Source organism: Notothenia rossii, assembly GCF_949606895.1.
Source record: "Notothenia rossii genome assembly, chromosome: 7".
Lineage (NCBI taxonomy): Eukaryota > Metazoa > Chordata > Actinopteri > Perciformes > Nototheniidae > Notothenia > Notothenia rossii.
This window is the reverse complement of record NC_136905.1, coordinates 35634851-35700085: the sequence shown is the minus strand read 5'-3', so window position 1 is coordinate 35700085 and position 65235 is coordinate 35634851. Positions and strand designations below refer to the sequence as shown.

General features: G+C 41.9%; 5 protein-coding genes across 9 annotated transcripts in view; 2 read left to right on the top strand and 3 right to left on the bottom strand.

Annotated features, from left to right (window-relative positions):
- Nucleotides 1-4932: 4932 nt before the first annotated feature.
- Nucleotides 4933-38816, bottom strand: stx12l (syntaxin 12, like). Of its 2 annotated transcripts, none has more exons than XM_079641101.1 (10): nt 38632-38816; nt 36619-36756; nt 14791-14860; nt 14482-14581; nt 12118-12255; nt 11212-11255; nt 7155-7260; nt 6991-7063; nt 6821-6903; nt 4933-5986 (listed from the first exon to the last, which is right to left on the bottom strand). In XM_079641101.1, exons 2-10 carry the CDS (start codon nt 36719-36721, stop codon nt 5894-5896), a joined length of 810 nt encoding a protein of 269 aa, XP_079497227.1. In that variant the 5' UTR covers nt 36722-36756; nt 38632-38816; the 3' UTR covers nt 4933-5893. The 2 variants fall into 2 exon arrangements, with proteins under 2 accessions (XP_079497227.1, XP_079497226.1); XM_079641100.1 differs by having other exon boundaries at nt 38641-38811.
- Nucleotides 15786-25467, bottom strand: LOC307013638 (uncharacterized protein). 2 transcript variants are annotated; one of them, XM_079641098.1, is made up of 8 exons: nt 25194-25467; nt 24702-24762; nt 23077-23143; nt 22762-22835; nt 18391-19420; nt 17383-17535; nt 17098-17187; nt 15786-16432 (listed from the first exon to the last, which is right to left on the bottom strand). In XM_079641098.1, exons 5-8 carry the CDS (start codon nt 19402-19404, stop codon nt 16124-16126), a joined length of 1566 nt encoding a protein of 521 aa, XP_079497224.1. In that variant the 5' UTR covers nt 19405-19420; nt 22762-22835; nt 23077-23143; nt 24702-24762; nt 25194-25467; the 3' UTR covers nt 15786-16123. The 2 variants fall into 2 exon arrangements, with proteins under 2 accessions (XP_079497224.1, XP_079497225.1); XM_079641099.1 differs by lacking the exons at nt 22762-22835; nt 23077-23143; nt 24702-24762; nt 25194-25467 and adding exons at nt 20116-20267; nt 20386-21830.
- Nucleotides 38817-55812: 16996 nt separating the features above from the next.
- LOC307046685 (proteasome subunit beta type-3-like) lies at nt 55813-62644 on the top strand. Its single transcript, XM_079693188.1, has 4 exons — nt 55813-55921; nt 61346-61530; nt 61889-61996; nt 62098-62644. Exons 1-4 carry the CDS (start codon nt 55919-55921, stop codon nt 62315-62317), a joined length of 516 nt encoding a protein of 171 aa, XP_079549314.1. The 5' UTR covers nt 55813-55918; the 3' UTR covers nt 62318-62644.
- The window catches only part of LOC307046683 (uncharacterized protein), a 377110-nt gene continuing 368167 nt past the window's right edge, over nt 56293-65235 (top strand). The window contains exons 1-3 of one of the 2 annotated variants that reach the window (XM_079693184.1): nt 56293-56989; nt 57966-59218; nt 59488-60640. In XM_079693184.1, the coding sequence (XP_079549310.1) occupies nt 56645-56989; nt 57966-59218; nt 59488-59890 (2001 nt within the window). In that variant the 5' untranslated portion in view covers nt 56293-56644 and the 3' untranslated portion in view covers nt 59891-60640. Of the gene's footprint in view, nt 56990-57066; nt 59219-59487; nt 60641-65235 lie in introns of those variants that run through there. The other variant, XM_079693185.1, reaches the window with a different exon arrangement.
- The window catches only part of LOC307046684 (uncharacterized protein), an 18738-nt gene continuing 16096 nt past the window's right edge, over nt 62594-65235 (bottom strand). The window contains exons 3-5 of one of the 2 annotated variants that reach the window (XM_079693187.1): nt 64346-65113; nt 63947-64213; nt 62594-63703 (exon numbers count right to left, since the gene is read on the bottom strand). In XM_079693187.1, the coding sequence (XP_079549313.1) occupies nt 63240-63703; nt 63947-64213; nt 64346-64691 (1077 nt within the window). In that variant the 5' untranslated portion in view covers nt 64692-65113 and the 3' untranslated portion in view covers nt 62594-63239. Of the gene's footprint in view, nt 63704-63946; nt 64214-64345 lie in introns of both variants that reach the window. The other variant, XM_079693186.1, reaches the window with a different exon arrangement.

The window sequence follows — 65235 nt, the reverse complement described above, 5'->3', positions numbered from 1 at the left end:
GCCCGACGCGCAGGGGGAACATACTTGACCATGTTTATTCCCCTTTTCGACATGGATATAAGGCTCTCCCTCGCCCTCCCTTCGACAAATCAGACCACATCTCACTGCTGCTGCTGCTGCTGCCTGCTGCTTACAAGCAGAAACTCAAACGGGACAGACCGGTAACAAGGTCAGTACAACGATGGAGTGAGGGAAATGCATCGATGACGTGGTACCGAAGGTTTCTTTACGAACATTCCCGAATCAAAAGCCCTGGATAAACGGTGAGGTGCGCGGCAAGCTGAAAGCGCGCACTATCGTGCACAAAGGTGGAGATTTGGAGGAGTTCAGGAATTCTAGGTAAGAATTCCGGAGAGCAATTAGCAGTGCAAAGAGACAGTACAAAGACAAGGTGGAGTCTGACTTCAAAGGCTGTAACACAGAGTCCACACGGCGGCGTGTCTGAAGCTCGACCAACAACCAATCACATGAATCTCCCACCCCGGACACACAAGCACGTGGTTTGATTGGCAAGAGCTTGTACTGGCATATGATTTGATTGGCTGACGCTTCCGCCGAAGCTTCAAAAGTTGAAAATTGCTCTACTTTTGAAGCGATCAACGCGAGCAAAGCGAAGCAACGCTCCCACAATGCAGTTCGGCAAAGCGTGACGTCACCCCATTCAAAGTCAAGAGGTGTTCACAGACATCTTCAACAGGTCCCTGCTGCAGTCTGTAGTCCCCACATGTTTTAAACACTCCCCCATCGTTCCTGCTCAGCCCTCTCCTTTACTCCCTGTTCACTCACGACTGCGTGGCCATACACAGCTCCAACACCATCGTGAAGTTTGCTGATGACACGACCGTCATCGACCAGATCACAGACGACGACGAGACGGCGTACAGAGAGGAGGTCGGAAACCTGAGATCTTGGTGCCAGAATAACAACCTCCATCTCAACGTCAGCAAAACAAAGGAGCTGATTGTGGATTACAGGAAGCAGCAGAGAGAGGGACACGCCCCCTTCACCATCAATGGGACTACGGTGGAGAGAGTCAGCAGCTTCAGGTTCCTCTGTGTCCACATCACTGAGGACCTGACATGGACTCTTCACACAAACACCATCACCAAAAAAGCTTGACAGCGGCTCTTCTTCCTCCGCAGGTTGAGGAGGTTCAACATGGATTCCAGGATACTCTGCAACTTCTACAGGTGCACCATAGAGAGCATCCTGACTGGCTGCATCGCGGCCTGGTACAGCAGCTTGCACTATATTTTTATGTTTATCTGTATTATTGTGTTGCACTGTTGGAGAAGCCTGTGACCTAAGATTTTCATCGACATAACTATTACTCTGTATTTATGACAAATAAAGAACCTTGAACCTTCAGACATCTCACTGCCACCTACAACTCAAACATCTGGACTCTGAGAACACCAGCATTGATGTAAGTTCATACAGTAACAACCACAAAGTGCAGATTACTGTTTCTGTTCAGTAAACCCACAGAGAAGTCACTTTTATTACATGTATTTAAGATCCACGTTGGTATGTACAAGTACAATTCAGCACTGATTAGCAGCTGACATATAGTTCAAGATAAATATTGGTGCTTCTCTAAAAACCTAATTCTTGAGTCATGGAGTAATATTCATATTTAAATGTGTTTACAGAGAGTAGATCACTTTACCCACTAAAGTTGAAGGACTTGCAAGGACAGAAACAAATAATTATGACAGTTTAATTACACTAGCATTACCCAAAAAAAGTTGTCTTTGTTTTAATATGTATTATATAGTATCTGTTTCAGTAATAGTAGCAGTAGTTTAAATAGAAATACTGCTTGTGCAAATATATGACACAAGGACTGGAATTTCTCTAAAAGCGTAGGATATCCAGGGCAGCAACTATAAATAAATATTTCCTGCAGGTCCAGTCTCCAGTATTGACGGTAAAATAAAATCCAGTAACCTTCCTTTCAATCTGAACAGTCATGACTCATGATTGCTAAATAAGGTAGCTGAGTATTTTCACTTCAAACTTCTACTCCACTACATTTATTTGACAACATTAGTTACTTTTGCAGGTGTAAAGAACACCTCTTAAAAACAGACCCTATTCGTTTTTAAGAGTCCGCTTAAGACCTTCCTTTTTGATAAAGCTAGTTAGGGCTGATTAGATTCAGCCCCTAGTTTTGCTGCTATAGGCTTAGACTGTCGGGGGACACCTTACTTCTTCCTTCTCTCTGTCTGTACCTGTGTACACTCATGTTCCGAATAACCCAGCTTCCCCCAAATGTATTTTTGGTGTCTGTCTACGCCGGGATCCTGAATCGTGGCTGTGTGCCTGTCACTGTGATCTTGTCTGATGCTCACATTACTACTTCAAGTCTTCTCTGATGGCTGCCAGAGGATTGTTGACATCCACCTGGATTCATCTTCTTATTTATAGACACATGCATTTTCAAGCATTTAGACTACCTATGTTGTAAATGTATTATCTTTTAAATGTACACATGACATCTATTGCACGTCTGTCCGTTCTGGGAGAGGGATCCCTTGTCCGAGTGTTTCCTTGTTCGATGTGAGGGTCCAAGGACAGAGGGTGTCATATTCATTTTCTGTACAAACTGTAAAGTCCAAAGAGACAAATGTAAAACATTTTTATATTGGGCCATACAAATAAACTTTGATTGATTGAGTGAAGATAATGATGGTAACAAGTATTTCTCCCACTGCCGGTTATATTTAAAGAGGAAATATTAGTCTCATTCTCAGGTTCATATCAGTATGTAGTGTCTGTGACATGTCTCCATGCTTTAAATGGGACCTATCATGCAAAATGCACTTTTTGATGTATTTTATACATCAACATGTGTCCCCTCTGTGTAAAGAGATTCTGAAAGTTTCAGGAAAAAAGATTTTCTCACTTCTTGTCCTGATCCATTTATATAAAAACCTGTCTGAAAATGAGCTGATCAGATTTTGGCCACTTTATGATGTCATAACGATTTTTTAGCCACTCAGCAACCAAGGTACCCCCCCCCCCCCCCCCCCCCCCCCCCTTATCAACTGAATCTCCTCCTAGAGCACTATTGAGTTCTTTTTAACCAAATATCTCTCAGAGGCTCCTTTTTTTCATCTAAAGTAACAGGCAGAGAATCAGCATTTTTGAAACAGGGCTGAAACAGAGGGGATTATGGGATGCTACAATGCACGATCTGTTTAGTATTTGGAGCAAAACGCTTTATTTCTCTCATACTGCCTGTGCTGCAGCACCTCTTTTCACCCTCTGTCTGGAACCAGAGCCCAGTCTGCTCTGATTGGTTAGCTGGCCGGCTCTGTTGTGATTGGTCAACTGCTTAGAGATGTCCCTTCCCTTAGCATATCACGCAGATTGTGTTGGAGCTAGCCAATAGTACACAGACCCGGCAACGTGGGAGGCCCTCCCATTTGACATTCCTGCCCTCCCCCAATAGACACGTTTTATTTTTAATACCATTTTTATTTTTTAAATTATAAATAAACTGTGAACTTTAATCCTACAATGTATGTGATGTCAGATAGTAATATAATAGTAATAAATGAAAAACAGACAGCTTTTTTTTTTTTGACAGTAAAACAAGAATACAGTTTAAAAGGGGAGTGATTTGTAAAATATCCATAAAGAAAAACAAAATCTGTTTTTCAGTTCTGTTTCCTGGATGTTGAGATGTATCCATAGATCTCTTAATTTTGCTCTCAAAGTGCACCAGATTGATGGTTTTAACTCCAATATTTAAAAAAAATCTTCCCGGGAGCATGCCCTCTGACCCTCCTAGAGGAGGTGAGGTCCACCGCCCACTTGAAAAAAATAGAACTTTACCCCTGCTTACATCTATATGCCATGAGCTGATTATCGAGCCTTCATTGTAACAGTCTCGGGTACAGTAGACACTGTGTATTTGCGTGGGGATTGTTACATAGGGATGTCACTATGTTACGAGAGTGAAAAAGGAGTCCAATTGAGGCGTTTCAGGCAGGGGGGTGAGTGTGCTGGAAACTAATAGGGCAGGGGTCGGCCACAGGCGGACCGCGGTCCAGATGCGGACCAAGACGCCGACCAAAATGGACCCGGACCTATAATCATACATTAATAGGGGATTTCAATTTTGACGGGGCGATTCTATTTTAACCGCCGCCGACAGAGTGCGAAAGAGACGAGTGAGCGATACAGGGAGAGAAACACAGAAGAAGAGACGAGAGCGCCGCAGAGAGAAGCGGAGAGGAAAGTGAGTGAAGAGAATAATTAGCGATACAGGGAGAGAAGCGGAGAGGAGAGTGAACGGGCGTGTTAGCGGCAGAAAGGGAGAGACAAATAATGACACATGGCGCTCTCCAAGAAGAGGAAAGTGGACAGTGAGAACAGAGCTTTTAACCCTGAATGGACTCATTCATGTTCATCCTACCCACTGGGAGCACAGAACCAGTGTGTCTCATTCAGAGACCGTGGCGCTCATTAAAAGTGCCAAAACGCCACTATGAGACAAAACACAAAGTGTTTGACCAAACATTCCCTCTCAAGTCAGAACTGAGGTCACAAAAACTAAATATCGTTCCAGGACAGGCTAACCGAGGCTAACCAATGAGCACCTGCATGTGTGTATGAGAATGGCCCTGACACCATTTCAGCCCAAATCTAAACTCCTGGCAGGACAAGCTCCAGCTCAATTCTCGCACTGAACAGAACAAAGTGATTGAGGGACTGCAATATAAGAGGGAAAGAAAGAGAAACGTTAAAACTGTTCAATTGTTATGATGTGTAAAGACTGATATTGTTCTATAATCGGCTGAAATCTAAAATTAAGCACTTTTAAGATGCACATATTTTCAAAAGCAGCCCAAGAGGAACATTACACATATCCACAGTATTTACTGTATATCTGTAGAGTTCAATGTTAATTGACAATAAATATTGTTGTTTATGAATTGTACTTTCTTTATTTGATTGGCAGTCAGTTGTTGATTACTTACAGACGTTGATAAAGCTACAGTCTACTTCAATATATATCACACTAATTCATAAAGCAAGTTAGACATTTTGATGATCAGGACCTTTACATGTGGAGATTTTCTCTAACTGGACCTCGTTGAATTTTAGTTGATTACCCCTGTAATAGGGCATCACATCAGGTTAGCTGGTGCCTCTGGTGGACAAAATGAGACATGACATGTGGAGCACTTCATCAGGTGGATCTGTATTCAATTCTCTCAGCTGGGAACATACAGTGAAACAAAGTGTTCTCTCATGACAGACATTCTGCCAGCTAAAACACTTGATATTTACTTTTACATTATCACGAGTAACACACTCCTTATACTGCAAATACACTTCATATTTAACAAAACAGGGTCACATACTGTAAAAAAGATTGCATTTGACACCGTCCTACAGTAGTGATAAATGCTACACTGAAGGAAAAATGTGTTGGAATGTAGGGTTTATTTGTCATACACACACACACACACACACACACACACACACACACACACACACACACACACACACACACACACACACACACACACACACACACACAAGTTGGTGTTATATAAATAAAAGTAGTCATACATGGTTTCATTGGCGTTTTAGTGTCCGAAAACACTTTAAACTTGTCAATTTTAGTATAGGAAATACATATTTGTATGAATATATAACAAAAATATTGGTAGATTTGGTGTGCTGTTAGCCTAAAAATACCCAAAACATAAAAAACAAAGAAACAAATCCACATTCAGTCACACAGTGGCAGAATAAAGGGGCAACATTTAGCTTTTAGTGTGTTGGGATATTTAAACTAATGTACACACATACAGCGCTCTCTCAGTGTCTCTCGGTCATACACACACTCGATGTCATCTGAAGGTGTGTCTCCTTATTTGAGTGCCTGCCAGATGATGATGATGAAGATGATGAGCACCAGCGACAGCACCATGGTCAGAATGCACATCCTCTTACGGGACTTCCTCTGCACACAACAAGGGGCCATGTTAGTGTCATCAGATTCAGAACAAGTGACAGTGTATGGAGACAGGACATCATAGTAAATGTATTCATTCTAGTAAACAGCATGAATCAATAACTCTAGATGATTCTCCTGATCTTACTGTCAACTTATCACATGATCCAAACCAAAACTGTGTTACTCATTCTCTTAATACTTCCTGTGTCAGTGCTGTAAGCTCACTGCATATGGAACTAGACCTCTAAAGAATAGATAATAAAACAAAGAAACCTGAGAACTAAGGCAAACATTGTGAAAGGAAATGGCATTCCATCAAGCTGAACGAACCTTGTTTAGTCTTGTAATATAATATATATGAGAAGGCATAACATAATAACATCATCTGTTATGCCATGTTTTCTTACAGCATTGTATTACTCCTTATTAGAGAAGAACATGGGAACTCCAGAGCACTGACAGAGACACAGCTCTTTTGAGCCTTCTATTTCCATATTATTCAGAAGTAATGACACCATGATCTTCTTTAGTGATACAATTATAAAGAGACAATATGAATAACCTGCTAGCTTCAACCAGTACCAATTTTTCTTTATAAACGACAGAAGAGGATTAGAGCAACATGAACAAAAGCTATTTTATTTTCATAATTCTGAGAAAAAACTTAGAATGATGACGTGACAATTCTGTGAATGATGTATTCTGATTTAAAAAAGGCAGAATCTCAAAATTCTCTCTTTAATCAAAGAACAAAAAAATAGCATTTCTTGTAATAAACATTTGTTAGATTGGTATTTGAATGAAATGTACATGCAACAGTGAATGACTCTGCTCTCTCACCTTGTAATAGGAGGCCTTCTGCAGCTGGACGGTGCCCCTGTCTACATGAACCTCAGCACTCTCCACATGGGCCTCTATGGTGTCTGTTCATCACACACAGGGGGGGGGGGGACGCATGAGCATATTCAAATCACATGTGTGAAGCATCAACTCTGTTCCTTCTGACTCACCGATCATCTCCCCCTGATCGTGGATCATCACAGCCAGGTCCTTGAAAATCTGGTTCACGTCCTTGATGTTGGCCTGAGGAGACAGTGGGAGGGGGTGTTAGCTGGGGGGAGAGAGCTACAGAGTCCCTGTCTCTGAGGGGTGGGGGGAGGGAGGTGTACTGTACCTCCAGCTGTCTGATGTTGGTCTCTCTCTCCCTGATGGTCTCCAGGTTCTCCTCAGTGACCGGGGGCTCCTCAGTCTGAGTCTGGCTCTCACCCCACTCATCCTCACTGCAATAACACACACTTTATTTCACAGAGATACGGACATTTGAGACATTCTGTTCTGTCAAACTGTTCAGACTTTCCCTTAGACTACTTTACTTGGCAATATTTACATATCCCTAACATGGGAAGAGAAAAATATGATACCTACAAAGTTTTCCTGCCCATTGTATTTTACCGTTCATCATTCATGTGTTTAAAGAAGGGTTAAGTGGCTGTGGTGCAGTGGACTAGTGCGTTGGTGTTCGGATCAGGGGAGCACAGGTTCAAACCCCACTGCAGTCAGCATGTCGTTGTGTCCCTGAGAAACTTCACCCCAAATTGCTCCTGTGGGGATTGTCCACAGTATTGAGTATGTAAGCTTTGGATAAAAGCGTCTAACAAGTGACATGTAATGTGAAGAAGCTAGGCCACGCCCCCTGTAATTTCTGCAATTGAATAGTACATTTATATTGAGTGACAGCCTTTATCTGTGAAAAATTAGCTTTTCTTATAATAGTTGTAAGATGTAAGGTTAGTTAATGCAGATTTTTGTTTATTTTCCATAGAATCACACACACATTTCAACAGTGCTGTAATGCCTAAGTGTCTGTGCATTTGTATCCGTATTTATAGTCAGTTAATAATAAACTTAGAAGGAAATTCATTCCTCCCGTGTCCGGACTAGACACCCCATACTGTTGTCTACCTTCCTATGCAGCCAGAGCTACATTGCAGGCTGCTTTAACCCTCCGGTATCACTGTGGACGTTTTTGTCCATATGGGTCATTTTTCACTTTCATTTTGCAATAACTTTGGTTGTGTTGTTGCAAATGGCCTAATTTTTTGTAACAATGCTTTTTTCTCTATCTATTTTGGAATTCCAATTTAAATTTTTCAAATCGGTCTTTAATTCACTGTGTAACAAATCGACTACGCAAATTAGTCATTCGAGACAAAAATGTCCACTGCAAAATACTTTGATAAAAACATTATATTAAAAGTATTTTTTCACAACTTTTTTTGGGTTCAATCTTTAAAGCAACTTCTGCTCTAATAGAAAACACAAAAAATGTAATCATTTTCAGGATTTTAACCCTTTAAATGCCATTTTGAAAACATGAAACCACTGTTTGTTTTCATGATGAAAACTGAGAAAATGTGTTATTTTCCAAAAAATACATATCTGGTGACTGGCTCTTTTTTTTTTATAACTGTCTTGGATATGTCAAAGATTAGCAGCAAAATTGATTTTTTTTGCATTATTAGTTTTTGCACAAAATCAGATTGCACAAAAAAGTTACATATTAGTCATTCGGGACAAAAATGTCCACTTCCAAAAACTGCTGTAAAATGACAACAGATTAATATTTTAAAAAACTTTTTGGGGTTCAATCTTTCAATCAACTTCAGTCCTGATCAAAACTACCAAATGTTAACTTATGTTCAGAAAAAAACATTTTCAAATCTGGTTTCCCTCTCACGAGGAAATGCCGCGCTACATTCTTGCTGCCAGAGATTTGGTTTCAGGGCCCACGCGTTATGCCATTACGAGTGGCATAAATAAGAATTCATGACTTGGAATCCTTCTTTGATTTATTCTTTAACCCTGAGATCATCAGCAGTATTGTCGACATGACACACCTGCATGGGGGACGTTCGGTGGCAAACTGGAGGGATGTTGATGCCACAGATGTTAGAGCAAACATTGGAAAGGATAGTGCAGAGGAATGTAGCGCAGCCACGGGATGGGATCCTCTGTGTCCTCTCCACTTTCAGGGGAAGGGTCAGACGAAGAATGATCAGACTCCACCACAAACATCTGATCATTTCTCTAAGCATGGCTTCACATGGCGGCGCAACGAATATTCTTGTTACTCCTGGGGCAATCTGGTGCTATCATCCCCTTTGTGCTGTGATTGAGGAGTCCTTCATACATCTCAACTTCATCACCATCGTGTTGTTCCTCAGCAGCTCCTCAGCAGCTCCTCAACCTCCTCAGCAAAGGTCCTCATCGATTCCTCTGTATCAACGTGGGATTCGGGGCAGAATTGTTCCTTCTTCTCTGCCCCCATCCGATAAATGAACTGTTTGGCAAAAAAGTGTTTTATCCTTGTGCTGACTCCTTTCAAGCACAGTTCAGGCAGATCCAAACCAGATTCTCCTTCTCAGGGTGTTTCTGTTTCAAAGGATGAGTCCTGCAGCTGAAGTTACGGGCTGCATGAGACCTCTTGTCCCACAGAGAAGCTCCTCTTCATCTTACTGCTTGTTGCGTATCACAGGAATGAAATGACCGTCCAGCCAAACTACACATATTTGAAGCTTTGGCTTTGCAGCCAGATGTTTTTATTTACTTCAAGGAGTGTATGTATCGCTGTGTATGTCTGTTTGCTAAAGAGACATTATCAAAAGGACTTTGAAGTTCCAAACCATTCAAAACATCGAGGTCAAGCTGGGTCAAGACCATACATCTGTTTACCTTTAAGACACATGAAACAGCACAAATGAAAAACAAAACGCCATGAGAGCACACTTAGTCCTGTCTCATTCTCACACACAATCACTCACTCACATACAAGGTATAAGGAGGTTTAATATGTACGAGTGTGTATGAGTTTGGGAATGAGGGAGTGAGAGAAAAAGAGAGAGAGAAAGAAAGAAAGAAAGATATGAGGCTTCAAACTGGCAGTTAAAGCTTTAAAATCCTGAACATAAGTTAACATTTGGTATTTTTGATCAGGACTGAAGTTGATTGAAAGATTTAACCCCAAAAAGTTTAAAAAAATATTAATCTGTTGTCATTTTAGAGCAGTTTTTGGAAGTGGACATTTTTGTCCCGAATGACTAATGTGTGAGTTTTTTGTTTAATCTGATTTTGTGCAAAAACTAATAATCAACCAAAATCAATGTTGTTGTTAATCTTTGACATATCCAAGACTGTGATAAAAAAAAAAGAAGCCGACCCCCCCAACATTTATTATATGGAAAATAACTGCCTTTTTGTGCATGTTTTTCATAGAAAACGCAAATTCATGTTTTCAAACCGGCAGTTCAAGGGTTAAAATCCTGAAAATAAGTTAACATTTGCTATTTTTGATCAGGACTGAAGTTGATTGAAAGGTTTAACCCCAAAAAGTTTTTAAAAATATTAATCTGTTTTTTAAGCAGTTTTTTGAAGTGGATATTTTTGTCCCGAATGACTAATATGTAACTTTTTTGTGCAATCTGATTTTGTGCAAAAACTAATAATGCAAAAAAATCTATTTTGCTGCTAATCTTTGACATATCCAAGACTGTTATAAAAAAAAAAGAGCCAGTCACCAGATATGTATTTTTTGGAAAATAACTAATTTTCTCTGTTTTCATCGTGAAAAAAAACAGCGGTTTCATGTTTTCAAAATGGCATTTAAAGGGTTAAAATCCTGAAAATGATTACATTTTTGGTATTTTCTATTAGAGCGGAAGTTGCTTTAAAGATTGAACCCAAAAAAGTTGTGAAAAAAACCTTTTAATATAATGTTTTTATCAAAGTATTTTGCAGTGGACATTTTTGTCTCGTATGACTAATTTGCGTAGTCCAATCGAATGATACCGGAGGGTTAAGAGCATTTGGTTCTGAAAGGAAGCATTGATATCACTTTTTAGCCAGTATATAGCCAAAGGGCTATTTAAACCATATCATATTGGCAGTAACAATGTTAATTATACACCTCTTAGTGGGATCTTTTATAATTGATTATACAGATAATACAGAGGGATGATGTTGTTGTTCGGGGTTCCAACACACCCATAGGTGTTTGCTTCATTTTTGTCTTTAACAGCAGCCATGTACTGATGACACAGTGTGCAGTGACTTAAAGAACAGCGGAACAACATACTGTATTTCAGGCTTGCTTTGGCTTTCTCACCCCAAAATTGTGTTAAAAAAAGAAATAGTGGCTGGAATGAGCTGAAGGTAAAATATTTAGAAACACTTACTCTTCATATGTGACCAGTTGGTCAGTCACATTGCCTCCATCTCCCTGTAGACAGTAACAAAAGATAATAAACATGAGCGTTCATCACTGTTATATCCTATTACACTATGTGTTTAACCCTCCTGTTGTCTTCGGGTCAAATCTGACCGATTTACTACTTTCATCAATCATAACTTTTTTGTTTTACATTCCATTGCATTAAGGCTTTATGATATCCTTCACAGTAGAAATTTGAACATATAAATTGCTGATCACCACTTTCATTGAACTTTGCATGATTTAGTCAACTTTGAAACAGCCATGGTGTTCCCGGTCAAAACTGACCGCCATGAAGAAAAGGAATTAGTAACCATCCAGATAACACACACACACACACACACACACACACACACACACACACACACACACACACACACACACACACACACACACACACACACACACACACACACACACACACACACACACACACACAGACACACACACACACACACACACACACACACACACACACACACACACACACACACACACACACACACACACACACACACACACACACACACACACACACACACACACACACACACACACACACACACACACACACACACACACACACACAAACCCTTATGTGCCCATCCCCCCATATGGATGGATATGTTCAGTGTCTATTCTTTGTATATTTACTGCAGTTGTACATGTATACCAGTAGTCTGAACAATATGTACAATTTGAAATGGTGTTAAAAAATTTTTGGTGATGATTAAGGGTTTTAGTGTTAATGTAATAGCAGTTAAAACAGGACCGGTCACATTTGACTGCGAACACCAAAGTAAGGGGGGGAAGACAATAGGAGGGTTAAAAGTAATCTTTAACTGTTTGTTCACAGTGAGTCAGAACTCACCAGGACTCTGGATCCGGCCCGGGCTCTGGCCACGGACTCCTTCTCTATCTCCGCCGCCCTCCGCTGAACCACCTGGAAGTTGTTGAGGGCTGAGGAGAAATCGTTCATCAAACGTTCCCTCTGGAGCTTCTGCTGCCTCTGGAAGAAAAAGAAAGAAAGGAATCTTTTTTAACATTTGGTCAAGGCTGTCATTTTGCATTAGAGTTCAGGTCTAATGTAAAGCTCTGAATGGTGTTAACCAGAACTCCTGCCCTGAGTCTATTTTTCATTTAGTCCCTCCACTGGCTCCCTGCATGTTTTAAAATGTTTCAAGGTGTTAGTTATTTACTACACATTCTAAAGTTGGCTAGCACCAGCCTATCTCTCATTTTCATTTTTGCTGTTTTCCCCCAAAAACATTTAGTCAAAACTGTTATTATTTTTAAGTATATCTTGACTGCAGGCAACATGGATGTCCAGATGTGTTTAGTTTTGTTTTAATTTAACTTGACCTTCTTCTTTTATTATGTCCACTATAATTATTGCTATCAAGTCATTATAATTTGAAAGATGTCTGTGTCTCAGCCAAGGAGTTGTAACTCATCAGCAGATGGTTCAAAACACTGTGAACTACATGATCAACTAGTAAACAAAGATGAATCGGCTGCATATATAATATAAATAAAGAGTACTGTCATACGGAGACTTCCGGAATGAAGAGTGAGGAGTAGACGTGTTTTCCTCCGCTCCCTCGCTTCCAACTTTTTTATCATGTAGAAACCTCGTTACTCACTTCAAACTTTTACTAATCGATACAGAACAACTGCGCAACTTGATACCTTAAAAAGACATGGCATCTATAGCCGCAAAACAATTGACACCCTTACTATTGATGAAGAACCCAATACCTAATTATCAGCAGAGCACCCCCCCTCCCTCCCCTCCCTTTTCTTTGCAATACTATTTAATATTCATCCTTTATTTATTTTGCTTTTTATTTCCTTATCCCCCCCTCCCCCTTGTATGTTTGTGTGAATGAGATTGCGGGGTAATGGGGTTTGTGTTTGTTTGTCATCTATATTAGGAAAACACAGTATTTTACATGTACTGTAATGTCTTGAAAATGTCTGTTCGCTATCCGTGCGAAAACTAATAAAAAGATTTATTAAAAAAAAAGAGAACTCTCATACATTGGTTTGTAATTGTAACGTGAATAGCACCATGAGAAGGCAAAGACAGAGATTGATTTTGATGCAGGAAAAAAGTCCAGCCCACTCTCACTTCACATCCTGAAGTATGTCAGTATGAGCAGCGTTCTCTGCAGGACGCAATCTTATTCTATCCTTTTTACATACATTAAAATCACCACAAATGCTATATTCTTTGAAAAAGAAGTCACCATATTGAATGACCATTTTGTTTACAAGGCATTTCTCCAGTTAAAGTAGTCAATTTCCTTTTAATATCTTTTTTTTTTGTAGATTGTTAATATTTTGTGTTTCCTTTAACTTGATCGCCCTCTGCTGGGCCCTGCAGACTCCTGGCCTGTGGTATGATGTAATGTTCTCACTTAAAACCCTACAGTAAGTTTGTTTATGTATTTTCCCTATTAAAGTGGGCTTCTAATAACCATGCTTTTGCTACAAAGTGGTGGTGAGTAATTGGTTACGCCATGTGTTGTAATTTACTAACGAGCTAAATTATTTCATTCTTAGTTTTTGTACTTTTCTGGACTGTGACCAAACGTTCATCATTAGTATGCTATTGGTTACATGCAGTGTCATTTAGTTTCTCTTTTCTCCTTCCCTCTCATCCTGAAGCTATCCGCAGCTCTGGTTTTTGATGACACATCAACAATGATCTGACCGTGGAATAAGCTTATCATGGCATTCATTGCCCTACTATGATTTTACTGACATATCCATATGTTGATATATCTCAATTGAATGATTTGTTGATATAGCGATAGTTTGTACAGATATGTGCGCTCAGGGGAGGCCGCCTCTCCCACTTCAATGAAAGTAGCATTTACAGAAGGTAAAAAAATATATACATATAAATATTACATCTTTCAACTGATCTATGACAAAATGTAATTGTTTGATTGCGATCATTTTATACACAAAATAGCCGAATTTGCAGAACTCTGCTTCAAATAGGGGGAGACATCATTGAATACTGACCTGTAGGCCTATGTGTGTTTTTTAAATAATTATAATATGAGATATGACAAACACGGTCACCTAACCATTAGGTCAGTCATCCCAATCGAATGGTGAATTCAAGCTTCCTCTATGGGGCTCATATGTCTATAACTGTGGCTCTGATACTAGCCAGTGCCTCTGTGCCCATTGACCTCACCACACGTCACTGGTGAGGGCTGACCTGTTCTGATGGAGACAGTGGGGGGGGCAGGGAGCCCAGCTCCTTCAGGTGTCTGTTGGTTTCTTTAGCCAGCTGGTTGGTGTAGTGCTGGAGCTGTTGGCTGCAGGGGAACACACACACACACACACACACACACACACACACACACACACACACACACAGACACACACACACACACACACACACACACACACACACACACACACACACACACACACACACACACACACACACACACACACACAACATTAAGATCCTTCCACTCTGAAATATTACCCAGGGTGCTGCTGGTCCCAGGTCAGTACTCACAGCTTCTCCTTCAGCTCGGAGCTCTCCTGTCTCAGCCCGGGTTGGTTGAGGAGGTTTTTGATCTGACCAGCTGAGGAGAAAAGGAACAATTGAATTACACACAGGGGGGAGAGGGTTACTACAAAATGTATGCCTTTACAATTACTAGTTACCAGTCAAATAAAATGTTATCAGCAACCTTATCTAGGTATCACAATATACAAGTAATGTAACCTGATTACTGACTGGTGCATTTGGATTTCCTCAATATCAAATGCAATGCCAATAAATACAAAATAAAATAAATATCAATATGAAGGTTTTTTAGTTAAGTGTAATATGTAAGACGAAAGGACAATGTGACCTTAGAGAAGAAGAAACCAAGATATTTAGGATTTAAAAATGATTTTATTGATAGGAAAACCTGCTTTTCACTCAGCATATTCAGGCAGGAGCCTATACGCCCCCACTGAAACACATGAGCACATACTACAGTTTAAAAAAGCAGAAATTAAATCAGAGCTGACAGAAAATGCTCCTTTTTAGTTTAATACACACAGTTAAGCCCACACACACTGAAAAAAAGAACACATTGGATTTACTCAATTCAATTGTGGACATTTGTTGCACACAAATAATTTGCTTTGGCAGCAACCTATAGAATTGTTTTAAATCAACACAAACGATTTATGTCCAATCAACGCAATTACTTTGTGTTGATTCAAAGTTATTGAAATGTGTTTCAATAAAGTAAATTAAACACTTTCATCATTTTACTCCAACCCATTTTGATCACTTTATTCAAACACAATTCAATCCCTTTTATTCCAACACTATTTGATCACATAACTCTAGCAATATTTGTTATTTTAATATTCCCATGTCTATTACATGTTTTCAGAATTGTAATCTTTTTTGTTATACATTATATTTATAAATATAATTTAATGTAAATATGAAACAGATTTTAAAAGTAAACATAACCCACTTTTTTTGCATTGAAAACGATTAGAAAGTTTTGTTTCAAGACCTTTATTCAAGAACCTGGAGATTAAATAATCACTCAAGTCTTTCCAAAACTAATCTCCAATTTGAGAAGTACAAATATTAAAAAGGACCTTACATATCGTTAAGCAATTTCATTACAACAACAACAACGTAAACAAAAAAACAATATATATTTATATATAAATAAAGCATCCCCTGCTTTTTATAAGGCATCAATAACTGCGATGGTGGGAGAACCAGCCACACCACTCAGTCCAGGAATGTATACTCTGCATCTCAACTACAAGAACAGTGTAGGAACAGCGAGCCGTGAACATGGACAGTGAACATGGACAGTGAGCTCTCTTCACTCGTGCATTTTCCTCTTCAAGTTTTGGGCCTTTCTTGAAAGGTCAGATGCATCCACCTCCATTATAAGCTTCTGAATAACTTCTAAGGTGTTGCGGAGCTTCAACGGGTAATTCATGTTTAGGGCATACATGAGTCCAAACAACATTACAGCTGCAAGAGCCACATTCTCCAGATCCTGAAGCACCACCACACCCTCGAGGATAACTCCGACATCAGAGTAGTCACTGCTGGGAGTCTCTCTGGCAACATAGATCCCCACTGTTGTTTTTTCTACCTCACGTAGTGTGTTGGCCTCAGTCATGTCCTGGTGGAAGACAAATGATTTCTTTAAGGATAAGATTTTTTTTACTCGGACCTCATTAAGACACAATTTGCTTATTTGACTCTACTGTGGCACTACACTAATTAGCACAATGCTTGCGAAGAAGAATACCTGGTTTGTTTTCACCTGTGGGTTTCACCAGCCTGGCTAACAGATTGTAGGTTGTACATTAAATTGAGTGAATGGTAATTATTATTGGTAATATATATATCAGCGACTTTAAAAAGAGGAGAAGGTTGGAGAGAATAAACAGGTGAAATGAAATGACACCAAATTGCTGGAGACTAATGAGCAAAGCATTAGGTACTACTCCTGATTCATAATTCACCCTATGTAATGTAATATAAGCCCCACAGGTGGAAGATACTGCAGCCTGAGGAGGATAGAGCTGTCCTTAAGACTATTGCATTAGTATTTGAATGTGTCTCTGGAATCAGAAGAACACAAATCATGATAGAGCATGTTAATTCTAACAAAACCTATTATAATATCAATTTCAGGAAGACAGCTAAGTAACATGTCTGGTAATATGGTCTGGTATATCTGGTCAAATGAGGTTCTTTTAACTGAGGCTATTTTTCTTCTTAAAAACATGTTCAAACTAACTTCTTTTTTGTATGTGGATTACTACTTTAGCACACACTCACCATGTACTCCTTCACCAGATCCTCAGGATCCTCATTGAGGTAGATGCAGAGTCCTTTAATGAGGCACTCCCTGTCAACATCGATGTCTTCCTTAAGGATTAAAACAAAGAATATAGGGACATTTTAATCAAATTGAACCTATGGAGTGGTCACATTTTGGGATAATTTACCATTGTAATTGATTTTAGACTGACCTAATGCCAAAAAGGAAATATTATATATATACACACACACACACACACACACACATATCTACACATATACACACAGTTAAAAAGTTCTTACCGTCATCATGGCAGCCATGTCTTTTAACTTCTTGCCCTGCTGCCCCGATTTTTTCGAGAACACCCTCAGCAGACTTGCGGATTGTAGGTCAAGCTGTGACAGGAACCTTGACTGTAGAGCCATAGTTGTAATCCGCTTGAACTCTGCGTTAACCTGAAAAAAAAATGAAACCATTTTTTAACAACACGGCCCACTCACATACACACATTTGTTTCATTAAACTTACAGCTGCCAATCACATAACTGTATGCACTATGCATGTTTGCTCAGCATTTGATTTCGGCTATGGAATATTGGGTGTGAATGCTGAAAGCATTTTGCTCTACCGAGATGTAATCCAGCTCGACGCGATCTGATATATTTTAGACAAACTTATTTTTTTAGGCGGCTTTGATGTAGTGCTAACTTATACAATCATATTCGCCACAGTAGATACGAGATTTGGACCTGAAAATTGCCAATAATATGTTTGTGAATGTGTGACGAATCTGATGACAGAGGCAGACCACAACTGTTGTGTTCGGTAAACACAACATGTGGAAACCAGTTAGTCTGAAAACCAGTAGGGACATGACACCAGCAGTATGTGCTGTGTGTTTCTGTTCTCAAGGAGGTTTAATAAGAACTTGTGCTAAACAAAACTTGCAGTCATTTTAATTTATGACGTTATCACGGTATTTTTCCTTTTAACTCTAGGCCCAAATTCCTCGCTAAATAAATGTTCCTCCTCCTCAATCCTATTTTTTTCGGCCCCAGGGATGACGGACATCCTTAAACTCAAGCCCTACTCATCTGCTTCAATCATGTTCCCACTTTTTCAAATATTCCTACTACTTCACCTTCTTCTTACACATTTAAGCCAGCAATGCAGTGAAGCATCAGCTTTTCAACATCCAGCATTCATTTGCACCTACTTCTGAACAACATCGTAATGGGGCCAAGCTTTACTCTAACAGTTGCATATACCATCTACAGCACAAAAAGTTACACCATTATCTGTGTACTCACCTCCATTACACCAAAGAGAGCTGGCCATCTCTCTTGTACATCACTGGTCATGGGAACATCACTAATGACTTCTTGTCTTCTCAATGCAAATGTTTTCTCCATTTTAGCCTTAACTGTCTCTCTGTTATTACGCTTCTTGTAATCTGAAAGGAGTTCAACCCTCATCTTCTCTAAGGACTGGGCGCATTCTCCAAGTGGAAAGTCAGGGCAGTAGGCCACTTCACCCCTCTTTGGTTTCTTAACTTTAAAAGCAGGAGAACGTTTCCCTTCTGGTTTATGTTTCAAAGTATTTACACATACTTCAGGACATCCCACTTTCCGGAGATGTGTGCGGTAGTTGGACAACTTGTATTTGAGACTAGTCTTCCATCCCCCATAGCCAGAGGCTGAGCCTTTTTCTTGTAAACATGGATGCTTCATGACGAGCGCCTCTGCAACTTGGTCAAACTCCCTGTCCGTGGCGTAGACTTTGTGCTTAACTACCTCCTGAATCAACCCCTCTAGTATATCAGACTTGAGCTTTGAATCAGGGATCAACAGTGTCCCTTCTTCTCTGAGAACTCTGTGGGCCTTTTCAAGCTTAATCTCTGCATCATACGAAAAACGGGGAACATGGAACACACCTGGCCATGAAGACCGTGAAGAAGTGGACTCTGGAGATGTGAGAATCCCGGTGCTGTCGCCTAGAGAAGATGTGGTGTCATCAGGATGACTGGTTGGTGGAAAGGAGCAACTGTCCACACATTGATCTGCATCAGCATTGAGAGGTCTGCATGATGTGTATATGACCTTGACTGTAGCTTTGTCTTGTATTTCTCCCATGGAAGTTAAGTTCATAAATTCATCGCCAAAAAGCGTGTCCATGAACTGCAGCCGAAAGGGTTCCTTTACATTACACTGAGTCTTTATCTCATTCTCCAGTTCATTCACAGTTGAAGGCAGGCCAGCAGAAATCACCACCCTCTGACAGCTGTCAGCCCCTAGGATTACTCTGAGAACAGCTGATGTCATCATGGTCTTTCTTCACCGTCTGTTAGGAAAGAGAGTATATAAACAATAAAAGGTTTAGAATTAGTTTTATTTCAAGTACATGGGCCTTGGTAGAAGAGTGAATGCTTGTCATTTTTTAAAAGGGTTCATTGTGAAGAACAATAACAATGTTATTGGACCAATGTATAGGGTTGGGTACTGTTCACATTTGAACCCATAGATATAAACAATAGATGGCTCACCCATGCTGCTGGCCAATGGAGACCGACGTTGCAACATGGCCGCCATCTTGCTGCAGTCAGCTCGCTCATTCATAACATTATGGTTTACTATTTAAATAACCATAGTTTGCTCAATTTTCAAACGGGTTGGTTTGTTATAAACATCAAAGATGTAGTTATGATACTGCATACTTATAATTATGAATTTTTTTTCAACATGTCTTGTTGTCTCCTGTATCATAGCCATGCTAATAACGTTTATAATAAACCAAACCGTTTGTAAATCAGTCAAGATTTCAGCGAGTTAAGAGTATTTTTGTGCAGATCACTCACCTTACAACAGTAGCTGGTGACTGCAGCAAGATGGCGGCCGGTGAGCTACGCTGGAAAATCTCCCATGAGCCATCTAATGTTTATATATATATGTGTTTGAACCGATACCAGTACCCAACGGTACCTATTCTCGGTACTTTAGTCTGTACCTGCCCAAGCAGTGTTTAATTTGTTGCTTTACCTCAGACACAGATTGATCTCTTCAAGGTCACCATCCGCACACATCCAACCAGATAGGCGGCCAAGGGATACTCATCGACCAGTTCACAGACTTCCACAAGAGCAAGTTCTCGTGACGGAGATGGAGTCACCTCAAAGGCTCTGTAGTGCTCACTATACCATCCACACAGCAGTTTCAAAACAAAAAACACTCTCTGATGCAAAATGCATATTTGATGGATTTCCCCAAATTCGGGCAAGCCAACTCCAGACCCATGGACAACTACCATACCTGTCCTGTAGTTTATTCCCTTGCTCCAAGCATTTTTTGCAAGGTGTATTTCAGATATGTCAGGATCTTTCTGTTTAAAAGCTTGAACTAGCTCCTCCTTCAAAACATCTAAGGGGACAGAAGATACATCTGAGACATCCAGCATTTGTTTATCAATACTTGGAGACGACAAGTGGTAGCCAATCATAAACTGATGTTTCACAGCCAGAGATAGGGGCACGTTTTTAAAGCAACTGGTGTGTTTGATTATGTTTTTAAAGAAACTGTGCTTTGCCTCAAACCTCATAGTCCAAAGTCCCACAAGAGGCCCAAAAAACCTTATTAGTTGTGGGTAATGTTCTATGTAGTGGTGTTTGGGACGCAGTCTATTGTTAGGAAAAACCTCTTGATACCTTTGTCTATGGTCTGAAATTTTGCTCTCAAGGTATGCAATAGACTCGTCGTTGTGAACTGGGGCAACCACAAGCTCAACAATCTGTTTTAGGTCCAACAAGACCTACCATGCTGGATCATGCTCAGGAATCTTAGGCCCAATTATAAATGGGAGCAATCTTAACAAGCACCAGTTTTCATGGGCATTACCACCTATGGTTTTCCTGTGTGAGAGATTTTGTGGCAAAATATGAGGCTTATTTGTTTTGTCTGTCCACTTGTATGGGAAATGTAGAATGGAATTGTTAATATCTTCCAAGGTTATGTACTTCTTTGAGATTAGAAATGTTAGACAATGTGCTATTTCAACAGGCACAATGCCTTCAAAGAGATCGTGGGCAATGTCAGGAGGGTAGCCACTGATGACATTAAAATGAGAAAGCGCTTTAGTCAAAGGACAAGCTCTTTTAACTCCAAAACAGCTGCTGCCACTATCTAGGGCTGTTCTGACATGAGTGTCATGTATTTCTTTTGTTCTGAGGCTGAAAGTTCCTGCTCTAACCTCATTTGATGCAATGTCTGAAGCTGTTGCAGTACAAAAACGACAAAAATAGGTGCCTGAAAAATTCTCAACAAAACCCGCTAATCCATGAGCTCCTAAATTGTCTGCAGCAATAGTTTGAACTGTACCTTTGAGCGATGTTCCCAGTTGTGGGACAAAAATTCCATCAACTTCCAAAGACCTGAGATCACGTAGAAGTGGCTCTAAAACCTTGTCATAGCCATAGGTCTTAACATTGTCTGTTTTGCACAAAATAGCTAAGTAAATGGAGGACAAAGAGGAATGAGACCCTGGGGGTAGGTTACTCAGCACCCAGTACACAGCACAAAGTTTGTGGGTTTTACGGGAGGTGCCAAGAGGGTTACAGACCTCGAAGTCATCAACATACAAACCAATAGATACCCTTAACTCTTGACCTGACAATAAACTGTTTTGCTTACAATGCAGACCATCCCTGAAACACTTGTACACAATTTATTTTGCTGTCTCTGTTTCCCTTTGCGTTTCGTGACTACAAACTAACTTGTCCACAATATCTTTCCCATTCAACAGCACCTGTAGAGATTCAAGAATGGGGACATACTGGAAGGTTTTCTTCTCTTTAGCATCCAAGATACATTCAACTGGTTCAACAATATTAAAGTTTGCCTTGTAATACTGCTTACGTTGATATGTAGAACTCAAAGGACCACCCTTCTCTATGGCTTTATTTATAGGATTCCCAGTGCACAGAGAAGTGGTTATTTCCTCTATGATAGCTCTGTCAACCTGGAGTTTGTGCTTCTGAAAAATATCAACTAGAACGCCATCAGTGTGGGAACTCGAGAGAGAGCTAGTTAAGTTGTGAAGCTCTAGCAAAAAATCATTGATTGCTGTGCTTGGTACATGCGTTAAATGTTCCAACTTTAACAAAGCTGCTGCAAAAGTTTGTTCAATTACATTTGGAAGGTCATTCGGGGCATAAACACTGCAATCTGGTTGTGCATCAGAGTATGCCTCACCTATTTCATCATCTGAAGTATTTTGCGCAGATTCCAGAGAAACAAAGGTGGTTGATGTCACAATTTCTGGTTTAAAATCTGTAATTGAATAATAAGTATGTTTTCTGCTCCAGTGGGATTTAAATGTTCCGTAGATATTTGTTTGAAAGTTGCAAGCTAAAAACATGCAAGTTACAACCTCATTTTTGTTAAGGTGTGCATTAATGTGAGCCCAGTAATACCTTTCCGAGACAAGATCCTTACAAGGACATAACTGGCACCTAAATATACAGCTCTTGGATTGATGACTGGTTTTAGTCACATGAAATCTATTCAAATGAATTAAAAAAGCATTCCACGTTTTAAAAGTGCAGGGGCAGCTTACATATACACAAGGAAAACGATTATTATTCCCATAATATCTATGTTTCACTCGATAATGTTTTAATATTTGGGACCTACTTGGTAAAACTGAGGGGCAGGCCTTACAACGCCACATTCACAGCAACATTCTGGCAAACTTGCAGCACCATTCACTGCAAAAGACAAATGGAAACAAAGAAGGATTAATGTCTAATGAGAAAATTCTGACAAAAATGTAAGACAAGCTTTCAAAATGAAATAACAAACATCAATCAATAATAAAATGGGGAAGGTCTAAGTAACAGTAGTGACACAACTGTTTATAAAAAGCATTTCAAAAAGTGTGACACATCACACAATGGCCAATCACACCGAGTGGGACAGGGTTAAACCAAAATACAATTGTATTCTCACCATATCAATTTGAGCCCACAGTAAAAGCGCCGACTCCAGACACGCACAGAGTTCGCGTTTCAATCTGCTGCAACAAAGAGCAACACAAAAAACACTTATACAATGCAAAACAGTATTTCTATAGACAAAAATTGTAAATACTCTACACATACGGGAAGTAGGGGTTCTGGAGGTGCTGCAGCACCCCCTGTTGGTGAATGGTGTACATTTTTTGCTGGTTACTATTATGTTCATGTTACTGTTGAAATCTCTCCCCACTTTTGGCCTCACCCCCTAAGTAAAATGACTTCCCGCGGCTATGACTCTACAGGTCAACAGATTATGTTATTTTGAGGGATGATGCCAATCTTTTTTAAAGCAGATCAACAAATAGCCAATATACATGTCTGCATCTGAAAATGTAAATGACACCATTGCTCCCTTCAATGTACATGTATATATACGGCTGGGTACCTACCGAAATAATCTGGTACCAAGTAGTATCGACTTCTCAAGTCAAAGGATACCTATCCTTATCATAATAATCACTGCTACATGGGGCACTGGGAAAGTCAGATGATGTCAGTCTGCATAATAATTAACCATGTGCTGCATAATAATTAGCCATGTGCTTCTGGTAACTAGAGCATATAGCCTGTCTGTATCCCCTAGAATGACGCACAAACATATATGCCCTAAAGCTGATGCACCGGACTGCTAACCATGCTAAGCCGTTAGCCCCTAAGTAGCCGTTAGCCCCGTTAGTACCTGTTAACTGTGTTCGTTATTCTCCCGACCAGGAGAGAAGCTTTAAAATAGGAGACTAAATGGAGTCTCTGTGAAAGTTCAATTGGGTACTTTAATTTAAAAAGGCGCGGGTTGGTCACAAACATGATATTGTTCAGTCAGACAAACAGCTGTGATCTGGCTCTCCTCGATAGGGAAGAGAAGAGAATGGATCTCTCCTCCGGTGCTGTTTATATATCCTCTGCTGGCTCCTCCCCGCCAGCCGGCTCAACTCGTCTCCAATGTCCGTTATTGCATTTAAACAGAGGATAGGTTCTTTTCACATTCAATATATGCTTAACACGCCGTTTCTCCTCATATTCTCTTTCATCACTTTTCATTTAACACATTCTAAACGCTGTAATCAATACTCTAAACAATACTTCTCGGCTCGTTTGGTTTCCGGTCATTCCGGATGTTGTCACATGCTACTCTCGTCTGTAAACAATAATGTATTCAAATAAACTGTACCTTCATTTAATATTCAGCATGGTAGTATCTCGACATCTATAGTTGTAGTGTTAAATCAGTAGGCTTCGGTTTTCACCACTCCATATCATTTCGCTACTAAATTCACCTCTTTAGGAAATCGTATATTAGCCACATGCTAAATGCTAACCGGAGATGAAGGATTTTCAGAATAAAAGCTTAACTGCTTGTGCACAAGAATCTCTGGTTTTTCAGTATAAAAGAGCATTCCAACTGACGGCATGTTTAAACTACATTTCCCCATTAAAACATTGATTTTAATTTCTAACATACCCCAATCAGGTTTTAAGGGTAGCCTACTGGTATCATAATTCTGATAAACGATACCCACACTTCTAATCCTGTTATTTACAGATAAAATACATACTCACCACAGAACTTGAGCCACAGCAGAGGCACTACGGTCGTCTGACGGCAATCTACAGCAGCAATCTGCAGCAGCGACAACAGCATTGACATTAAAAAAGTATTGCCGTTTTTCCCTTGCTAAAATTTAGCATAACTTTGGAGCGTGGCTTGGTTAAAAAGTGAGCGCCCCAGCCTCTTAATTAAAAGACAGTAATGTAAACTCGTACTGCTCGTTGACCAAAGCTTTCGTTTGAAAGCTAACGTTAATCCTAATGCGACGTTAGCTAACAATGGCTAAATTAACAGATAGCATTAAGTAACTACGAACCAACACCTTGCGGCGGGCCCCACCCGCCATTTTCACAGAGGAAACGTAGCACATGGTAATTCAACAGCACGAGAGCAAATAACTTCATGACAGTTCATTAACTTATGTTGGTGACTTTCAATGCATTATATTACATATAGTTACGCATTAACTAATATTCCAATGTATTCCAACCATCCATACTTACCGATCCAAGCTGGGTAATGGCGGGACAGAGCTGCCTTCCTTGCTGCTGTCTTCTTCCACAAAGAAATGCATTGCGCGATTTCGCGGGGTATATTGCGGTGGAATTGATACATTTATTTGATTGACTCATTTTATCCCAACATGACCTAAACAAGTTCATGTACTCTCTCCACATAAAATGTAGATTCTACTCAATACTATTACATTTTGCTTCGGAACATGAGGCAATTGTATAACATTCACACAATAGGCTTGGATAAATCCAACAGATGGCCAGTCCCCCTTTTTTCAGTGCACACTATTTTATGAACATATAGGTTCACCTTTTTTTTTTTTTTAATTTACACACGGCATCTATTGCACGTCTCTGTCCGTCCTGGGAGAGGGATCCCTCCTCTGTTGCTCTCCCTGAGGTTTCTCCCATGTTGCCCTTTAAAATGTGGATTTTCTCTGGAAGTTTTTCCTTGTACGATGTGAGGGTCTAAGGACAGAGGGTGTCGTATTGTCATACTGATATTCTGTACAAACTGTGAAGTCCACTGAGACAAATGTAACATTTGTGATATTGGGCTATATAAATAAACATTGATTGACTGACCTGCTGAATTAAAAACAGAACAAATGAACTAAAGAAAATATATATATTATTAAAATATATGAATTCTACTGTACAGCTTTTAATTCTTCATTCTCTTGTATCTTATTCTTTTTTAAATATACTTATTTCTGAATTTGACTTGCACCACTGAATCAATATTGATTGCACTATTTGACTACCTTGCTTTACGTCTAAAGTATATTGAATGTTGCGCTGTATTGGACTTACAGTGAGACTTTCCTTTCCCACACATTAGCCTCAGTGCATTCTACAATAAAACCTTAACATTTGAATAGAATGTGTTCTCTAGTGATCTGGGACCTCATTTATAAAGGGATATACCCTAAAAAAATGGCGTACGCCAGTTTCTACGCAATGTTTGCGATTTATAAAATACTAACTTGACGGGAAAATGTGTGGTCCTCCACGCAAACTCTAACCCATGCGTACGCACTAAGCACAACAACGGGAGAGACGAGAAACTGCGACACCGTTGGCAGAAAGAAGAATGGAGAGAAATATGTGGGAATAATACCATAAATAAAATGTTACCTCTCATTTATGATATATGAAGAATTCATTTTCACAAATGGATTAAAGCCAATTTTAAAATGATTTAACAATCGCCTGTTTGAGACTCCTCAGTGCACACAAAAACATAACTTGGAGAAATAAATAAATTCGGATATGTTATTTAAAACCACCTCGAATATGTTGTGTTAATGTTATGAAATGTTTTCTCATAAATGATGCGGTAAGCAGGAGGATAAAATTACGTCTAAACTGACGCCGTTTTGCATTTCTATAAGTTGTAGATACGAGCTTGGTTGTATATACTATCACGTTTAATCGTGTTTTCAACCCAGTCTCACAAAAAAAACGTGTAATAACTACGTTGGTCCACAACTTGGGACGTAGTATTTCTACAAAAACGCCTCTGAAATTGTAAGATCCCTACGTTTTTTTTCACCATTCATTTCCAATGGCTGGCATCTATGTCACGTGATCTTCAAATTTCTCTCTCCAGAAAAAAAAACATGGCCGACATTCGTTTTATTCTCGAAAAAATGCCTATTTTAAAGTTAGTTTGGCCATTAAAATGCGTTTTGATGTCATTTGATGCGAGAAATTTGAGTTTTTATTTCAGATTATGTGTGCAGTGGATGCACATGATTTTTAGTTTGCTAGTTATTACGAAGATTATTACAGGAAATTGTGTCCATACAAGGTTTTCATTGTTACCAAGGTGGTTGCTAGGGACGCTGCTATCGATATTATTTCTGTTATGTTGTGTAACTGTTTAATGGTGTTATTTTTATTGCTACCCCCTTCCCCGTCCATTTATAGTGTTGGTCCACAGCGCAAACGTATAAATCCGCATCTAAAATTGTGGCATAGATACGTTATTTTCCCCTGTGCAATTCTCCAACCCAGTCTCACATCTCACATCACATCGTCATAAACAAATACCAGAAACAGACCGAAAACATCTTTTTTATTAAATAAAATAATACTTTATTCCGAGTGTGCTTGCTTTTCTCTTTGAAAGTCATCACATAACGGCATTGTAATAAACGGTTCGGCTACATTACATATATTACATATCCGCCGTAGTTCTTTATTTATAGAGCCCTGATGAGAAGACTTCTAGACAAACATGAGGAACTGCCGCCAACACTGAAAACGTGACGTGGATCATAAATATATCAGCAATTAAACAACATCTTACATTTCTTTTCACACAATACGTCTCTTTGCAGTATCAACACTAATTCGGCTGACTTTTATATTTGATGCAATTGGTAGATAGGCTGTATTTACACCATAACGGTGCACAACTGATATAAAGGGACACCTAGTGGTTAAAGCATGTTATTGAATTTCATTATTTTTATTATTAGATATTAATAGGATCCCTATAAAGTATATTCATTACTCGTTATTCTCTACTAATAGTTAATTAAAGACTGTATATAATGACTATTTAGCCCATCCCTTTCAACATTTTCTAAGGTTTATTGACATATCATATTATACCCAACTACGGTGTAGTTATGCATTGAATGAAAAACTTGGGTCGCAGGTTCTTCAACAGTGCATTACAAGACATCTATCAATATGTGTGTATACCTCCAGCAACGTTATGTTGAAGCACATATTTTAACTGATATTATACATAGTATTCATGGGCGCGGGAAGGGGGGTGCTGAAGGCGCTGCAGCACCCCCTAGCGGCAGGCAGGGGGTGCGGAGCTCCCCTGTCTGAATTATTATTTGACAGTTATTGCTGCTCCCGCTGTGCTTAATCTGTATAATATGTAGCCAATAAATTCCACTTTGTTGGTAAAATAATATTTTGGCCTGCCCCGAATGTTTTTTCTGTAGCCCCGGACAATTCTACCTCAATAATATAATACATTAACCGTGCTTTACCTCAACCTCATCATGACAGAGGACGGCAGGAATGTAATTTCCCGTATTCAGTGAATGCAACAGAGGCAAGACACAAGACCTATCAGAGAGTTGCATGGAAATAAAAGTGTGCTTGTGTCATTCAAGCTCGGCTCTGTGTGTGTGTGTGTGTGTGTGTGTGTGTGTGTGTGTGTGTGTGTGTGTGTGTGTGTGTGTGTGTGTGTGTGTGTGTGTGTGTGTGTGTTGTGTGTGTGTATGTGTGCAGAAATAGCGCATTTAGTGTGAGAGAGAGAGAGAGAGGGAGAGAGGGAGAGAGAGAGAGGGAGAGAGAGGGAGAGAGAGAGAGAGAGGGACCGGTGCCAGCAGTAGGGACCGTGTTGTTAGCATCTGGTTAGCTAGCTGCACTAACGAACATAAGGAGCTGTTTGTTCCACAACAAGCTGGAGGAGAGCTCTCCTCTCAGACTGAGAGGCTCAGGTGAGCTAAAGGACTCTCTGAGTGTTTAGATAGTTAACTTTAGTCTAAGTTATCTCAGTGCGTCTCAAACGGTTTGGTCACAAATTATTCAAAAGATTATTTCCGCGGCACACCTTCATATGATCATTATAGTTATAAAAAAAATAAGAGAATAAAGGAAAAACAGTTATGAAATACTATATGACAGTAAAACAAGAATACAGTTTGAAAGGGGAGTGATTTGTAAAATATCCATAAAGAAAAAGAACATCTGCTTACAGTTGTGTTTCATCTGGGTGTTGAGAGATGTATCCATATCTCTTAATGTTGCTCTCAAAGTGCACCAGATTGATGCTTTTAACTTCAATATTTAAAAAAAATCTTCCCGGGGGAGCATCCCCCCTGACCCCTCTAGAGGAGGTGAGGTACTCACTCGTAAGAAATAGCACTTTAGCCCTGCCTATATTCCGTGAGCTGGTTATCGAGCCTTCATCGTAACAGTCGCGGGTGTACTGTGTGTTTGCTTGTGGGGAGTGCTTTTGTGCGTGCTCTATAGTGCCCGTAATAGTGTTCACTGGAGTCCAGCACCTCAGCACCCCCACTCAAAATACCTTTCCGCGCCTCTGTATGTATTATACTCTTATAAGATGTATGTAGATAGTAAAAGAAATGAGCAGAATATGAAAGTGTAATGGTGGAGGTACACACATATTGATAGATGTCTTGTAATGCACTGTTGAGGAACCTGCGACCCAAGTTGTTAATCTCCGACCTTGTCAGGTATTGAACAATCAATAAATAAAGAACACAGAATTCCATCCATCCATCCATCCATCTTCTCCCGCTTATCCGTGGTCGGGTCGCGGAGGTAGCAGTTCCAGCAGAGAGCCCCAAACTTTCTTTTCCCTGGCCACATCAACCAGCTCTGACTGGGGGATCCCAAGGCGCTCCCAGGCCAGCGAAGAGATATAATCCCTCCACCTGGTCCTAGGTCTACCCCTTGGTCTCTTCCCAGCTGGACGTGCCTGGAACACCTCCCTAGGGAGGCGCCCAGGTGGCATCCTAACTAGGTGCCCGAACCACCTCGACTGGCTCCTTTTGAGGCGAAGGAGGAGCGGTTCAACTCCGAGTCCCTCCCGGATGACCGAACTTCTCACCTTATCCCTAAGGGAGACACCAGCCACCCTGCGGAGAAAACCCATCTCGGCCGCTTGTACCCGCGATCTCGTTCTTTCGGTCATGACCCATCCTTCATGACCATAGGTGAGGGTAGGAACGAAAATGGCCCGGTAGACAAAGAGCTTTGCCTTCTGGCTCAGCTCCCTTTTCGTCACAACGGTGTGGTAAAGCGACTGCAGTACTGCTCGCGCTGCTCCGATTCTCCGACCCATCTCACGCTCCATTGTTCCCTCACTCGAGAACAAGACCCCGAGATACTTGAACTCCTTCACTTGGGGTACGGACTCATTCCCTACTTGGAGTGGACAGTCCATCGGTTTCCTGCTGAGAACCATGGCCTCAGAACTGAGGCCATGGTCGCAGTGGTGTTTACAAATAAACACCACTGCATATTTACAACTGTTACACATGCTGATGTAACGCAAATGTTTCCAACTTGGGATCAATAAAGTATATCTTATCTTAAGATGATCGATGGCTACTGCCATATTTGCAAAATGTGCCTCTGAACCTTGACAAGTGCATGTTTCAGGCTTATCAATGAACAACAGGAGGGGTCACAGACATAAGACCAGCTGTTAAATAAAGCTCTTCTGACCTTAGCTTGCATGTGGGTATATTAATGCTGCCCATTATGGACACAAGCAATTTTCAAACCATTTATTAATTATATGTTTTACATTTGATTGTTCCTATCCCCTAAACCTCCAGGGATGTACACAGTTTAATACTGGCAACTTCTTATTTTGGGAAATACAAAAACGTCTTTTGAGAACATAGAGAACATGTTGCGAAACACAATAGCCAGCATGTGTAGTTCTGGGGACGGGGTGGGGGAGGGGGGGACGGGGTGGACCCGTTCAAATCCAGTTTTGGACAGTCTGCCGTGGTTCCATCCCATTTCAAGTGCTGTTCGACGCTCGGCGTAACCCTCGGAGCAAACTCAAACATCCAATCACAAAGCTTGAGGACTATCACGGGGTTTGTCAAGCGAAGCGGAGAGAATACTTACTTCCGGGTGTAATATTCTCTAAAAGCAAATGAGCTGCTCCGACCCTCGGTCCTGACGGACTCCAACTTGTGTTTATTAATCAAACAAATAAATAAACACAAGGATGATTCTGTGTTATTGTTGAGTAAATGGAGAATTGCACAGGGGAAAATAACGTATCTAGCAGCGTCCCTAGCAACCACCTTGGTAACTGTCACACTCCTAAGTTCATGTCACGGTTGTAGTTTTGTAGGTTTGGGTGTTTTTGCTGTTTTCCATGTCATGTTTTCCTCTGGGTTATTGTCTGGTCCTTTTCCCTGTGTTTTTCCTCTTGTCATTAGTCTCCCTGGTGTGTCTAGTTATCTGATTGTGTTCACCTGTGGCCCTTGTGTTTCTCCTTCCCTGCCCGGCTGTTTCTCGTCTTGTGATTACCCCTCCCTGTATTTAGTCTTGTCTCTTCCTGTGTTCAGTGTTGGTGCTTCTTTTGTTCGTGACTTCGTCCACCGTAGAGTGTTTTGTTTGTTCCAGGTTTACTCAAGACCTTGAAATAAAGGTATTATCAAATGTTATATGCGTTTGGGTCCTACCTGCTTCAATCTGCGTATCAGAAAGCACCAACCAAGAAATGGGCCCAGCAGATCCGTTCGAGCTGGAATTAGTGCATTTTTCCTTTTTTTTGGCTAACTGCTCGGATCGATGGAAGAGAGCACCCGGAGTTCAGCAGCGAGAGGCTGTGTTGTCAGAGGCGCGCCAGATGCCTATCGAGAAACCAGGTTTGGTGAAGTTCTTACCTGGCTGGATTTCAAAGATCCTCTCGGTGTGTGATTCCCTGCCTGCTAGCCCAGGGCATGCTAGCTCCCTGTCTCCCAATTCCCAACCTGGACCCATACGCCTCGGTGGGTTCCGTCTGAAGTCAACTCATGCTTCTGCCCCAGTTCCTGCTCCTGTCCAGGAGTCATATTCTGGAACTCGCCTGGCTTATGGAGGTCCACAGAGCATTCAGGCGGCTGCTAAGAGAAGGAGTCGCAAGGCCAAGCTAGCAGCCCGAGCCCCAAGAGCCATGGTTCCAGCCCCAGTACAGGCCCCAGCAGCCATGGCTCCATGCTCCAGTACCGGCCCACACAGCCATGGTTTCGTGCTCCAGTACCATCCCACACAGCCATGGTCCCGTGTTCCGGTTCCGTGCCCAGCAGCCATGGTTCTGGCTTCAGTACCGGCCCTAGTACCCATGGTCCCTACTCCAGTTTCGGCTCCAGGACTGGCTTACCGGCCAACGCCAGCTCCCCGAGTTCTGTCGGCGTACCGGCCAACGCCAGCTCCCCGAGTCCTTTCAACATACCGGCCGACTCCAGCTCCTCGTCTCCGGTTGGCTGTTCAGCCGACACCAGCTCCCCGAGTCCTGTCGGCGTACCGGCCGACTCCAGCACCTCGTCTCCTGTTGGCTCTCCAGCCAACTCCAGCCCCCCGTGTTCTGTTGGCGAACCAACCGTCTCAAGTCTCCTCTCAAGTTCCTTCTCAAGTCCCCTCTCAGGCCACATCTCCAGTTCCCTGTCAAGTCAACTCTCAAGTTCCTTCTCGAGTCACCTCTCAAGTCTCCTCTCCAGTTCCCTCTCAAGTCTCCTCTCGAGCTACCTCTCGAGTCCCCTCTCGAGTCCCATCTCGAGTCCCCTTTCAAGACACTTCTCAAGTCATCTCTCAAGTCACCTCTCAAGTCTCCTCTCAAGTTCCTGCTCAAGTCCCCTCTCCAGTCTCCTCTCAAGTTCCTACCTGAGTCCCCTCTCAAGTCACCTCTGAAGTCTCCTCTCGAGTTCCCTTTCAAGTATCGTCTTGAGTTCCCTCTCGAGTCTCCTCTCAAGTCCCCTCTCGAGTCTCCTCTCAAGTTTCCTCTCGAGTCTCTTCTCGAGTCTCCTCTCAAGTCTCCTCTCAAGTCTCCTCTCAAGTTCCTACCCGAGTCCCCTCTCAAGCCACCTCTCAAGTCTCCTCTCGAGTTCCCTCTCAAGTATCCTCTCGAGTTCCCTCTCGAGTCTCCTCTCGAGTCCCCTCTCAAGTCTCCATTCAAGTTCCCTCTTAAGATCCCTCTCAAGTCATCTCTCAAGTCTCCGTTCAAGTTCCCTCTCAAGATCCTTCTCAAGTCATCTCTCAAGTCAACTCTCAAGTTCCCTCTCAAGTCTCCTCTCGAGTTCCCTCTCAAGTCAACTCTCAAGTTCCCTCTCAAGTCTCCTCTCGAGTTCCCTCTCAAGCCCTCTCTCGAGTTCCCTCTCAATTCAACTCTCGAGTTCCCTCTCAAGTCACCGCTCGAGTTCCCTCTCAAGTATCCTCCCGTGTTCCCTCTCAAGTCTCCTCTCAAGTTCCTACCCGAGTCCCCTCTAAAGTCACCTCTCAAGTCTCCTCTCGAGTTCCCTCTCAAGTATCCTTTCGAGTTTCCTCTCGAGTCTCCTCTCGAGTCCCTTCTCAAGTCCCCTCTCAAGTCTCCGTTCAAGTTCCCTCTCAAGTAATCTCTCAAGTCAACTCTCAAGTTCCCTCTCAAGTTCCCTCTCAAGTCTCCTCTCGAGTTCCCTCTCAAGACCTCTCTCAAGCCCTCTCTCGAGTTCCCTCTCGAGTTCCCTATCGAGTCCACTCTCAAGTCACCTCTCGAGTTCCCTCTCAAGCCCTCTCTCTCTCTCTCTCTCTCTCTCTCTCTCTCTCTCTCTCTCTCTCTCGAGTTTCTTCTCGAGTCCCCTCTCAAGTCTCCTCTCAAGTTCCTACCCGAGTCCCCTCTCAAGTCCACTCTCAAGTCACCTCTCGAGTCCCCTCTCAAGTCTCCTCTCAAGTTCCTACCCGAGTCCCCTCTCAAGTCCACTCTCAAGTCACCCCTCGAGTTCCCTCTCAAGCCCTCTCGAGTTCCCTCTCAAGCCCTCTCTCTCGAGTCTCCTCTCGAGTCCCTTCTCAAGTCCCCTCTCAAGTCTCCGTTCAAGTTCCCTCTCCAGATGCCTCTCAAGTCAACTCTCAAGTCTCCTCTCGAGTCTCCTTTCAAGTTTCCTCTGAAGTTCCCTCTCAAGTCTCCTCTCGAGTTCCCTCTCAAGCCCTCTCTCGAGTTCCCTCTTGAGTTCCCTATCGAGTCCACTCTCAAGTCACCTCTCGAGTTCCCTCTAAAGCCCTCTCTCGAGTCTCTTCTCGAGTCCCCTCTCAAGTTTCCTCTCAAGTTCCTACCCGAGTCCCCTCTCAAGTCCACTCTCAAGTCACCTCTCGAGTTCCCTCTCAAGCCCTCTCTCGAGTCTCCTCTCGAGTCCCTTCTCAAGTCCCCTCTCAAGTCTCAGTTCAAGTTCCCTCTCAAGATCCCTCTCAAGATCCCTCTCAAGATCCCTCTCAAGTCAACTCTCGAGTCTCCGTTCAAGTTTCCTCTCGAGTTCCCTCTCAAGCCCTCTCTCGAGTTCCCACTCAAATCCCTACTCAAGTGCCGTTGGAGGTTCCGCCGGAGGTCCTGCCAACTCCATGTCTTGTCCCGTTGGAGGTCCCGCAGATTGCTCTTCTGCCAGGGGTCCTGCCAACTCAATGCCTTGTCCCGTTGGAGGTCCCGCAGACTACTCTTCTGCCGGGGGTCCTGCCAACCCCATGTCCTGAGCCGTTGGAGGTTCCGCAGACTACTCTTCTGCCGGGGGTCCTGCCAACTCCATGTCTTGTCCCGTTGGAGGTCCCACAGACTGCTCTTCTGCCGGGGGTCCTGCCAACCCCATGTCCTGTGCCGTTGGAGGTCCCGCAGACTACTCTTCTGCCGGGTGTCCTGCAAACTCCATGTTTTGTCATGTCGGAGGTCCCGCAGACTACTCTTCTGCCGGGGGTCCTGCCAACCCTATGTCCCGTGTCGTTGGAGATTCCGCCGACTGCTCTCCTGCCGGGGGTCCTGTCGGCCCTGTGTCCCCTTCCGTGGGGGATCTTGCCGACACCGGCTCCTGCCCGGCCTCCGGAGCTGTCCGGGCTTCGCCCTCGAGCCCGGTCCCCTGAGTTTGCCCGCTGTGGTCTTCACCCCTCCTCGAACTCTGCCTTGCCCCCGGTCCGTCCGCCCGAGACCCCCTCCTCGAACTCTGCCTTGCCCCCGGGCCGTCCGCCCGAGTTCCCCTTTTTTAACTCTGCCTTGCCCCCGGGCCGTCTGCCCGAGACCCGTCCTCCAGACCCCCTCCACCCACCCTGCTGGACTTTGTTTTTTGGGACGTCTGGGATCCGTCCCTTGAGGGGGGGGGGTTATGTCACACTCCTAAGTTCATGTCACGGTTGTAGTTTTGTAAGTTTGGGTGTTTTTGCTGTTTTCCATGTCATGTTTTCCTCTGGGTTATTGTTTGGTCCTTTTCCCTGTGTTTTTCCTCTTGTCATTAGTCTCCCTGGTGTGTCTAGTTATCTGATTGTGTTCACCTGAGGCCCTTGTGTTTTTCCTCCCCTGCCCGGCTGTTTCTCGTCTTGTGATTAACCCTCCCTGTATTTAGTCTTGTCTCTTCCTGTGTTCAGTGTTGGTGCTTCTTTTGTTCGTGACTTCGTTTACCGTAGAGTGTTTTGTTTGTTCCAGGTTTAGTCAAGACCTTGAAATAAAGGTATTATCAAATGTTATATGCGTTTGGGTCCTACCTGCTTCACTCTGCGTATCAGTAACAATGAAAACGTTAACAATAACAACTCATATTTCTCGCATCAAATGACATCAAAACGCATTTTAATGGCCAAACTAACCTTAAAATAGGCATTTTCCACCGAGAATAAAATGAATGTCGGCCATGTTGTTGTTTTTTCTGCAGGGAGAAATTTGAAGATCACGTGACATAGATGCCAGCCATTGGAAATTAATGGTGAAAACAAAATGTAGGGATCTTACAATTTCAGAGCTGTTTTTGTAGAAATACTACGTCCCAAGTTGTGGATCAATGTAGTTATTACACGTTTTTTGTGAGACTGGGTTGGTTTTATGCCGTTTTGATAAGTCGCTCGTAAAACACAGGAGGTATGGAAACTAAAAATACCATATGTGGTAAATTGTACAGCTAATATAACACAACACATTAGTTGTATTGTCCTTTAACTGGTGGATATAGAGTTGCTGCGGGGGTGGGGTTGAGATGCACAGGCTGCAGTGGAGACGCTGCGCACAACTGATCGACAGCTGGGACGCAAACCACCAAATACAAAAAAATAATTCAGATCCAGTCTCATGACTCCACTCCGGAGGGATTCCCCGATCATTTCTTACAGTTTCCTGTCCCCGCTACAAACACACTGCCTGAGGAAGGCTATGTGTATTTTTTTTGTCATTAACCTTTTTCGGACCACTTATTTATTTATTTTGGTGACGATCCGACCTCCATGCTGCTACTCTGGTTCAAACTGCATCCACCAAACAATAAGATTTATCTCGACCTCCCCAAAATAACCAAAATCTGACACGGTGTGAGATGTCTTTTTTAGCTGTTCTGTCGTCATTTCCTGCGATCTTCTTCGTAAAGTCAGTCAAAATGAATGAATGAAAGGGCGTTTCTTTTACTATTTAAAGGCAAATATGGGCGTTACGTGAAGCCCGCAAAAGCTGCACCACATTTCGAGTCGATTATGATTTATAAAGGGAAACTGGCGTAGGAAGTGCCGTACGCACTTTCCTCGCCGGTATGCAATGTTTGGTGAATCGGAAAATGTCGGAAAATGTCTGTACCTATTTTTTGGATTTCTACTACGTAAACAACCGTCCCACTCGATTCCTACGCACGGCGTTATAAATGAGGCCCCTGGTGTGGAACAGGTTGTTCCTGTTGCGTGTGATACAGTGCTCACTCACAGTTGTTGCTGATCTTCTGGATGTTGGAGCTGCAGGTGTGGATGAGGCTGATGAAGTCCCTGGGCTGGGACCAGCTGCTGCTGTCTGCACTCATGTAGGACATCCTGATGTCTCACGGTCACTGAGGAGAAGCACGAGCTGAACACACACAATGAGAGGATTAAGCACACTTAGTCTCATCAAATTATATTTCATTTCAGTTTTTGTATTGAAACAACTTGTAGTGTTAATTATGTGACTGTCTATGTTTCCTGTAGTTATTCAATTGCTCTTTTTACTGCACTGTTAGTGTACCATTTTATTATTATGCTGCTGTGTTATATGTGTTATTGTATTTTTGTAACTGGCACAACAATTTCATCAGGATAAATAAAGTCCTATCTTATCTTATCAAAAAACAGCAATTTGAAGACTTTAGAATTTGTACATAACTATTGCTCTCAAATATGGACAGCTTTTCCAACAGAGAAGTCAAATGCAAAAGTTCATATTTGATTATTTCTCTGAGATTTATATATGATTTATTTATTTATGATATAAAATGGCATGCCATAATGTATGCTCAAGTGCAGTAGTGAAAATGGACCTTAAGCTAAATACACGAGTACAGTCAGTCATTCCAAATCTGATTTTAAATCTTAAATTCGAATGAAATTTGATGCCAACTTCCATCCTCAAAGTTATCTTTTCATCTGTAATCCTTTACCATTACATAGCCTCTAAAGATGATAACTGCACTGGTGGGATGTAATAATGTACTTTTACTCAAGAACTGTACAATGTTGAGGTACTTGTACTGTACTTGAGTATAAACGTTTTTTCCTTTTTTATACTTCCACTGCATTACATTTTTGAAGTCAATATTGTACTTTACAACATTTATTTGACAGTTTAAGTTACTAGTTACTTTATAGTTTTGGCTAATATAATAATAATACAAATTAACATATAAATAAACATTGCAATTTAATGTCAGCTGTGATACACATCAATAATCACAATCCAGTAATGCAATATAAATGATTCTGAAAAGGGTCATCATGAGTACTTTTATTTTTGGTTCTTTAAATACACTTTGAAACTTTTGTACTTTCACAATCAGAATTCCTTTATCCGTCATTAACATTGTTGCAGCAAAGAGCTCAAATAAGGACACAAATACAACAGTACTGTAGTATTAAAGTAAAGTGGCAAGAACACATTAATACAAATTATCAAATTAGTACACAAGGTAGAAAAGACAAGTGGCAGCATTATAAAAAGTGGAACAAATACAAAGTAATAACGTACCTCTCAGATAACAATAGTAAATAGCAACATGTATTGAAAATAGTAAATATTGAAATAGTACATTGTTGTTACGGTATTGGGTAGTGAAACAAAGTCAGTAATAGCAGTGTAGCATAGTATATATTGCACTACAGTGCTGCTATAGTCTGTGTTGTTATGTGTGTGGTGGTCTAGCAGGGGCTGATGATTTTTCTTTGAGTATTTTCACAAGTTACTATTGCTACTCTTACTTGAGTAAAAAAACGAGTAATTATTCCACCATTGCCTATTGGTGGGCTGCCCAAAGTATGAAGTAATCGTGATATAGTGTGTCATCTAACAGAATGGAGAACAGAGCCAAAACAACAGCATGTAACGGAGGAGATGACCTACCCTCCTCTTCCTCACTGAGTACAGTAAAGAGGCTGCGTGCCGCTATCTAAAGAATAATAGAGGCGCGCGCGAGTCAAACCCAAATCATCACGTGGATTGTGCCAGATAATTCTGGAACGAAAATAAACACAGCCATACGGACTATAGCCGACTGACACCATATTAAACCATCCCTACTGCTGTTAACAAAGCATTTTACTCTAGCATAAAACTAACCTTATATCGACAGTCGTCATTCAGTGGTAACAACAATATGTCACGTGCATCAAATGTAACTAGATATGTTTACAGTGTTGTACACAGCAGCAGTTAAACATTCCTGTTAAAATAAATGTAGAATGTTTACAGTACATGTTTTACCTGGCGGTGAAGCAGACGTTGGCAGTGTCGGTTGTCCAAATGTCTCAGATTTATATTTCTAAATCACAATTACGGACCCAGCCTGTGACGTCACGCGTACAGAGCTCTGATCCAACATTGCTGTGATGCTGCGTTCACTGACAGTAGCAAAGGTGGTTAACTCAAGTCTTCATTGAGTAACAACTTGCTGTTAACTGTCACGTTATATTTACTGGTAGAACATAGTTTCTAAAAGTGTTTTAACTGCCATTCTAGCATGCTTTGAAACATACAGTTTTGTTAGGACTTGAAAACGATATGTTTCTTGTACATCCCCGGTTTCTCACACTGTGATTTATTACATCTAGTCTGCAATGGAATTCAACGTTGACTAAGTGATCTGCTGGAGTAATCCCGTGCCTGTCCCATGACTCTCAGACTGACTCTAATAATAAACCTGAATGCAGCCCGGGCAGCTCTGCATGTGACAGCTGACTTAAATCAATATAGCTCCATGGAAAAAAAGAATTATAACTATATGAATCCACGTGCTATGACCAATACATATCATTTAATGTTTAAAAATAAATTTCACAATTTTGACTGTTGAAGTAAGTAAGTAAGTAAAAGTTTATTTCTAAAGCACCCCTCCCAGCACGAATGCACAGAGTGCTGTACAAAATATAGCAGTCAAAACAATTAGGCCAATATGGCACTAAGGCATAATAATAACAAAGCATAACATGACAGGAAAATAGAATAAAAACTTAAAAACAATATACAAACATGAAACCAAGTGCAAGAGGACCAGTGATCGACAGTGACAGGACAGTGACGTGATGAACGGCCTAAGACTGCTCAAAGGCCTGCTTAAATAAGTGCGTCTTTAGGTGTCCCTTGAACAGGTTGAGGGAGGGAGCCGATCTCAGGACCGGGGTAAGTGCGTTCCAGAGTCTAGGGGCGGCCGCCCCAAACGCCCGGTCCCCCCTGGTCTTTAGTCGGGTCCTGGGCACTGCCAGAAGCCCCTGGTCAGAGGACCTCAGCGAACGAGTGTTTTGGTGTGGTGGAATGAGCTCGCTGATGTAGGCTGGGGCTTGGCCATTTAGAGCTTTGTATGAGATAATCAGGATCTTGTACTGGATCCTGAAATGAACTGGTAGCCAGTGCAGGGAGGCTAGAATGGGGGTGATATGGCAGGATTTTTTAGACCTGGTGATTAAGCGGGCGGCAGCGTTTTGAACCAGCTGCAGACGGTGAACAGAGGCTTTGCTGAGACAGGTGAAAAGTGAATTACAGTAGTCTAACCGGGATGATATGAATGCGTGGACAGCCATTTCAAGCTCTGCATGAGACACAATGGACCTGAGTTTAGCGATGTTGCGGATGTGGAAAAAACAGTTGCGGGTCAGTGAGGAAACATGTTTGTCCATGTTCATAGCCTGGTCGAAGAACACCCCAAGATTTCTGATGTGGGGGTGAACGTTGGTGGTGAAGGGCCCCATTAGGTTTTTTACCTTGGCTGCTAGGGAGTCTGAGGCAATTATAAGTACCTCTGTCTTCGCCGCATTTAGCTGGAGGAAATTTCTCCCCATCCAGCCCTCAATGGCAGCTAGACAGTCCAGTAGGATGTTAATGAGTTAGTTGAGTGAGTGTGCACATCATAGTATGACTAGTGAGGAATCATCATTGGCTGTTTTATTGGACAATGTTAAGTTCAATTCAAGCGGCAATTACAGAGGCAAATGAGGACTAGTGATCACAACTTCTAAAGCATCCACTTATCTTTGAATGTTCTTTTCTTCTTCACACAGAAAGCACAGTCTGCAGAACATCAGACACAGGCAGACAGACTGCGTATTTCCAGTCACAGTCTCTTAAGCTTTTTCCTGCTTGTATTTTCGTGTGATTTTTGATCAAATGTACAGTTCCAGTTGTAGTGAAAGGGTAGAGGAATACATTCGTGATCTTTGTTGTAATGGTGATATTTGCAATATACATTTTATACTGGGCAAGGTATATAATGCATCTTAAATAACTCTGAAAAGGTAAAAGACAGTGTTGTAAAGAAAATAAGTGCATTTACTCAAGTAACATTTTTAAAGACTTGTAGGCCTACTTTATTTGAGTATTTCCATTGTATGCTACTTTGTAGGCCTACTTCTACCCCAATACAGTACAGAGGTTAATGATGCAATTTTACTCCACTACATATATTTAATACCTTTAGTTACTTTACAGATGTGGATGAATGATGTGAAATATAATCAAGTGTTAAATCAGACTTTAGTTCCACCTGGAGTAAATTCACAAGCTACCCTGCAGTATACAAAGTCATTCAAACTAGCTGCACCTTTACCAGCTCTGAGAACACTTTAATGATCAATCATTATAAAACATAGCATATCTATTATTCTGAAATGGGCCAATCTGCACAATGACTACTTTTACTTTAGGTACTATACTGTACGTTTATTTAGATGCATATACTTTGGTACGTTTACTTGAGTAACATTTGAATGTATGACTAAATAAAGAACCTTGAACCTTGAATGCAGGACTTTTAGTTTTTAGTCTATCCCTACACTCTGGTACTTACTTAAGTACATGGTCTGAGTACTTCTCCCACCTCTGTTAAAATATGCATACAGTATAGAAATATTGCTCAAATATTCTAGCTGTGTGATTTCCCCCCCCCCCCCCCCTTCTTTTGTCTGACAGATGGTGTTGCTGCAGTGCCTCCAGTAGAGGGAGGGAGTGTGCCATGTTCCACTGCTGTGCCTGAAGCTCCCTGTAGTGCCGCTCAGCGGGGGCTTTTGGTATCATGTGGGACGTTTCATTATCGTCTGTTGTACCTTTTATTGAGTTGTTACATGGTTGCTGTAACAACAGATATATTATTATCTATTTTATATCTATATTCTGTGGTTATTCAGTGCTGACTTAGTGGCAGTGCTTACTGTCGCACATGTACGCAAATCATATTTATTTAAATATTCATACCTCCTGTAATCATACCCAAACGACCAAAGGCACTAGCTAGAAATGCAACAGTAACAGCTTAATTTGCTGTTTATATACAGTATGTATAATACACCGAACAAACAATGTTCACAAACAATGAACAAGCAAAGAAAAAAGTAATCCTAATGAAACATAACAGGAAAGTAATACATTTGTTTGATTTTCAGAGTCAATGTCAGCATGTATAGAGTGATTCTGAAGGCATAGTATCATTTTTTTTTTAAATGAGTATTGGTGAGATATTGGTAGAACCTGATGATAAAAACATAAGCTGCTGTGTGTGTGTGTGTGTGTGTGTGTGTGTGTGTGTGTGTGTGTGTGTGTGTGTGTGTGTGTGTGTGTGTGTGTGTGTGTGTGTGTGTGTGTGTGTGTGTGTGAATGTATGCATGTATGTATGTACGTACAGTATGTAGTCTACAGCATATTTAAATGTGCTTGTGTACACAGATCTGGTCTACATAGAGTTAGTGTCCCTTGGCTGCAGTGTAATGAAGTCAAGGTGCAGATGAGATCCTGGGAAAGAGACGAGGGGCGTTCACAAACAGTATGTTACAGACTGACAGGCACACAGAGACTCAGCAACACACACTCCAGCTGTTTCTCAGGGCGAGATTTAAAAGACACTCAATAAAGTGATCAGCTGCAACATTATATGACCAGCCCAAATACTGACATGTCCCTGTTACTCACCGACCCAACATGATGGTGTTAATAAAACAAATGTCATTCTCTTAATTAATTAATGATGTTTAAGGAACATGGGATGGGGTGGCAGTAACAGTTGGAAACTGGGGCCACTCCACCTCCTGCACACTGCTCAGTTGTCCTTGAGCAAGGCACCAAACACCCAACTGCACCATGGAACTGGACAACCTGGAAGTCTCTTTGCTCTGACACCTCAATAATGTAGTGAGGTGTAGAGCTGCTCAGAGGGGGGAAGAAAAAGAGTCGGATTTATTTGATTAAATCCAAAGTGCATGGCTAAAATGATAAATAGTCCCAAACAACATTTCACACGGTCAGCTGGTTAAGTCAGGGACGATACAGACTTGCTGTTGGAGGGTGAATGCCCTGCTGCATCACCTGGCACAGCGCTCTCTATAGAAGGTGAGACTGACTTCACCTACGGAGGAAACTGAATAAGGGGTCAAGGGGAGGTGGTAAGATAAGATAAAGTGATGATATACTTTATTGATCCCAAATAGGAAATGTTTTTGTCACAGCAGCATAGAAAACAATTCCTTGCACATAATTAGAAATCGTTTCTTTTTGAAAATAAGCAATAATGAAATATAAACATCTCAAAAAATGAAATAAAACATAATCAAAAAGTCATAAATACTCGATATACTTGTATATTATAAAAGTTGAACGTGAAGATAAAAATCCGTCGACTATTTGACAAATAAAACACTATTGATGGGGCAAATTACAGCTAACACAATATAAAAGTGTGACATCTCTTTTTGAATCATTGCCTTTATTGACATGTTGAAAGCTCAGTAGACGATATACAGTATGTGCCATTATGATAAAATACTATCAATTTGACCTATCACATTTAAAAGTTAGATTTTTCATCTGGCTCATTTAGTCACACATACTAAAAGCATTAAGAGTTGTTGTCCCGGTGAGGACAGAGAGGACAGAGAGGACTCATAAAGAGAAAGACATGTGATTTAAGAAGAGAGGAGTTTTTTTTATCTCAGAACACCTGTCTCCTGAAAGCCCTGTGCAGATTGACCTTCCTGTTAATTCAAACCCTGTCCATACACAATATTGTTTGTATGAAAACACAATTTATAGGAGACTAAGCTGTCATATTTTCTCCAGTTTTTTGTTCATTAGGTTCGCAGTCCTTGCTCCTCTGTGGGTCAAGAAAACCCTTCAGAATGGGTAGAACATCAAAATGATGGATGCACTAAGATTAAATGGCTGTGAAGCTGTTGTTAATTTTGGATAATTTGACACATGCTGGGTTGCCTGTTTTGGTTGGCTAACAGTTCAGATAAACTCTTTGAGAGAATTATTGGAAAATGGAAAAGGCCAAACACATAAACATCTAAGGGAGGCTGGGTTTCACTTCATGTCATTTGGTGCTTTCTATTGTATTGCGTAACAGCTTTTGCACAACAACTGAAGACAAAAACAAAGGCGATGTGGATCTGAAGCTGTTCTCAAGAGAGATAACTGCTGTTCTTAACAAACAGATCGTAACAAACCTAATTTCCTAAAGCAACAATAGACTTTAGAGTGGTCTATGATTCTGATGACACTATTGTGGACATGTCATGAGCTCATTCATGATGCTGCGTAGTGCGTAGGGGTTAAATTGGGGCTCAGGCCCGGATAAATCATGGAGGTACTGGGTGTTCGTACTGGGTAATTCATTTAGTTTAAAGCCATTATCCGCTGATTTACAGACTCCTCTATCCCAATGTAAGTCAATGGGAAAAAGTATTTTTGGGCCCAATTACATCACGTATTAAAGCATAAAGGCTCAAAGGGCTTTATTGTTAAATGCGCATTATAGCTACAGTCTAGATATGCAATGAAAAACTCACAAGCTCCTCCAACAATGCAACATAAGACATAAAACCAAATTATTTCAAAAAAAAATATTGGAAGACAAAGTAGAGATAAAATAGTACAAGAGAATCAAATCAAATCAAATCAGGTTTTATTTATAAAGCACATTTTAAAACGATTTTTGGTCGAGACCAAAGTGCTGTCCATGCAAATAATAAATAACACATTACTACATTTGCAAAGAACAGAAGACAATGAATTACCACAACAAATATAAAAATCCAACACAGGGAATTGTCCGTAGTCATACTCTGCTCGGACTAGAATGCCAGGGAGAAGAAGTGAGTCTCTAGTTTTGTTTTAAAAACCCCTAGAGATTGGGCCGACCTCATATGGAGGGGCAGAGTGTTCCAGAGCCTGGGACCAGCTGCTGCGAAGGCTCGGTGCCCTCGGGTTTTGAGCCTGGTCTGGGGCACTACCAGCAGCAGCTGGTCAGCAGACCTTAAGGCTCTGGCTGGGGTGTAGCGCTGGAGGAGTTCAGCTATAGGCTGGAGCCAGCCCATTTAGTGCTTTAAAAACAAATAAAAGGAGTTTAAAATCTATTCGGAACCGAATTGGAAGCCAGTGCAGTGAGGCCAGAATTTGGGTAATGTGGTCACGCTTTTTGTGGTCAGTAAGAAGAAGTGCAGCGGCGTTCTGCACTAGCTGCAGGCGTCTAATTGAAGCCTGGTCCATACCCACATACAGACCGTTGCAGTAATCCAAAGTTGTGGTTACAAAGGCGTTGATAACCCTTTCCAAGTCTTTAAAAGATAAAAAAGACTTGGTCTTAGCTAATAGTCATATTTTTAAAAAGCAGGTTTTAACTACGCTGCTGACCTGTTTATCAAATTTAAAAGTGCTATCGAAGGTCACTCCAAAGTGCTTGACAGAGGGGAGGATGTTTTTTTTTAGGGAGCCCAGAGTATCAACTGGGGAGGCTGGAGGTTGGGGTCCAAAAAAGATGACCTCAGTCTTACTCTCGTTTAGGTTGAGGACATTTTGGCTCAGCCAGGATTTGACCTCTGTCAAGCAGTCCATCAATATCTGTAAAGAGTTTGCATTGGAATTGAGAGGCAGATAGATTTGTACACCATCTGCATAACAATGGAAGGGGACATTGTGTTTTGTAAGGATTGAACCCAGGGGCAGTATGTAAAGTAGAAAAAGGATGGGGCCCAGAATCGAGCCTTGGGGAACCCCACAGGTAAGAGGGGCTTTGGCAGAGGAGAAGGCACCCAGCTGCGATGAAAAGCTATGGTCTGTCAGGTAGGACAATAGAAGAATGTTGCAAGACTAATGTGCAAGTAATGCATGATAATGTAACTATATGCAAATAAAATAGAATAAGATGAGCTTAAAATAGATTGTTAAATGAATGGCTGTACAGTGATGTCAAATACTCCATCCATCCATCCATCTTCTCCCGCTTATCCGTGGTCGGGTCGCGGAGGTAGCAGTTCCAGCAGAGAGCCCCAAACTTTCTTTTCCCTGGCCACATCAACCAGCTCTGACTGGGGGATCCCAAGGCGCTCCCAGGCCAGAGAAGACATATAATCCCTCCATCTGGTTCTAGGTCTACCCCTTGGTCTCTTCCCAGCTGGACGTGCCTGGAACACCTCCATAGGGAGGCGCCCAGGTGGCATCCTAACTAGGTGCCCAAACCACCTCAACTGGCTCCTTTCGACGCGAAGGAGGAGCGGTTCAACTCCGAGTCCCTCCCGGATGACCGAACTTCTCACCTTATCCCTAAGGGAGACACCAGCCACCCTGCGGAGAAAACCCAACTCGGCCGCTTGTACCCGCGATCTCGTTCTTTCGGTCATGACCCATCCTTCATGACCATAGGTGAGGGTAGGAACGAAAATGGCCCGGTAGACAGAGAGCTTTGCCTTCTGGCTCAGCTCCCTTTTCGTCACAACGGTGCGGTAAAGAGACTGCAGTACCGCTCCCGCTGCTCCGATTCTCCGACCCATCTCACGCTCCATTGTTCCCTCACTCGAGAACAAGACCCCGAGATACTTGAACTCCTTCACTTGGGGTAAGGACTCATTCCCTACTTGGAGTGGACATTCCATCGGTTTCCTGCTGAGAACCATGGCCTCAGATTTGGAGGTGCTGATCCTCATCCCAGCCGCTTCACACTCGGTTGCGAACCGATCCAGTGAGTGCTGAAGGTCGCAGACCGATGAAGCCATCAGAACCACATCATCTGCAAAAAGCAGTGGTGCAATCCTTAGTCCACCGAACTGCAGACCCCCTCCCCCACGACTACGCCTCGAAATCCGATCCATGTATATTACAAACAGGATTGGTGACAAAGCGCAGCCCTGGCGGAGGCCAACCCTCACCTGAAATGGGTCCGACTTACTGCCAAGGACCCGGACACAGCTCTCGCTTTGGGAGTACAGAGATTGGATGGCCCTGAGTAGAGACCCCCTCACCCCATACTCCCCAGCACCTCCCACAGTGACTCCCTGGGAACCCGGTCATACGCCTTCTCCAAGTCTATAAAACACATGTAGACTGGATGAGCGTACTCCCAGGCCCCCTCCAGGATCCTTGCGAGAGTAAAAAGCTGATCCGTCGTTCCACGACCAGGACGGAATCCGCATTGTTCCTCCTCAATCTGAGGTTCGACAATCGGCCTGACCGTCCTTTCGAGTACCTTAGAGTAAACTTTCCCGGGGAGGCTGAGTAGTGTGATGCCTCTGTAATTGGCACCCACCCTCTGATCCCCCTTTTTGAAAAGGGGAACCACCACCCCGGTCTGCCACTCCTTCGGTACTGTTTCCGACTTCCACGCAACGTTGATGAGACGTGTCAACCATGACAGTCCCTCAACACCCAGAGCCTTCAGCATTTCTGGGCGGATCTCATCCACCCCCGGGGCTTTTCCACTGTGAAGTTGTTTGACGACCTCAGTGACCTCCCCCCGGGAGATTGGTGTCGATCCCCCGTCATACTCCAGCTCTGCCTCTAACATAGAGGGCGGAGTTGTCGGGTTCAGGAGTTCCTCAAAGTGCTCCTTCCAACGCCCTAACACTCCATCAGTTGAGGTCAACAACGTCCCATCCTTACTGTACACAGCTTGGATGGTTCCCTGCTTCCCCCTCCTGAGGTGTCGGACAGTTTTCCAGAACAACTTTGGTGCCGCCCGAAAGTCTTTTTCCATGTCTTCTCGTCAAATACTCCTTATTGTTATAATAGATAAATATGTGAGCTGCACACAGATACTTATACATAAGTTGTAGTAACACCGTTTGGCCACCATGGACATTTGCTTCATCTTCCCACACACTTTGTGGGTGATCGGAACAATATATGCTCACCTCAAATTAAACAGCGCTTCATATCAAATCAAGCGCTCCCTTTACTACAGACACCAGCCATGTGAGAGATGTTTTGACTTCCCGCTCTGTGACTCTGTAATTATTCATGTTTTTGATTTTATATATTGCAATGCATATTTTGCAGGAACAAATTATATTGTTAAGAGTGACCATTTCTTAATATTGTGCCCCAATTTGTACATTAGCACAATTAGATGTAAATGTGAAATCATAGAAAGAAATTAGTATTAAAAGCTCGGAAATGCAATTAATAATGTTGTCACTTACACGACTAAATACTCATGATCATTTACGTAACCTCATTAATGATCGAAATAAACATTATTATCATTTTGGCCATAATTATTCAAGAATCTGTATTGAGTACACTTTATTTTCACTTTTCTTTGGCAAGATTGAAAGTAACAGTTAATTGGAAGTTATTCTTCAGAACTGAAGGAAATATTTTGATATTTGAAAAAGGTGTGTTTGTATGGTACAATATAAGATGTAGCTACATATCAGAGTAGTGCAAGTATAAAAAACCTGTTCCTACAGTAAATACCTAGATACAGTTATGGTTTCCTCTATCTAGATTGTAAATAAGTATATTGTGCCCAGTCCTTTTTGACCAGCCAATAAGAACCAACAGGTTCCCACTGACTGAGACAGAGAATTATTTTGCCTATAGAAACATTTATTGACATGTGCATGAGATGATAGAAATGAGAAATGTTGGTGATTAGAACCCAATCATATATCATAAGGGGTACAGCCGTAAGTAGAAAAGGAAAAAAACCCAGGGTCTGGACATGTGGTGATGTTGCATATCTGGATTTGATAAGGAGTGGACTTCTGATGAGATGGACCTGGGCGCTGGATATGGTGACAGGAGGTGGATGGGGTGGAGCATTAACGGCTACAATTAGAGCTGACTGCAGTGCGAGGATTGGCTGCTGGAGAACGTGGTACAATATAATTGGTTAAGAGTAGACGCCGGTTATCAGCTGACTAGATGTAGCTGAGGAGTGAATCAATGTAAAGGTCGTCTTATCTTACACTTCAGCTTTATTTGTGATTATATGAAAAAAGGTGATTTGACTCACTATGTCAAATCAGCATGATCATTATTATAGTCGATCATCGAGTCAAATATTCTGTCTAGCTAGTCATCAACTTAGGAAATTGTGACGTACCACATTCTCTACAGGAATATAGAATACATAACTGTTGTGCCAGATGGGCTTTTAAATTATTGACAGAAAGAAAAGGCCTTAACTTAACCTTATGACTAAATAAAAACAAAGATTACAATCATGTTAAAACACTTTCCTGTCAACACAGATGAAATGTGACAAAAATAAGTGGTTGGAAACATTTAGAGTTAGGAGCCTGTCGTAACCAATCCAAGCTGCTTGATTTGAACTAAATTTTCTGTGACTGTAGATCCCGCTCTGGGGCCTCATTTATAACGCCGTGCGTAGGATTCACGTGGGAAGGTTGCTTACTTAGTAGAAATCCAAAAAATAGGTACAGAAATGTTCCGACATTTTCCGATTCACCAAACATTGCGTACCAGTGAGGAAAGTGCGTACAGCACTTCCTACGACGGTTTCCCTTTATAAATCACAATCGACTCGAAATGCGGTGCAGCTTTTGCGGGCTTCACGTAACGCCCATATTTGCCTGTAAATAGTCAAAGAAAAGGCCCATTCATTCATTCATTTTGACTGACTTTATGAAGAGGATCGCAGGAAATTAAGACAGAACAGCTAAAAAAAACATCTCACACCGTGTCAGATTTTGGTTATTTTGGGGAGGTCGAGATAAATCATATTGTTTGGTGGATGCAGTTTGAACCAGAGTAGCAGCATGGAGGTCGGATCTTCACCAACATAAATAAATAAGCGGTCCGAAAAAGGTTCATGACAAAAAGAATACACATAGCCTTCCTCAGGCAGTGTGTTTGTACCGGGGACAGGAGACCCCCCCTTGATGAGAAACTGTAAGAAATGATCGGGGAATCCCTCCGGAGTGGAGTCATGACGACTGGATCTGAATTATGTTTTCCTATTTGGTGGTTTTTGTCCCAGCTGTCGATCAGCTGTGCGCAGCGTCTCCACTGCAGCAACTCTATATCCACCAGTTAAAGGAAATACAACTAATGTGTTGTGTTATATTAGCTGTACAATTTACCACATATGGTGTTCTTAGTTTCCATACCTCCTATGTTTTATGAGTGACTTCAAGTCTTAGCAAACGGCATAAAACAGGATTAAACATGATAGTATATAAAACTATGCTATACAACCTATAGAAATGCAAAACGGCGTCAGTTTAGACGTAATTCTGTCCTCCTGCTTACCGCATCATTTATGAGAAAACATTTCATAACAGTAACACAACATATTCGAGGTGGTTTTAAATAACATATCCGTATTTATTTATTTCTCCAAGTTATGTTTTTGTGTGCACTGAGGAGTCGCAAACAGGCGTTTGTTTAATCATTTTAAGATTGGCTTTGATCAATGTTTGAAAAATGAATTCTTCATATATGATAAATGAGAGGTGACATTTTATTTATGGTATTATTTCCACATATTTCTCTCCATTCTTCATTCTGCCAATGGTGTCGCAGTTTCTCGTCTCTCCCGTTGTTGTGCTTAATGCGTACGCATGGGTTAGAGTTTGCGTGGAGGACCGCACTTTTTCCCGTCAAGTTAGTATTTTGTAAATCGCAAACATTGCGTAGAAACTAGCGTACGCCATTTTTTGAGTGTATATCCCTTTATAAATGAGGTCCCTGATCCCTTTTAGTATGCTCTGCACCTCCAAAAGGGAAATTAAGAGCAGTTTCCTGAAGTGTGATCTTACATGTCTGAGGTTATTGGAGACCTTTCCCTCACAGTGTGTTATATAACAGATACAGTGCTTCATTCAGCCACTGACTGGAAACAGACAGTCAACTGTGTTGAGCGGCCTCCAATAATCAGATTAGTGAGGGAAGTAAAAGGACAATCTCAGAGAACAGTAACCTAACATCAGCTGTGGATAAGGTAATCTTTTTTGAGAATGAGTTCTTATTTTATTTTATTTATTTGGGTCTACAACAGATGATACAAATGTTTGTGTCAGTAAATGTTGTACTAACAGAGGCGGGGGTGTGTGTGGAAACAACGGGGACAGAGCTGGCTGTCACGATTCTCATGTTATGTCACGTTTATAGTTTTGTAGGTTTGGGTGTTTTTGCTGTTTTCCATGTCATGTTTTCCTTTGGGTTATTGTCTTGTCATTAGTTTCCCTGGTGTGTCTAATTGTCTGATTATGTTCACCTGGGCCCCTGTGTTTTCTCCTCCCTCCTCACCTGTGTCTTGTTGTGTGATTGAGTCTTGTGTGTATTTAAGTTCTGGGTTGTCTGTCTGTCTTGGTCGGTTCGTCTTGTTCCCTGACTAGTTCTGCGGTGAGTGTTCTGTTTTGTCATTGTGTATATATATATATATCATAGCCTTGAAATAAATGAATTTTCAGTTTATATCTGCATTTGGGTCCTGCTTGTTTCACAACCCGTGACAGTACGAACCGACCAAGAAATGGGCCCAGCAGATCTGTTCGAATCGGAATGATTAAATTTTTCCTTTTTTTTGGCTAACTGCTCGGATAGATGGAAGAGAGCACCCGGAGTTCAGCAGCGGGAGGCTGTATTGTCGGAGGCGCGTCAGATGGCTAGAGAGAAACCAGGTATGGTGAAGTTCTTACCTGGCTGGATTTCAAAGATCCTCCCTGTGTGTGATTCCCGGCCTGCTAGCCCCAGGCATGCTAGCTCCCGGCCTCCCAATTCCCAACCTGGCACCATACGCCTCGGTGGGTTCCGTCTGCAGTCAACCCATGCTTCTGTCCCAGTTCCTGCTCCTGTCCAGGAGTCATATTCTGGAACTCGTCTGGCTTATGGAGGTCCACGGAGTATTCAGGCGGCTGCTAAGAGGAGGAGTCGCAAGGCCAGGCTAGCAGCTCAAGCCCCAAGAGCCATGGTTCCAGCCTCAAAACAGGCCCCAGCAGCCATGGCTCCATGCTCCAGTACCGGCCCACGCAGCTTTGCTTCCATACTCCATTACCTGGCTTACACAGCCAGGATCCAGGCTTCGGCTCCGGACCTTACAGCCATGTTTCCGGCTCCAGAGCCGGACCTTACAGCCATGGTCCCGGCTTCAGTGCCGGCTCCAGTAACCATGGTCCCGACTCCGGCTCCTTGTCACCTGCTGACTCATCGACCGACGCCAGCTCCTCGAGTCCTGTCGGCGTACTGGCCGACTCCAGCACCTCGTCTCCGGTTGGCTGTCCGTCCGACGCCAGCTCCCCGAGTCCTGTCGGCGTACCGGCCGACTCCAGCACCTCGTCTCCGGTTGGCTGTCCGTCCGACGCCAGCTCCCCGTGTCCTGATGGCTGTCCGTCCGACACCAGCTCCCCGAGTCCTGTCGGCATACCGGCCGACTCCAGCACCTCGTCTCCTGTTGGCTGTCCGTCCGACGCCAGCTCCCCGTGTTCTGTTGGTGTACCAACCCACTCAAGTGTCGTTGGAGGTCCCGCAGACTGCCTTTCTGCCGGGGGTCCTGCCAACTCCATGTCTTGTCCCGTTGGAGGTCCCGCAGACTGCTCTTCTGCCGGGGGTCCTGCCAACCCCATGTCCTGAGCCGTTGGAGGTCCCGCAGACTGCTCTTCTGCGGGGGGTCCTGCCAACTCCATGTCCTGTCGCGTTGGGGATCCCGCAGACTACTCTTCTGCCGGGGGTCCTGCCAACCCCATGTCCTGAGCCGTTGGAGGTCCCGCAGACTGCTCTTCCGCTGGGGATCTTGCCGGTCCTGCCGGTCCTGTGTCCTCTTCCATGGGGGATCTTGCCGACACCGGCTCCTGACCGGCCTCCGGAGCTGTCTGGTCTTCACCCCTCCTCGGACTCTGCCTTGCCCCCGGGCCGTCCGCCCGAATTCTCCTTTTTGAACTCTGCCTTGCCCCCGGGCCGTCCTCCCGAATTCCCCTTTTTTGAACTCTGCCTTGCCCCCGGGACGTCCGCCCGAGACCCTTCCTCCAGACCCCCTCCACCCACCCTGCTGGACTTTTGTTTTTTTGGGACGTCTGGAATCCATCCCTTGAGGGGGGAGTTGTGTCACGATTCTCATGTTATGTCACGTTTATAGGTTTGGGTGTTTTTGCTGTTTTCCATGTCATGTTTTCCTTTGGGTTATTGTCTTGTCATTAGTTTCCCTGGTGTGTCTAATTGTCTGATTATGTTCACCTGGGCCCCTGTGTTTTCTCCTCCCTCCTCACCTGTGTCTTGTTGTGTGATTGAGTCTTGTGTGTATTTAAGTTCTGGGTTGTCTGTCTGTCTTGGTCGGTTCGTCTTGTTCCCTGACTAGTTCTGCGGTGAGTGTTCTGTTTTGTCATTGTGTGTATATATATATCATAGCCTTGAAATAAAGGAATTTTCAGTTTATATCTGCATTTGGGTCCTGCTTGTTTCACAACCCATGACACTGGCTGCTTTCAGCTGTGCAGCGTCATCACAAACGGACGCCGTTTCACGTGACAATCCGGAGGAAAGGACGTCCCATTGCTCTTAAAACTCATTTCCCTGCTTCTCGTGGTTTCCTTGCATCTCTCCATGCTTCCCTGGTTGGAGGGACTAGTCGCAGGGAAACGACGCAAGTGAGGGACGCAAGGAATCCATTTAACCGAAGTGAGAAGGGCCCATTGTTTCATTTTTCAGAAGGTTCGGTTTGCGTTCACACGGGCAAAACTCAAATGGACTATAAACTTTAAACACAAGTCATGTGCACGGAAATGCTGTTCAACCATTGGTCAGACATTAAGGGGGTAAGAACGCAAATCCCGGCAATTTCTACCGGAGCCTCCGCCATGGAGCATCGGCACTTTATTCTCATGCTGCTATTAATCTGGAGATCAACAGACACTAGCGGCCCGCGCATATGATTATATAAACAGACAACATCAGTTAAAAAAATATTATAACCCATACAATGAGAGACATTCTGCAGTAAGGAGGGGCGTTTCACCGACGACAGGTGTTCTTAATTTTATGTAGTTGACGGAGCATTTTTATTTTACACGACACTGTTCAACACTTCATTCTGCTTTACTCGTTAACTAAACAACCGCTGATGTCTCGAAAGACTCTTTCACTAAACATTTTTGAAGACATCTGCGTTCTTGTGACACGTAAATACTATGCTTCCTATGTTTTGGTGCGGAATGCGTTCACACCAGCAATGAACCACTCCAGAGTTCCCAAGCAAGCGTTCCGAGACCACCTATTTTAGCGGACCAGAGTCCGGTTGTTTAGTTCACTTAAGACAGTGGTTCCCAGAGTGGCGGGCGCAGAGTCATGACAGGGGGGACGCGAGAGACCAGGAGGAAAAATTGTCATAAAAAAAAATAAAAAAAATCATCATTTGAAAAATTGTTGATTGGAAAATAATATGATACAGTACGTCGGGGTCTCTGTGTTTCATTAAAGCTTGGCTCTGTGTGTGTGTGGAATGGGCAATTTTGTGTGCGTGCGCGAGCGAGAGAGAGAGAGCGCACCGGTACCGGAGATCGTTGTTGTTAGCTTCTGTTGCTAGCGAGCTACGCTAACAGATATAAGGAGTTTTTTCAACAACAAAGTGGAGGAGAGTCATCTCCTGTCAGACTGAGGGACTCAGTGAGCTAAAGGACTCTCTCAGTGTTATCTCAGTGGGTCTCAAACGTTTTGGTCACCATTAATGTAAACAATTATTTTCGAGGCACACGTTTATATGATCATTATAGTTATAAAAAAATAATAGAATAAATGAAAAACAGGTATGAAATTCTATATGACAATAAAAAAAGAATAAAGTTTAAAAGTGTGATTTGTAAAATATCAAAAAAGAAAAAGTAAATCTGTTTACAGTTCTGTTTCATATGGGTGATGAGTGATGTATCCATAGATCTCTTCATTTTGCTCTCAAAGTGCACCAGATTGATGCATTTAACTTCAATATTTAAAAAGAAAATCTTCCCGTGGAAGCTCGCCCCCGGACCCCCCTATGTGAGGTCCACACACCACCTATAAAAATAGCAGTTTACCCCTGCTTACACCTATATGCCATGAGCTGATTATCGAGACTTCATTGTAAGACACGTGGGTACATTGTGTATATGCGTGGGGAGTGTTGCAGTACAAAATTCCACTGTGGCGACCGGTACATTGATGGGAAACCCTAAATGTTTGAGCACCCTCTATGAAACGTCAAGCTACCCAACAGCATCCCCAAAATAAATCTCTGGCGCCGCCACTGAGCCTGACTTGTGTTGGGGGGGCCCGACTTTTTTTCTTCTCCAAAGGGGGCGCCTGACAGAAAAAGTTTGAGAACCGGACTGTGTTCACACCAACCCAAATGAACCGCACCAAGCGGCTAAAGGCACCAGGGTTCAACCGGACTATAAAAGGCTGGTGTGAATGCATCCTTAGTCTCCTCCTGTCCTGTGCCAGTTCGTCTTCTTTCATGACTCGACATCCCAGCGTACATTTAAGCCTGATCCATGTTTGTTTTTTAGTTTTAAGTTCCTTGTGGAAGTGTGTAGTTTCTCCTCGAAAGAGTGATTTTCTGTTCTTTGTTTTGTTACTGTGGAAATTCCAGTAAAGTACGTTATTATTTGAAACCATCTGAGTCTGAGTTGTGCATTTGAGTTCATGCCTCTGAGTTCACCCCTTGACACTAACTGCTCGAATCGGACTAGGGACTGTCATGTGATTTTATAGGACGTATAACATATTTAAATGACAATGACATATACAATATTTATAAATCTGAGTATGAAAATCTATGTCAGAGTAAGAATATATGTCAAAAGTAAAGAGTATATCTGAGTGGAACTTAAAAAATATCTAAGTGAAAGTAAAAACATATGTTAAAGTCATTGAAAATAAATGCATGTGAACTAGTATGAATAGATGTAAAAGTATAATGAACAGTATGTATGTGAGAGTAAAACTGTATGTGTAAAAGGAGAATATCAGTGGGAGGCCCGCAATGAGTTTTGGCTTTCAGGCACCTCATAGTGTGCAGGGTGTCCCTGCAAAGACAGGACTGTGAAAAGTGAAACCTCCCTGGATAAATACAGTAAAATATAAATGTACAAGCTTAGCTATTACACAAGGCTTTACCACTAATAGCTTGGTTTCAGTCACGTGACTTCTATGACGCGCAAAATTCAAGTGGAGGTCAGTAAGTGAAAACGCAATCATTCATCAACGCAGGAATCATGGAGGACACCGACTATGTCAAACAATTAAATGAACCTGCCCGCCGCAGATATCGTGAAAAAATCACAACACACTCACAATGGTAAGAGCACCAGACATTAGATCACATGCCAATGTGTTTTTAGGTAAATGGTCAAATGTAACTAGTATTTAAGGGTAACAGTTACAAGAGATGGCTAAGCTAATGTTGGTAGCCAGCTAGCTTATAGACTTCTCCATCCTGCTTAAACTTAGCAAATATTCAATGAAAACATATTTTAAGTTTGGGGTTGCAAGTAACTTCAATCTCACAACTCTAAACGTTTCAATATATTCAATGTTGTAGTTAATTATACAAAACATTTCATTGTGATGGTAGCCGGGGCATAGCTGCAATGCTAAATGATTAGCTTACCTAGCTGCACACGAGCTAACGTTGTGTCTTGTAGGCTAACTTAACTGTTACAATTAGGGTTGCCAACTGTCCCGTAAAATACGGGATTGTCCCGTTTTTGGAAACGTAAGTACCTGTCCCGTAATGAACTGATACGGGACGCACCTTGTCCCGTATTTTGGGGTGGTGGAAGAATGACCGCTCGTTATGGGGATTCTCAGTCATTCGCTCTCTTGAGGACTGCGTGCGCACCTCTCAGAGCCACACACACACAAGCAGGGGGGGCTATCTTGAGCTGTGGGAGCAGCAGCATGCACGCTCAGCTCATTGGTCAATACTCATAGTCATGCAGCAGAGGAGCCAATCACTATAACGTATCGTATCTTAGCAACCGTTTCACCTCCATGCTGCTCGTCCTGCCCAACATGGAAGATGCTGCCGACGACAAGCACAAACAAAACTACCTCCTCAGAGTCCGAAAGTGATGCAAAAAACAACTTTTCTCCTCCTCCTCCGCCGAAGAAAAAGACGAAAAGAAAGAGTTACTACAGAACTGAGTGGGAAAAAGAATACGTGTGGCTAGAAAGCGTAAGGGACGATGTGCACAAGGCAAATTGTACTGTCTGCCGCCGACAATTTTCAGTTAGTCACGGAGGACTAACTGACGTTAAACAACATGCTGCAGGTGAAAACCACATGAAAACAGAGAAGCAAAGGAGAAGCCAGGGAGCCTTGACACAGTTCCTCGTTCGTCCAGCAACTCCAGAGGCTAACTTGGTATATCAAATAAGGATGTTAATTTTGTATATGAATTTAAATTAAACCTACATTTACAAACATTTTGTGTGGTCAATTTCATACTGCTAAATGTTCAATGTAATTAAGTACCCCAACACTGATACACTGTGATATTTTTTAAACAATATATGATCAACTTAATCATATAATGATGCAAGTAGATGTAATGACTAATATTTATTCATAATCAGAGGTGGTAGAGTAGCCAAAAGTGTACTCAAGTAAGAGTATTGTTGTTTTAAAACAATATTACTCAAGTAAAAGTAAGAAGTATTTTTCATTAAAACTACTATTCACCTCCGGAGACCCAGAAATTAATTGTGTCCACTATAGAGGACACCAAGGGAAAGGAAGGACTGAAGGATGGAGGGAGGAGTGAAGGGAGGTCAGAAGGAGCTAGGGAAAGAAGGAAGGAAGGAGGAAAGATTGAAGGAAGGAAATAAGCAAGTAAGGTAGGAAGGAAGGAGTGGAAGATGGAAAGAAGTAAGGAGGGAAAGAAGGAAAGAGGGGGAAGGATGGAAGTAAAGAAGGAATGAATGAAGTACAGATTTAAGAAAGGAAAGAAGCAAGGAGGGAGGGAAGGAATATATATATATATATATATATATATATATATATATATATATATATATATATATATTGTATTCAAGAGGTGGGTAGAGCAGCCAACCGTATTCTTATTTTAGAACAATATTACTTAAGTAAAAGTAAAAAGTATTTTTCATTAAAACTACTCTTCAAAGTACAATTTATCCAAAAAGCTACTCAAGTAAATGTAACTCATTACTACCCACCTCTGTTCATAATAAAAAATAATGCATACTATATACAACCTATACACACTCAAACAGCTAGTATATACATGTGTAATACATATCAGGTAGTATTTGATATTATATATAATATTATATTACAATGATTATATGTATAGTGATATTTTCTTTTTCTTTTACAGGTAACTGCTGCTGAGGTAGCCCATGTTTATCACACGGTCAAACATAATTTGAGCTATAACTCATCTGATTGTGCATTCAAATTGACCCTGCAAACACTAAGTGACTCCTCAATCGCAAAAAAGATGTCGTGTGGGAAGACAAAAGCTGAGGCAGTGGTCACTGATGTCCTGGCACCAAAGGCAGTTGAAGAGGTACTCAGCCATTTGAAGAGTGAAGTGAAGCCGCTCCAGTTTTCTCTACAAACTGATGCCTCAAATAGAGGCAATCGTAAGATGTTTCCCTTGGCTGTGCAGTTTTTCACTCCAGAGAAGGGCATTGTTAAAAGGCTGATCGACTTTGTTGAAAATGCAGATGAGTCTGCTGCAGGGATAGCCAGTTCAATCCAAAGTTCTCTGGACAAAATGGGTCTAACTTTGGATCATGTGTCTGCATTCAGTGCAGACAATGCAAATGTCAATTATGGCATCCATAACTCTGTCTTCACAAAATTGAAGGAGTCCAACAGCGAGATCCTCCGTGGCAACTGCCATGCACATGTGGTCCATAACACCGTGAAACATGCCTTGGATAAGCTGTCAATTGATGTGGAAAATATTGTCCTGAAGGTGTACGGTCACTTTTCCATCTCTGCCAAAAGGAGAGAGACCCTGAAGGAGTTCTGTGAGTTTCTGGATGTAGAGTTCCATGACATTCTGCGCCATGTGGTGACCAGATGGCTGTCACTCAACCCTGCAATCAGCCGCTTGTTGGAGAACTGGACTGCGCTGAAGTCATATTTCATCAGCCTCGGTGATGAATGTCCAAGGCGGCTGCGAGAGTTGCTGAGGTTGCCTGAAGATGCAGCTGGGGTTGAAGAGGAGGCTGATCTTGCAGAGGTGTATCTCCTCTTCTGCAACAATGTCCTGATGCTTTTTGAAGAGTCGGTCAAAAAACTGGAGAGGGATGCCACCACATCTGCTGACCTATATGCCATCATGGACTCTTTTCTGAGAAAACTAATCAAGAGAAGAGATGATCAGTTCTATGGCTACCTCACCAAACAAAAGCTTCGGCGTCTCATTCCATCTGAAGCTAACCTTGCCAGGGAAGAGTTTACAGCCTTCTTAAACACTGCCATCACTTATCTGCAGAAGTGGTTCACATTCTCTCAGGAAAACTGGCTCTTTTACCTGCAGCCACTCTGTCTGACATCTGGGAACATCTCATATGAAGACATGGAAAAGATCATTGAGAAGCTACACCTAGTTGCCAGGTATGTAACTCAAACACTGTACCACTTTGTACTTATTCCCTTTATACTGGCATATTATGCACACCACTTTTGTCTTGTATTAATAAAAAACAAAATTATACATAAATACTTCTCATCATACAAATCATGTCTTATTTAAATGCAAACAAATGCACGGGGCTTTTATGTGTTGTTTTTAATATAACATTTTATCAAATGAATTCAACAAGTGTCTCAGTAGTTTTTAATAATGCTACTGAACTGAATTCCAGTTTCATCTCTATTCGCAGGCTCAACCTCTCCATGGATGAGCTCTTTGATGAGTGTGTTACGGCAAACAGCCTCCTCGATCACCTCACAAAGTCAAAGGATGATTGGGAGCTGAAGGGAACAGCTGAGAGGTGGGTAGCAGTTCTCAGGGGCCGGGCAGCTGACCTTCCAAACATTCTGGCTGTGGTGTCCTTTGTCCTCAGCATCCCTTCCTCTACTGGGTACGTGGAGAGGGTCTTTTCTTTGATGAAAAATAAATGGTCAGATGTGCGGAACAGATGCTCTGTTGAACTAATTAAGAGTGAGCTGATTGTCACTCTCAATTATGAAGAGTCTTGCTCAGAGTTTTACACTGCATCTCTGGTGGATAGACAACTCCTTGCTGCTGCAAAAGGCCAACAAAAATACAAGTGGAAGAAATAGGGTTGTGTGACATCGTCTCTGGTTGTTCCATAGGCAGTTTTGGGGTTTGCCAATAGTATTTTTTTTCTGCTTTAATGTGCACGTGCACACACACACACACACACACACACACACACACACACACACACACACACACACACACACACACACACACACACACACACACACACACACACACACACACACACACACACACACACACACACACACACACACACACACACACAGGTGGTGTGTTTTTCTTTAGTTTACGATTTTGCACTAATCTACTTTTTTCTTTCAAAGAGGCCAAATATGTTTGCACTACATCTCAAACACACTGTTTTTTGTTCAGAAGGTGTATATTTATGTTTTTTATTCAGAAGGTGTGTTTTGCACTAATCTATTTTTTCTTTCAAAGAGGCCAAATATGTTTGCACTACATCTCAAACACACAGTTTTTTGTTCAGAAGGTTTATATTTATGTGTTTTGTTCAGAAGGTGTATATTTATGTTTTTGTTCAGAAGGTGTGTTTTGCACTGATTTATTTAGTTATTTAAAGACAACTGTTTTGCACATTTGAAAAAATAAATGATTGAACGATAATCTGTTTCTCATGTCTCATGTCTATAACCTAACTATAACCTCACACTTTGGGTGTTTGACACAAAATTTAGACTGGAATTGAGGGGTTTAACCCAAAAATGGGGGGTTTTGCCGCGCTGCCAAGATGTGTCCCTTATTTGAAACTCTGGGAGTTGGCAACCCTAGTTACAATCATTCCCCGAATTCACTTTAATGGCATTATGATTCAATAAATCCGGTTCACTTAAAGGGCTGATGTTGCGTTTGGGTCAACATCAGCTAACGTTTGGTTAATTAGACATTGCTAGTTTGGTTAGCTAAAGCTTCAACCTACTAAGCTAGTCAGCAATTTGTTAATGTCAGTCCACTGACAGCAGACAACTGCAACAACTTCAACAACCCAGCAACGAGGTTTCACTATACATCATTACATTTAAACATGTATAACGCGGGATAATAAAGACTTTGGTTCAATAATAATGTTCTACAACTACACTTTTTATTTTATCTTACTTTTATTTCTTTTGATCGTTGAAATGATTTTAGATGAACGTTATGCTCCATGTTTACACATTTGGGTGGTTGGAAATAACCCTGAGTCATGTTTTTGGTCCTTAAATGAAATACATAGATTTCAGTCATTTATTTTGAGGACAACATTATTCAGTATCTTATTTGCATGTTGCAAATAATACATATTCTTAGGATATTCTTTACATGTTATGCTGTAGGGCCTCAACTTAAACTTAATTTTTATTTCAATGAATGTGCTTAAAAATGAGCTTTATGTTTAAATAGTTTGATTTGTCTCTTTAATCAGTTGTTTGATCTATCAATGGTTTAAGCTCTGACTAACTTAACTCTTCTTACGTTTCTCCTTCTTCATCCAGTCTATTATGTCCTATAACGGAGGGGCCGTCATGGCCATGCGAGGGAAGAACTGTGTGGCGATAGCAGCGGACCGGAGGTTTGGCGTCCAGGCGCAGATGCTCACCACAGACTTCCAGAAGATCTTCCCCATGGGAGATAAGCTGTATATTGGGCTGGCAGGACTGGCCACTGATGTTCAGACAGTGTGAGTGTGTAGACCTCCACCTTGTTCTCTCAAAGTGGCTAAACAGTTGTGAACACCAGGGTACTATGATGACAGGATTGATTTACAACTCTATAAAGCTACAACTCTCAGATCTAGACTAAGTAAGACTTCTCATTTAGAGAAAGCCTGGAGTGTCAAGTACAATACTACACCTATAATGTTTATACCAACAACAAAAGTGTTGTAGTTGAATAGTATTACTATGCATTCTAATAAATAGGGGAGAAAACGTTATTAGAAATTCTGCTATCCATAGCTTTGAAATAAGTTAGATTTGTGATGACTGAATTCAATGTAAATATCTGAGGATTGATGGACGTCTTTGCCTTGTGTGTAGATCCCAGAGGCTTAAATTCAGACTGAACCTGTACAAGCTGAAGGAGGGTCTCCAGATCAAGCCCAAGACCTTCATGAGCATGGTGTCCAACCTGTTGTACGAGAAGAGGTGAGTGCACTGAACTTAATATAGACCCATGTCCACATTTAAGCTGCTTACAGTAGGCACACATACCTGCATAAATGGTAAATATGTCATGCTCTCATCAGGTTTGGGCCATACTACATCGAGCATGTGATCGCCGGAATAGATCCAAAAACCTCCGAACCATTCATCTGCTCCTTGGATCTGATTGGCTGCCCCATGGTGACAGAAGACTTTGTTGTGAGCGGAAGTTGTGGTTCTCTCCTTGTTGCATTATTATTTGCACAGTGGCAGCTCTTTAACCTGCATTACAGCACCTTCATATTCACTGACCACACTCACTAGAGGAAGTAGGGCTGTGTGATATATTGCTATTGTAAAAAAGATGTTTACTGAAAAGATTAAATGATACTAAGAAGACTGAATAATACATTGTTTCTTATTTACATTTACAATAACCCTCAATGGCCATACATGGGAGCGTCACCAGACCAATTGTCATCTCTAGAATATTGTTGAATGAATTAAGCCTGAATGTAGATGAAAGTTGTATATTGATTAGGGCTACACAATTTACAACACACAAAAAGATGTTTACTGAAAAGACTTGAACACAAGATGTTTGAACACAAAAAGATGTTTACTGAAAAGATTAAATGATACTGAATAATACATGGTTTCTTATTTACAAGACTACAGCTCCATGACTTTACTCCAATGGGACGACAGACACTGACAGATTAGACAAGGCACAGCAAATAACCCCAATCTTGTCAATTAATGCTAGTGCCTCACCTGGTTTTGTTAGCATGTGCTCTATGGGCACAGCCCTGCTTTGCAGAATCTGATATTTTCTTCTGACTAATCCTATGACTCTTTCGACATGAATACGCACATTAGCTATTTTTCTTGTCTCTTCCACCTCGTATGCTGACAGCTGACTTTCCCCCCTGGTGAATGCAGGCATCTTTAGTGAAGCACAGTAAAATCCCACACTATCGCCAATATCGAACCCACGGTCTGCTAGGACAATATCTCCAGGCAACAGGTTTTTTAGGAGCCCACTCTGTATTGTGATCTGTTTATCACTAACTTTTCCTCCCCAGGCACAAGATATGTAAGTGACATAGCCTTGGGGAGCAACACCAATCAGAAATTTAACAGTATGGTGATGCTTGTAGTTGGACCATGTTTGTGCTCTAGCTAGTAAATTAGAGGGCCTCTCAATAAAAACTTCAAAACAGTCAACAATCACAGCAACTCTACATCAAAATGCCTGTCTGAATCTCATTGGCATTGTAGCTTGAAGTACATGTCGCTCTGGCCACTCAATTATAAATTCTGTACTCTGATGAAGTATGTCAATTAACTTATGCCAAATTCTAGAAGCAGTGGAGAGAGAGATGTTGAACCTAAAAGCCAAATCTTTCAGAGGGAGATTTAGTCTCAGTCTCAGCAAAACTAAAATGAACTGTTCAAATTTGGAGAGCACAGACATAGGGCCACAGGTGATGTAGGGCTCGCACAGTTGAAAGACCTGAAGTAAAACTAAGAAGTTGGGGAGCCCGGTGTAAAACTTTGTCTTCTCTTCGTTGTTCTCAAAGGACTCCTGGTTGAACTTTGTGTCCAGTGCCTTTGTCCGAAGATCTCCCAGCTCTGTTGTGTTCTGTCTCAGAACATCCTCCATCCTCTCGATGTCCTCCATCGTTAAATCACTCTGGCATCCTGCATCTGCAGACAATATAGCAGTAGCAAGCATAATTAGTTATTTAAAATAGTCAAATATGAATGTGAATTGTTGTGATGTTATCTTTTTGACAACCTTTTTACATACATGCAATTTCTCTGTTCCAATTATTGCAGATTCTCAAGTTAGTACTCTATTTTCTAAACCTAAACCTAATTCAAAGTTTGCATTGATTTTCTGACAATCACATTTGTAATATTTAATAATAATGCTGGTGGTTAATTGACCTTGTTGGTCATTTAATATCCCACTGGTGTCCTCTGGTTGTGGGCTGTCAGACGGGGGCTGCGTCGGTTCTGGGCTCTCGGTTGTCTGCAGGAGATCCAACAAAGCCTCTGCACATTCTGATTGTCTTTGTTGGTCTTCCTTGAGCTCCATCCTCTGCTCTCGTCGAAGAGATGCCTCTGATCTGGGCTTACTTGTTGTGTGGTAACCGAGGCTAACAGTGGGAGCCCAGTCTACCGACTCAACGTCACCCAAAGCGCTAGGGCACCCTAAAAAGACCCAACAAAGTCCATATTAGACTACAGGTAACTTAAACATGATCAGTATTACTAAGTACATAAGCATTTAACCACAACCCAATAATACATAAACAAAGCCACAAAAACCAAGTTAGCTAATACCTCTGATGAAGTGGTCGCTGCAGACACGTGCATTAGACGACTCTGCTCCTCCCGACCGCAGATTTAGGTTTGAAAGCCATTTTTTCCGGCGTTCTTCGGTTAGCTTCTTAAATTGCTCAGCTTTATGGACGACAACCTTCGGCACTCGGTAAAACCTCTTGTTTTTCTCTCGGCCGGATCGATTGGAACAACCGTAAACTACACAACACACCGGCATTTTCACAATGGTAACAGCAGCTAGATCCTCTGTATAAAAATTACTTCCTGACCTCCAATGGAATTTCGCGCCAAAGGAACGCAGCGGTGTGACGTCAAGTGAAACCAACCTATAGGTCAATAGGGGCATACACCCTATATATTCCCCTAGTGCTTAATCTGGCCACAAAAACTCCTAAAATTCAACTGTGAATTGAGTATAAAACCATTAAGAGATAGTTGGGATATGTGAGCCAATGTTTCTCAATAGCACCACAAGTTTGTCGTTTTAATTGTTAGGACACTACCAACTTTATCTATCCACATGGTACGTATCTGCATAGGTTAATTGTAAGGTCATAGGCATGAGGTTGCAGAATTTTACTTCTGACAATTCTACTGACATACGTAATATTAATGTGCCAAGTGGGGGCAGCATTGTTTGCACAGTGGAGAGTTGGAGGAGCAGCCTGAGGGAAACCAGCACCTGATTCCCATTAATCCTCTTACATGGAGACACTGTTGTTTAAAAGGGTGGTTAAGCCTCAGGGGAGAATTCCAAATGAAACCAATCTGTAAAGACAGAGAAGAATGAATGCATGACTTTTAAATGTTAATAAATGAAACTACCATAAGCTTAAAAGTTTTCAATTCTTAGTTTGAAGGCCAATTGTTAGTAAAGGAAACTGAAAGAG

Bases quoted from the DNA above. Each gene is read 5' to 3' on its own strand.
- stx12l (XM_079641101.1), bottom strand. From the start codon at position 36,721: ATGTCCTACATGAGTGCAGACAGCAGCAGCTGGTCCCAGCCCAGGGAC. The intron at 14,861-36,618 runs GTGAGTGAGCAC...TTTTCTCCTCAG, and splicing joins CCAGAAGATCAGCAACAACT to CTGGTCAGATCAAAAACCTC. The intron at 12,256-14,481 runs GTCAGCCCTCAC...TTTTTCTTCCAG, and splicing joins CACTGTCTCCATCAGAACAG to AGGCAGCAGAAGCTCCAGAG.
- LOC307013638 (XM_079641098.1), bottom strand. From the start codon at position 19,404: ATGATGACATCAGCTGTTCTCAGAGTAATCCTAGGGGCTGACAGCTGT. The intron at 17,536-18,390 runs GTGAGTACACAG...TTTTTTTTTCAG, and splicing joins CTCTCTTTGGTGTAATGGAG to GTTAACGCAGAGTTCAAGCG. The intron at 17,188-17,382 runs GTAAGAACTTTT...TTAATCCTTAAG, and splicing joins ACATGGCTGCCATGATGACG to GAAGACATCGATGTTGACAG.
- LOC307046685 (XM_079693188.1), top strand. The intron at 61,531-61,888 runs GTGAGTGTGTAG...CCTTGTGTGTAG, and splicing joins GCCACTGATGTTCAGACAGT to ATCCCAGAGGCTTAAATTCA. The intron at 61,997-62,097 runs GTGAGTGCACTG...TGCTCTCATCAG, and splicing joins AACCTGTTGTACGAGAAGAG to GTTTGGGCCATACTACATCG.